The sequence below is a fragment of the Phyllostomus discolor genome, chromosome 9 (assembly GCF_004126475.2).
Source record: "Phyllostomus discolor isolate MPI-MPIP mPhyDis1 chromosome 9, mPhyDis1.pri.v3, whole genome shotgun sequence".
NCBI lineage: Eukaryota > Metazoa > Chordata > Mammalia > Chiroptera > Phyllostomidae > Phyllostomus > Phyllostomus discolor.
The window spans coordinates 100,051,737-100,122,148 of record NC_040911.2 but is presented as its reverse complement, the minus strand read 5'-3'; the positions used below and the strand labels follow the sequence as shown (position 1 = coordinate 100,122,148).

General features: G+C 48.8%; 1 protein-coding gene across 3 annotated transcripts; it reads left to right on the top strand.

Moving 5' to 3' along the window:
- Nucleotides 1-24,723: 24,723 nt before the first annotated feature.
- On the top strand, nt 24,724-63,096 carry ZNF217 (zinc finger protein 217). Of its 3 annotated transcripts, XM_036009976.1 has the most exons (8): nt 24,724-24,802; nt 26,068-26,285; nt 35,313-35,396; nt 49,340-51,108; nt 55,109-55,225; nt 56,186-57,736; nt 59,220-59,350; nt 60,949-63,096. In XM_036009976.1, the coding sequence occupies exons 4-7, from the start codon at nt 49,722-49,724 to the stop codon at nt 59,327-59,329; spliced, it is 3,165 nt and encodes a 1,054-aa protein (XP_035865869.1). In that variant the 5' UTR covers nt 24,724-24,802; nt 26,068-26,285; nt 35,313-35,396; nt 49,340-49,721; the 3' UTR covers nt 59,330-59,350; nt 60,949-63,096. The 3 variants fall into 3 exon arrangements, with proteins under 3 accessions (XP_035865869.1, XP_035865868.1, XP_035865867.1); XM_036009975.1 differs by lacking the exons at nt 24,724-24,802; nt 26,068-26,285; nt 35,313-35,396 and adding an exon at nt 38,555-38,770; XM_036009974.1 differs by lacking the exons at nt 24,724-24,802; nt 26,068-26,285; nt 35,313-35,396 and adding an exon at nt 38,813-39,106.
- The last annotated feature ends 7,316 nt before the right edge of the window (nt 63,097-70,412 follow it).

Below are 70,412 nucleotides of genomic sequence, written 5' to 3'. Positions count from 1 at the left end.
GTCGCAGGTTCGATTCCCAGTCAGGGCACATGCCTGGGTTGCAGGCCACGGTCCCCAGCAGCTGCACATTGATGTTTCTCTCTCTCTCTCTTTCTTCCTCCCTTCCCTCTCTAAAAATAAATAAATAAATAAGGTCTTATTAAAAAATGTCTGAGGAATCCCACTAGATACATTCCAGCGGTCATCTCACATCCTTTTCCACCCCTCGTAGCTGGTTTCACTGTTTCTGCTCCTCCCCCCTTTCGGTCTGTTCTTTTCTTTTTTTTTTTTTAGACTTGAAGAGTTTATTTGTTTATTTTAGAGAGAGGAGAAGGGAGGGAGAAAGGAAGAGAAATGTTGATGTGTGGGAGATACATTGATCAGTTGCCTCTCTCATGCCCCCAAATGGGGCCCTGGCCCACAACCCAGGCATATGCCCTGACCGGGAATCAAACCAGCGACTTTTTTTGGTTTGCAGGCTGGCACTTAATCCACTGAGCCACACCAGCCAGGGCATCAGTCTATTCTTTTTTTTTTTTTTTTTAAGATTTTATTTATTTATTTTTAGAGAGGGAAGGGAGGGAAAGAGAGAGAGACAGAAACATCAATGTGGGATTGCTGTGGGTCATGGCCTGCAACCCAGGCATGTACCCTGACTGGGAATCGAACCTGTGACGCTTTGGTTCACAGCCCGAGCTCAATCCACTGAGCCACACCAGCCAGAGCTTCAGTCTATTCTTAAAATAGGAAATTCTGTCTACATAAGCCAGACCACTTCATCCCTCCCCACAAATCAGCCATCACTGCCATCCTGATCGGGCTAGGAGCCAAAGTCCTTACAGTGGACTCAGCATGAGCCCCGCGCTTCCTGGACTCGTCCGTGTTGCTCCAGGCACAAGGACATCCTTGTCTTGTCCAAGGGCATACCGGCCGGGATGCTACCTCAGGACCTCTGTATGTGCTGTGACATAACTCTGGATCTTCCCCCCGATAAATGCATGATTTGCTCCCTCACTGATCTCAGGTCTTCCTTCAAAGGACGCCCTCAGGCAGGGGTTGCCAAACTTTCTCTGGAAAAGGCTAGAGAGTAAATATTTTAGGAACTGTGGGCCACCTGGTCTCTTTGGCAATCATGCAACCCTGCCATTGTCATGCAAAGGTACCACAGACAATGCATGCACCAGCAGCCCTAGCCAGTTAGCTTGGTTGGTTGGAGCATCGTTCTAATGTGCCCGAGGTTGCGGGTTCGACCCCTGGTTGGGGCACATACAAAAATTAACCAATGGGATTATGAATGGGTGGAATAGCAAAATTGGTGTTTCTTTCTCTCTCTCCCTGCCTTCCTCTCTCTCTGTAAAAATCAATTTAATTTTTTTAAATTAAAACAAAAAAACACAAGCAGAGCTATGCTCCAATAAAACTATTTAGGGACGCAGAAATGTAATTTCCTATCATTTTTATGTATTACAAAATACTCATCTTTGGTTTTTATTCCAATAAGTTATGAGTGGGGAAACCATTCTTAGCTCATAGCTTTATAAAAGTGCCCTGGCTGGTGTGGCTCAGTGGATTGAGTGCCAGCCTGTGAGCCCAAAGGTTGCCAGTTCAATTCCCAGTCAGGGCACATGCCTGAGTTGTGGGCCAGGTCCCCAGTTGGGGGTGCACAAGAAGCAACTGATCAATGTATCTCTCCCATATTGATGTTTCTCTCCCTCTCTCCCTCCCTTCCCCTCTCTCTAAAGAATAAATAAATAAAATCTTTAAAATAACAAGACAGGCAGTAGGCTGGACATGACCTTCAGTGTCCAGTGTGTCCACCCTGGCCTTACCGAGTACTTCCTTGTCCCTCCTCTCATAAACTGTGTGTCCACACACACACACACACACACACTCCCTATTTTTCATGTCCTTCCCTCTTCATCACTTATCAACATCTGGCTTTCTCTGTATTTAACTTACTCTCTTTTTCATTTGTTTACTTTTCTCTCCTCCCAAACCTCCAACTAGGTGGGGTTTTTTGTTTTTGGTTTTTTTGTTTTTTGTCTGTTTGGGTGCACTAATGTGTCCCAGTGTCCCCAGGATACCTGGCCCATAGTAGGAGCTCCCCACAGAGTGGTGAGGGAGTGGCACGTTTGAGAAGAGGCTGCAGGGACCATCAGCCAGGGTGGAGGTGACCCTCGCCCGGTCTCCAAGGAGCAGGGGGAGAGGGGAAGGCACATGTGTTGAGCATGCGCTCTCTGAGGCATCAGGCCTGGGGCTTCCCGTGTGCCAGACCTAGAATACTTTCCAGCTGAGAGCAGGGCTCGGCGTGGGGCCGTGAGATGTCCGTGGGGCGTGACGCAGCGTGCTGGGCAGGGGTGGACGTCGGTTCGCAGACCTCGACCTGCCGCGGAAGAACCTGAAAGAGTTCCAGAAAGGAGGTCTCTCGGGCCGCAGGCCACACTTACCCAGATCGCAATCCCTCGAGAGTCAGGCCGTTGAGAGATTAAATCCAGACTCCACCAAATACTGACCAGATGACCTCGGACAAGTTACTTCATCTTCCTGAGTGTTTACTGAAAAATGGAGATAATAATTACCTCATAGGAGGCCACGAGGACTCCATGAGATAATGTCAGTGGATCTCTTGGCTTGCCCTCTGTAATAAATAGCAGCTACAACCAGCTTTTCATTAGAAAGGCATGCTCACTGTGGAATAAATAATCGAAGATTTATATAATCGAATAGGCAAAAATAATAGAATATTTTAATAATCAAATAGGCCAAAATAAGGGAAAAATAAGGTTATCCTATTTCTCCAGAATTGCTACTGATGATGTTCTGGGGTACCTCCTTGTAGGTTTTCATCTGTCTGCATACTTTTTTTTATAACTTTTAAAAAAGATTTTATTTATTTATTTTCAGAGAGGGGAGGGGGGAGAGAGAGAGAGAGAGAGAAAGAGAGAGAAACATCAATGTGTGGTTGCTGGGGGCCGTGGTCTGCAACCCAGGCATGTGCCCTGACTGGGAATCAAACCTGTGATGCCTGGTTCGAAGCCCAAGCTCAATCCACTGAGCTACACCAGCCAGGGCCAGGGCTGGATTCTTAATCAAACAAATGAACTTTTTTAAAAAACACACCTGTGAGACAGGGAAATTTAAACACTGGCAAAAATCCTCGATGATATTAAAGACTTATTGCTAATGTTGTAAAGTGTGATAATGATATTTCGGTATTGCTCTCCCGGGAAGCCCTTGATCTTTTGGAGATCCTGAAATATCCATGCCTTGGTCCCCCTTGTCGGCGGTCTCCCTTCGCATGGTTTCGGTTACCTACAGTCAACAGCAGTCTGAAAATATATGGAAAATTCCTTAGATAAATGATTTGTAATGTTTTTTTTTTTTAGATTTTATTTATTTATTTTTAGAGAGAGGGGAAGGGAGGGAGAAAGAGAGGGAGAGAAACATCAACAGGTGGTTGCCTCTCATGCACCCCCCCCTTGGGGACCTGGCCCACAACCCAGGCATGTGCCCCGACTGGGAATCGAACCAGTGACCCTTTTGTTTGCAGGCCGGTGCTCCATCTACAAGCCACACCAGCCAGGGCTGTACGTTTTCTGTTGCATGCACTTGTGAGCAGTGTGATGACATCTCACATTGTCCCGTTCCGTCCTGCCCGGGACACGCACCGTCCCTCTGTCCAGTGTGTCCACTCGGTGTGTGCCCCCTGCCCGCTAGCCCCTCAGTGGCCCTTACATACATAGCCCAACGCTGCCTCACAATGCCTGCGTCACTCAGCTCACGTCACCAGAGGGCTGAGTCCAAGACGGTAACATTTTTGAGAGCGAGTCCACATCCCCATCTTTATTGCTACAGTACATTGTTATAATTGTTCTATTGTATTATTTGTTACTGTTGGTAATCTCCTATGGTGCCTAATTTATCAATGTGACTTCCTCCTAGATATGCATGTGTAGGAAACACCATGTACATACGGTGTGGCACTGCCTGTGGTTTCCGGCGTCTATGGGGGTCTTGGAATCTGTGCCCTGTGCAGAAGGAGAGGGGCTACTGAAGCTGAAAATGCACGACACCTAGCCCCGGACGGATGGCTCAGGTGGTTGGAGTGGTGTCTTGTGCACCAAAAGTTTGTGGGGTTGATCTCTGGTCAGGGTACACACCTACGTTGTGGGTTTGATCCCTGGTCAGGGTACCTATGGGCGGCAACTGATTGATGTTTCTCTCTCTCTCTAAAATCAATGAACACATCCTCAGGTAAGGATTTAAAAAAATTATATGACCTCACCTGGCTGGTGTAGCTCAGTAATTGATCACGGGCTGCGAACCAAAGCATCGCAGGTTCGATTCCCAGTCAGGGTACATGCCTGGGTTGCAGGCCATGTCCCCAGTGGGGGCCATGTGAGAGGCAACCACACATTGATGTTTCTCTCTCTCTCTTTCTCCCTCCCTTCCCCTCTCTAAAAATAAATAAATAAATAAATCTTTAAAAAATTATATGACATCAAGGATTTGCATCAAAATAACATAGTGTTTGCCCTGGCTGGTGTAGCTCAGTGGATTGAGCACGGGCCTGTGAACCAAAGGGTTGCCGGTTCAATTCCCAGTCAGGGCACATGCCTGGGTTGCAAGCCAGGTCCCCAGTACAAGGTGTGTGAGAAGCGTCCACACATTCATATGTCTCTCCCTCTCTTTCTCCTTCTCTTCCCCTCTGTCTAAAAATAAATAAATAAAATTTTAAAAATTTTAAAAAATAAAATACATTGAATTAAAATAACATAGCATGAGGGGGTGAACACACTATATACAGATGATGTATTACAGAATTGTACACCTGAAACCTGTACAATTTTATTAACCAGTGTCGCCCCAGTAAATTCAGTTAAGAATAACATTGCGGAGGGTGCGGGGCCCAGAGGACACAAGAGTTTCATCAGCTGACGGCTGTTGAAGCTGTAGAACAAGTAAATGGAGGTTCACTTACTCTTCTCTCTACTTTGGTATGTGTTTGAAATTGGCCATAAGAAGAAAACTTCTGTAAAATTTTCTCAACCCACCAGTTTTATGTATACGTCTTTCTTCCTTAAGGAGTTCCATTAGAAGTGAACATTTGACATTTGTGAATGAAAAGCCTTCAGTTCTTAAAGGAGCATTAGAATTTTAAGTGAAGGATGAAGCAGCACTTTTACAAAAATCACAGCCAGGCCCGAGCTACCAGCTTCCTTGAAGGGGACAGAAACCATTCCCATTCTTTGTGGTCTTCATTTATCACACAGCTGCCAGGACAGAGACCACTAGTTGCCCCATCGTCTCTCTCTCCTTCTCCCTCAGCAATAAAATTTCCCATTTTTAGTTGGCAGTTGACTACCCAGGTAAAAGAGTATGCTTTCTGCCCTCCTTTGCACCTGAGGGTAGCTATGTGACCACATTCTGACCAGTGGTTTATAAGGGGAAATGGCATATGACTTCCTGGAAATGTCTTTAAAGAGACATGTCTCCTTTCCTGACCTCCCCCATTCTTCCTGCTTGCTGGAATGTGGTTTGATGGCTGGAGCTTCAGCAGCTCTTTTGGATCATGGGGCAGAAGCTCCATGAAAGGTTGTGGAACAGTAAGATTGAAAGAGCTCAGTTCCTGAGTGATGGAGTGCCATGAGGGAGGAAATAAACTCTCATCTTGTTTTTCTGTTCTTCACAACTGATTCTGATCCTAATTAATATAGTTGCTAAAATTTATTTTTATCTCTTCTCTAATATGTATTGAGTAGTACTCTGTAGGTTGCATCATGCTAATTGCTGTGAGAGAAACTTAGTAAGTCATAGAATCAGACATAGAGGATATTTCAATTTAATTGAAAGAAACACAAAATACACGATGATTAAGATATGATTAAATAATACCAGCTAGCAAGCATTGAGTACTTATTAGGTGCCAGACAATGTTCTAAGCGTTTTACCCATATTAACTAATCAGTTTTCACAACAAGATTAAGCTATTACCATTGATAGATGAGAAAACAGAAACACAGAGAGGTTAAGTAAGCGGCCCAAGGTTAGACAGCTCGTAAACTGTGGAGATAGGACAGAGAGACGGCGTTGCTTAGGAAGGTTTCAGAAGGAGAGGAAGAGCCAGGGCCACCTGGCAGATCAACAAGATCTTCATTCATTCAACAGATATTCAGGGGGTGCTTGTGGTATGGGCCAGGCACCCTTTGGACCGAGAATGGGGCGAGCGTGGGCCTCAAGACTAGTGGGGTTGACAAGGAGTAGGTTGGGGGATTGCAATCTTGCTTCCCACCAATGGTCCTCAGTTTGGCTCAAATAAACTCGTAACAATTAAAAACAATTGAATGAATAGGTGTGATTTGGAGCCATGTTGGCCCACTCCAAGGCACTGCTCCAGGAAGGGTGCCCCCTGGCCTTGTGCGAAGCCACAGCAGTGACCCTGAACTTGAGGCTCCCGAGCTGAATGCGGCTGCAGGTGCATTTGGGTTGGTCTGTGGCATTTAGGACATTGAGAGACTCCCCATAGAAACCCAGACTCCAGGTGTCTTTCGAAACAGCAGAAAATTCATCAATAGCAGCCCAGCATTGCCCCATCCGGCTGAAGCAGAATGCAGTCGTCCCTTCAGACTTGTCGAAATTCCTAGCCCTCCCTCATGTTATGAAGGTGGGGGGTTGGTTACAGGAGGTCCCCGAACGACATGAGGGCGTGGCTAACTTCATGTGCCTTGGGCTGCAGGGGCCGAGTGTGATGCTACATGAGAATCACAGTATTCACGGCTTTGTTTCCCCCTCGCTTCCCAGAAGGGAGGAAGTATGGTGAAACCAAAGTCTTCACCAACATTCTTTTTTCTTTTTTCTTTTTAATGAAACAGTAACAAACTTGTAAACATTTTTTTAAAAGATTTTATTTATTTTTAGAGAGGGAAGGGAAGGAGAGAGAGAGAGAGAGAGAAACATCAATGTGCGGTTGCTGGGGGCTGTGGCCTGCAACCTAGGCATGTGCCCTGACTGGGAATCGAACCTGCGATGCCTGGTTCGCAGCCTGAGCTCAATCCACTGAACTACACCAGCCAGGGCTTCACGAACATTCTTATAACCAGATGTAAAGCATCTGAGACCCTTCTAGGCAGTAGCACCAGTGATGACAACTTGACTATCTTGCTTAGCTATCAAGTGTCAGTATGAAAGAAACCAAGAACACTTCTGGAAGACAAAGAAGTTGATTCATTCTGTATGCAGAAGCATGGAATGTTTTCTTTCTTTTCTTTTTTCAGAAGTACCCCCAAATCTAGGAAAAGACAAGAATCTAGATGGTTATAAGTATAAAAAATCACTAAAAGTAGACAGCAATGCACGCTTTGCCAATCAATAACACAGAAATCAATCTATCGGAAAGGTTCATCTCTTGGGAGCAAACTGGGGATCAGGCAACGGAGGGAGTAAGCAAACAGACCCATATTTTAGTCTGTCGTCTGTAAGCCTCATGTAAGTTCCTCACACTTTCTGCTCCTTCCTGCCACAGGGCCTTTGCATACGTGATTCCCTCTGCCTAGAAATCTCTTCCTTCTTCCAACTCCTCCCTGCTTATTTCTTCCCACCCTGCCTTTTATTATTTTTTTTAATCCTCATTGCATCCAAGGACATGTTTATTATTTTCAGAGGGAGAAGGGAGGGAGGAAGGGAGAGGGAGAGAAACATTGCTGCGACAGAGAAACATCATTGATCAGTTGCCTCTTGTTCACCCCCAACCAGGGACCGAACCAGCCACCTAGGAATGTGCCCTGACTGGGAATCGAACCTGCAGGCTTCTGGTTTATAGGACCACACTCCAACCCAACTGAGCCACGCTGGCCAGGGCCAACCCTGCTTTTCGTGTAGCTGATTTCTGTTCTCCCTGTGCCTTCTACCTGGGAGCTTTATCCAACTCTGCACCACCTCCAGGTCCCTTGCATATATACAGTCAAAGCATTGGGGCCGATGCGGTCCAAAGGTATTTTTGCCTTTGTGGGCTGTATCTTCCACAAAAGGATATTAACAATTGTGTTTTGCAACTGCACTGGCATTAAAACAAATATAACCCAGGCTGGATATATTATTATATATTCATTATGATGATACTTATGTTTTTGTTCTGTCTTTAAAAGACGTTAAAATGAAAATGTTTTCCTGGGCCCCTAAGAGCATCATGGGCCCCGGGCTCTGTACCTCATTCCCCCCGGAGGAATGCCCGGAGCGCCTGGTCCTTGCACCGCGCTCCTCCCCAGCACGCATTCCAAGTGCAGGTAAATACTCTCTGCATGGAGCCCCGCTAAGAACACCTGCCCCTAATGCCCCGAGGGGCCACTCAGAAGGTAAGAGACCGATAGGCTTCTAGGAAGGCCTGCCAGTCTGCATTTTTATTCTTGTATTTTTCATTTTTTAAATATTTTATTTATTTACTTTCAGAGAGAGAGGAAGAGGGAGGGCGAAAGAGAAGGGGAGAAACATCGATGTGCGAGAGATACATTGATCCATTGGTTGCCTCTTGCAGGTCCCCAAATGGGGGCCTGGCCTGCAACCCAGGCATGTGCCCTGACTGGGAATCGAACTGGCAACCTTTCAGTTCACAGGGCAGCCTTCAATCCACTGAGCCACACCAGTCAGGGCTGCATTTCAAGAATCAAGCATCAGCCCTGGCTGGTATAGCTCAGTGGATTGAGCGTGGGCCTACAAACCAAAGGGTCGCTGGTTCAATTCCCAGTCAGGTCACGTGCCTGGATTGTGGGCCAGGTCCCCAGTTGGGGACATGTGAGGGGCAACCACACATTGATGTTTCTCTCCCTCTCTTTCTCCTTCCCTTCCCCTGTCTCTGAAAAAAATAAGTAAATAAAATCTTAAAAAAAAAAGAATCAAGCATCATTAATTCTACTGCTTACCAATGGTTGAGATCCACTACAACGACCCGTTCAATGTCTGCTTACCTGGCTAAAACTTTGACTCCAGTTAGGGCCGTGTTTCTCTGTGCCATTCTGCATTTCTTCACCAACACAGGTTCGGGCACCTAATAGGTGCTCAATACACTTTCAGTGAACAGACAGAAGAAAAGAAACGTGGCTGGCCGTGTTTGTAAGGGTCCCATGTGGTCATGGTTGCAGGCCAATAACCATATGTTCAAGGAGTGAGTACATTATATGTTATACTGACATTATATATCATTGATATAGTATAGCTATTGCATTGATATTACATATCAGTGTATCCCTGGCTCCTAAAATACTGCCCGGCGGAGTAGGTCCGCCATCGAGCTATGCTGCTGAATGCCTGTCCGTGGGGGTCAGCTTTTCATGTATTTCACTCTGTTACGACTGCATCAGATCACAGATGAGTCGTTTCATAAATCTCTTCCTACGTCCGTTTGCATCTGAGATTTCTGACGCCCGAGACATAAGACACCCATGGGTTTTACACAGGTAAATACATACGCAGGTGGTACCTCCGGCTGCAGTTCGTGCCCCATCTCCCTTTCCTTAAGGCCGGGGTGAGTGCTGGGGCCTTGCTAGTCACGGCCACCTGTCTCCGGGCGACCTTGCTTCGGTGCCAGCAGACTTCTCTCTGCAGGTTTTCTTACAAATGAAAACATTGCAGGAATACCAAGGGAAGCGAAGCCTGTATTAGTGACTTATAAATAGCAGCAGGGTATCAACACGGGTTTCTACAAGTCAACTAATGAGAATTTAAGGCTTCCGAAGTATACCTAGCAACTTACGTGTCTCATCCGGGAGTCCCGGGAAAGATCTGGGGAGCGGCCGGCGTTTCGTTTTCGGTGCCGTTCCCGTGTCTTCCGGCGGCGGGCCAGGCAGCGCCGGGGCTGGGGGTGGAGCAGGCGTGGGCCCCAGGTCCAGCGGGGATTAAAAAGCAGTAGGTCCCGCGACTGAAGCTTCCCCCTCTGAAAGAAGATGTTTATCAACACTGTTGAAATATTTGCTGTTGCCTACACTGTGTATTTGTAAGTATTTATCTTGCTGAGTTCCTGGGTTTCTTCGTCTTCTGATCTTAAAATTCGGTGCCATTCTTCGAGTGATATTGAGTGTGATGGAAATCCATTATTGCACGGAATGCTTCTTGTGGTGTGTAACCCTGTGACTGAATCTGTTAAAGGTGTGCAAGGCTAGATAATGGAGTTACTATAATTTGTTGAACAGCTTTGCAATAAAAATATGACTGTGACTTAAAAAAGGGGGAGGGCCATGGCCTGGAAGCTCAGCGGGGTAGAGTGGCGTCCTGATACGTCAAGGTTATTATGGCTGCGGGTTTGATCCCCGGTCAGGGCACATACGAGAATCAACCAGTGGGTGCATCAATAAGTGGAACAACAAATAAATGGTTGTCTCTCTCTCCCTCTCTAAAATCAATTTGAAAACATTTTTTAAGGTATGGGTGAATGGAAAACACGCCGATTGTGGTGGAGAGAAGGCTACTTCTCCATGGAGAAGGAAATGACCGTGATCTACTTATGAGATCCATGGGGAGAATTTGTTTGTGCTGACAGTCATCCGGGTGTGTTTATCAAGCCAGCATTCTGAATCCTTCAGACAAAGACATTTTTAAAAAATAGGCCCTGGCTGGCATAGCTCAGTGGATTGAGCGCAGGCTGCGAACCAAAGCATCGCAGGTTCGATTCCCAGTCAGGGCACATGCCTGGGTTGCGGGCCATGGCCCCCAGCAACCACACATTGATGTTTCTCTCTCTCTCTTTCTCCCTTCCTTCCCTCTCTAAAAATAAATAAATAACATCTTTAAAAATTTTTTTAAAAAATAGGCCCTGGCTGGTGTAGCTCAGTGGATTGAGCTCGGGCTGGGAACCAAAGTGTCCCAGGTTTGATTCCCAGCCAGGGTACATTCCTGGGTTGCAGGCCATAACCCCCAGCAACCGCTGGGTTGATGTTCTGTCTCTCTCTCTCTCTCTCCCTCTCTTTCTCTCTCTCTCTCCCCCTCCTTCCCTTCCCTCTCTAAAAATAAATAAATAAAATCTTTAAAAAAATTTTTTAAAAATAAATTGATTATTATACTTATAAAGAAGAGTACTGGCATAGGACCATTTATGCTAATGTTTGGCTTTATCATTATAAACCTATTTTGCTCCATAGGAATTAAAAAGTTCACTGAACTCTTTCCTACAATGAAATCATTTCAACTTTCTCTCTTGGGGTTTACATGGAGTTCACTTTAAGAGGCGAGCCTGCCTACACAGAATGGAAAGCTTAATTAAATGATGCTTGTTCCAGCGTTTTCGTGCGTTCTTCAGTCTGGTACAAGTTTTGATGTTAATCAAGGCAGGTTTTAATGGCCCGTCTAAGTTTGCACACTTCAGGGGTATCTCAGAGACCTCTCTTCTTTCTCTTGTTAAAACTGCACTGTGACATCCACATGGCATAAGCTGCATTTAAAAATATGTGTGTTTGTATGAAAACTGAGCCTTTTATTTTTCACTTCCCCCTTTGAAGGAGGAAGAGATAAATCATGAGAACAGAACTGATGTTAGGAATTTGGTTCCAAAAAAAAAAGGAGCTTCCAAGGAAATGTAATAAAGTCTATGCAGGTAAAACTGAACTATGTTCTTTCTATTTTATCATGAATGATGATTCGGTCCAGAATGAGGACACTGAACACTTGTGAATTAGCCAAGAAAAATGATATTTTCTTCTACTGCTGGTTTAGTTTATTTAGACCTAACCTTGTTTCCCATCTTGTACATGTTTAGTAGTTGAAAAAAAGTTCTGTATATTTAAAAATGTACAAGAAAGATTTATACAAGCTGATACACATATTTTAAAGATGTATTTAAAATACAGGGTCTGGCACAAATAATGCTCCTTTTTTATTACAGAATCTCAAGCATGTCATTCTGTAACAACAGTATCACACTCAAGCTCACCCTATGACATTTTCTGAAATGTTCAAAGAAAACTAGAAATTAGTACACCCATACTATTAGCCTACCAACCACACTCAAGCAGGCCTTACTTCTGCCAGCCCCTCTATATTAAAGATGAACCCCGGCTGGGTAGCTCAGTTGCTTAGAGTGTCGTCTCAGATGAGCCAAGGTTATAAGTTCGATCCCTGCTCAGGGTACATATGAGAAGCAACCAATGGCTCTGACTGGTGTGACTCAATTGGTTGGGCATCGTCCCACAAAGCGAAAGGTTGCCAGTTCAGTTCCTGGGCAGGGCACGTGCCTGGGTTACATAGGAGAGACAACTGATAGCTGTGTCTCTCTCACATCGAGGTTTCCCTCCCTCTCTCCCTCCCTTCTTCTGTCTCTAAAAATATAGACATAAAACCTTTTTTTTTAAAGCAACCAATGAATGTATAAGTAGAACAACAAGTCCATATTTCTCTATCTCCCGTCCTTTTGATCTAAAATTAATAAATAAAAATGTAAAACATAAACTAAAATATATTAAAGATGAAACTAAACTCTTGTTTCTGGACATCTGAGTCACTAAAAAAAATGCAATGAAGTCAAACACGTTTTCTCCGGCATCGTGGCTAGGTCTAATTTGTCGTTGGCTTTGTTGTGTTTATTTTCTCCTTTTCTGTTTGTTTCTAGTTTGTGTGTTGGTTGCTGGTTTAGTTTTTTTTTTTTTTCTTTTTTGAACACTGTAACTGTGAGCCCTTCATCTAGTGAATAAAACCCTCCAGGTTTTAACCTCTTGTGATTGAAGTTTAAAAGCCTTTCAAGTGAACCCGAATAAATCTGTTTGTCCAAAGCTGAAGCTCGCAGCCCTTATTCTTCAACACGCGTCATGTTTTCTGTTTGAGCTGACTGTGCCAGGGATCCCCCACCCTGTTTGCGTTGCAGAAACTGACAGCCGAGTTGGCTGGAGGATTTAAAGGAAACATTAATGAGAAGTGCAGTGTTCGCCCAGATCCACGGCACACACCTTTCTCAGCGGCTTCCTGCCTGTCCCAGCCTCTGTTTCACCTAGACTCCTGGCACATTCGAAGACATTTCTGCCTCTGGGACAGAGGTCAGCGAGCTACCTTCACGGAAGGCTTGCGGGCTGCGTTACCACCACCTGAAGGCAGCAAACGATGACTCAGAACTTGGCCACGGAGCAAGCCGAGTCCGACGGGCCAGTTAGCACTTCCGTGCCTCAGTTTACTCCGCTGTACAATGGGATCCGCCTCACGGGGCCGGGGCAGGGATTCCCGGACCTAATGCATATAAAAAAACCTTAGAAGAATAGCATGCTACAAAAATGTTTGCCATTATTCCGGTGTGATTTGGGGACAAGTCCCCCTCCCCCAATTAGCTACTGCTCTGAAATAAGAGTCCACTCAGCAGGGAGCGATCTGTAACCTTGGGGGGGCGGGGCGGGGCGGGGAAGTCGTTTACTTAAAGAACCATGTTTTCTTTTACATATTCTGAAAATGGGATCCTTCGCGGAAGGCAGCCCTTCTGCCCAAAGTGCCTGTAAGGGAGAGAGAAAATGCTGACTTCTCCCAGGCTGCAGCAGGGGGAGGAGGGACTTTTAGTGCCAAAGGGACTTTTAGCTGAGTAATAAAGCAGTAGTCCTCCCTCCCGCGGCCCTGATTGTAAACTCCGTAACAGAACGTTCAAGGTCTCCTAGGTATTTTACAAAAATCACTGGAGGAAGGCGGCAGCAGAATCATCCATTTTTAACCAGTGCTTACCGGGCATATTCTAAGCCAGCCGTCAACAACTGCTTAATGGTTTATCATGGAAACTCAGGCGATATTTTTTCTATTGGCCTTAGTGATAACCACCCCTTGGGTGAAATACCCCAAAATAAGGGGGTTTTTAAAAATAATGTTTGTCCTAAATGACAGAAAAAAAAATCATTGTAAAAAATGTGAAAAATATACACACACACAGGAAATGAAAACAATCACTGAGGATTGTTAGGAACACCTCGGTGGATAAAGAAAGGGTTTTTGAAAAAGTCCCTCATAGGTGATGCAGAATCTGGGATTTTTAAAGAAAAAAAAAAACAAACAAAAACGTTGGGATACAATAATACCAAAACAAATTCAAGGAGAAAAAGAGGAAGTCACTTTACACAGCTGCTAGAATCTAGACAACTTCCTTCTCAAATAGGTGAAAAAGGACGAGGAACTTCAAGGTAGGAAGTAGAAACAAGACTTGAATGTTCCTTGGGAATTCTAGGAGCCCAAAAGCACTGCCTGAGCCACCAGCCCAGGAGCCACGAAGTCCGGGTGTATAGGGACATTCACACCCAGGTTACAAGGGACAGGGCGAGGGTGGGGTGGGGTAGGGGGACCTCTGCCAGGAGTCCGGGACTGAAGTTTGGGCTCTGCCATTGATTAACTTTGTGACCTTGGAAAGGTGACCGTCTCTCCCAGGCCCGCTCTTACCTTGCAGAGCGCTATTAAGATATTGTATCTGTAAAATCCTTTTAATAGAACAATGTAAACATTAGGCCCTACGCAAAGGAGGCACAATTCCAAGCTTTTCTGTATTGCCCAGATCCAAGCCTTTGTTTTCTTGTCTATATTGTTTATCTACGTGGATTTGCAGTTGTTTGTAAAGGTGAAATAAGCTGCTTCCTCTGGGCCTATTCAGAAACTTGGTTGGTTTTGCCTGGTGAATTTCTCCAAAGTCACGTTTGATCAACAGGTGCCCGGGAATATCCATCCTCAGCAAGAAAGAGACAGGGGACACTGTCCCGAGGTTAAAGCCACCTTACTGACAGGTTTTTTGTTTTGTTTTGTTTTCAGTTTTAGTTTACACTCAATACTCACCTCACTCACAGTTGATTCCTGACACAACATGTGACTGTCTTTGGACAAGGATGAACCTGTCCTCTTGATAAATACTTAAGTACCTCTGACAAATGGATCAAGGAGTTGGTGTTTCCTCCCCAAACACAGCCTCATCTGTACCCCGTCTCCGGCCAAATTCTGTAGAGCTCTGGCCATAAATATGTACCATCTCCTAAAAACACGGGCCTGCCTATCTGGGAGCCCACGCCCATTTGCTGTCCCACATTGAAACTTGGAGGCGGGCCAAGGGTATGGACAAATAATGGCTGTTCCAGAGCTAGTTAATCATAGCCCCCACTCCCGCCTCCCCTGGGGGGGACAGAGGCCCCTCCCCCCAGGACCCGTGCTGGTAGTGGAAACACATCTGAGCCTGTCATCCTGGTGGGACAGTCACCCTTGAGGGCATCAGGAGCCTTTGTTCAATTACTCCAGCTACTGATTGACTTTTTTTTTTAAATTTATTGATTATTGAGAGAAAGAGGGAGAGGGAGAGAGGCACGGATCTGTTGTTCCATTTATTTATGCATTCATTGTTTCTAGTATGTGCCCTGACCAGGGATCCAGCCTCAACCGTGGCCTAGCAGGATGCTGCTCTCACTCACTGAGCCACCCGGCCAGGGCTAATTGTCTTTTCTGAGCCTGCTTTTGGCATAGGTAGGAAAGGAGGAGGCAAAAAAAAAAAATGGTGTAAGCAAGTTTCGAAATCTTAGACCATTTCATGAATGACTCAGTGTTTCCTTCTGGAAAAGTGCGATAATTGGCTTTCATTAATAACTTAGCTCGGGGAGAAGGCTCTAAATATGGAGGAGTCTGTGGACTCTCTGAATCCAGCCATCCTCCGATCTTCGTTTTTATAGCTTCCCCAGAAGGAATTCCATTCAGTTGATAACACGGGCTTGCTGAAAAATAACAAAATAACCTGTCACACACTTCCTCCTTCAGGCTTCCTGTTCTTTCTGAGACAAGCGTTGAGGCTGTCTCTTTCTCTCTCTTTCCTTTTCTTTTTCTATTTAAAAATATTCAAAATATAAAGCATCAAATCAATTTAACCTTAAACTGACACAATGTTATGAGTCCATTATCTCTCTCTAAAGCTGGATAAAGTATTCAAAGTATGTTTAAAGCTATTACTCTTCTTTAAGAGACCAGAAAAGAATAATGTGTCATTTATCTCTATAGAATGAGAATGTCATAGTGCATTCCCTTAGTGTGTGAAATGTATAACTAAGTATGTTTCAAATATTATTTTTAATTTGGGTGCATTTCAAGTTTAGAATTAAAAGAAAAAAACAAACAAAGACATTAAACCTCTGTGTCTTTCTGTCTCCCTCTGCACATAAACAGTCCCAAGTTCTGATACAGAAGACATCCATTCTTCCGGCATTACTGATGTTGAATCCAGCTCAGAGCTATAAACCCAGAAGATGTCTCAAATGACTCATTACTGGAATAAATGTTGCTAATGTTAAAGGTATGCAAATAGAGCTTAAACGGGTGAAGGAAGACTCTGCAATTCAATAAATAAAGTTGAGAATGTTACTGTGGTTACCGTGGACTCTATTTGCATACAGGCTTATCTTGTTTTTAAAGCAGGAGGGGGAAAAAAAAAAGAGGAGGAAGAGAAAAATCCCAACTTTCACCGCCTGTTCTCAAAATACAACCTCTCTTAAAAAGGCCCAACAGTTCAAGACATGTTAACCCACAAAAGGCGTCTCGTGCACAAGAGTCCAAAACACGTTCCACATTTTTCTAGTGTGTAGAGTGCAAACACGGGACCGGCTTTAGGTCATCTTCCTGAGCAAATTGCACAATCAGACTTTTTGTCACTCCAGTCTGGTGTGTGTTAGGTCAGGGCTGAATCTGTCACTACTCAGGTTTCAGGAGTGGCCCTGCCTGAGTTTTTGGGCTGATCGCTAGTGGGTCCTTGGCTCACCTCCCAAGTCAGACTCAGAGCCAGACTGAAACAGAATGAAATAGACAGAGAGGGGGTGGGGGGTGGGGGGTGGGGGGAAGAACCCCATGGTAGATCCTGCCGCTATTTATCACATTACAGATCTTCCAATGCCGAATCCAGTGAATGAAAGCCAGGTCGCCTCGTCATTTGGGAAGGAAGGCGCACACTGTGCATCTTATTTATGTCTGTGTAAGCATATATTTATCCACCTTGGGCTCCGGAGAAAACTGGGCTTCAGTGCGCTTGCTCATCCCTGTAAGGTGGAAATCGTTCAAGGAAATAAGATGAGCAAAGTCCATCCTGACTCAGGAAGAGAATGGATTTGAATAAATGCTTCAGAAAAATGTCTAAATTAGTCACACCCTCGTAGGTAGGACGGGGCGGAGGGGGGGTGGGGGGTGGGGCGGGGGCGAAGCTCACCAGGGGCGGGGGCTCTGCAGAAGCCCCCGCGGGGCACTGTCAATGCGGCGTCCCCACCGCCGCCCCTCCCGTTCAGTTCGTGAAGATCCGGGCGGGATGTGTCTAGAGAAGCCGGGAAAAACACTTGGACTCCAAGCCCTACCAACGCCGTAAAGATTCATTTCGTGAATACCTTTAGGTGGTATTTCTTTTACATGGCTATTTAATCTAGCTTTGGGGAGCGTGGCCAAGGCTTTTCTGACAGTCCTACTCGTGGACAAAATGGAGCAGGTTTTCGGTTTGGAGTTCCCGTGCACCCCGCCCCCATCCCCCACCCCCAAATAAAGTTGGATTCTGAAACGGAAAGTGAGACAAGGGAGGAGTGATAAGAACCTTACGCACTAACAAAGGGAGGTGGTATGGTTCTTATTTCATGAGCTTGGTCCCTTAAGATTTTAGTACAGACACGTGCATTACTGTACTTAAAAAAAAAACCAAAAAACCCTACACATGTATATTTTAAAAGAAGTTAATACCTGCTTCCGATACCCAATTCAAGAGGTACAAAGGGGACACAGCAAAAGTCAGTCCCCTCCCACCGTGATTACCTGCCTCCTAGGTCCTCTCCCTAGAGGTCCCCACTGTGACCAGAGAGATTTTATTTTATTTTTTTTAAAGAAGATAATTACCCTGTCAATGTGTTTCTCCTTTACAATGTAAATACACTTTTGTCGTCCTTGTTGCTGGATAATTCCCTCTGAAATACCATAAGGTACAGAGGGATTAAAAAAAAAAAAAGAGTTTTGGTGGCCTGACACCAGATTTATTGTTAGGCTTTTAATTCAACTGTCAGGGAAAACTGTTTCTTTTTCTGTTTGACTTTGCCCAGATACTCTGCCCCATCCTGCTCCACTAACGGGAGTTACGGGAGGGGGTGAGGGGCAGTTAGGAGTTCGCCCAGCATCTGTATTTTCTAAAATTTTTACAAGGGAAGGAAAACAAGATGTGACTGAAGATGCTAACATTTTTAACGCTTGAGCAAAATCGTCGTTTCCTTGATTAAAATATCAGGGGGAAAAGAGCAAGAGACTCCCAAGTACTGAGCCATCTTTCAAGAGCTGCAAGTGAGTGCCGACAAAGCAACTGTGGTTGCTGCCGAGTGTTATCATAAACATAAAACAGTATTTATGATCGGAAAGCCTACTGTTGCCCTGGCTGGCGTAGCTCAGTGGATTGAATGCAGGCTGAGAACCAAAGCATCGCAGGTTCGATTCCCAGTCAGGGCACATGCCTGGGTTGCAGGCCATGGCCCCCAGCAACCTCACATTGATGTTTCTCTCTCTCTCTCTTTCTCCCTCCCTTCCCTCTCTAAAAATAAATAAATAAATAAAATCTTTTAAAAAATCTTTAAAAAAAAAGAAAGCCTACTGTTTATTGTACCAAGTTTGAAACCTGCAGAAATCACCCGTAAACCCGACATACAACACTCAGACACCACCACAAAAACTAGAAGGACGCTCTCATTAGACCTACGCACTCACCGTAGGTAAGTACAAGCATTCTCAGAGTTTGCAATGGCCTCAGAAAAGACCAGAGGTACGTAGGCCCAGCACCAACATTCTTCTATCCCATTGTGCAGCTGTCCCAAATAATTTGGATTCACCTGCTGGGGCCTCTATTGTCTTCTATTTACATTTGTCCGACACACGTTTAAACATAGTTTCACTGGTATCTACGAAATGTCCACACCTATCCCCACAGTTTGGAAGATGGTATATACTTTTTCAACATTATTCAGGACATTCTGTATCAGATCAATAAATATAAATAAAATTTGAATATTGAGGATCTGATTGGCCTTTTTAAAAAAAAGATTCTATTTTTTAAAAGATTTTACTTATTTATTTTTGGGGGGGGGAGGGAGGGAGAAAGAGAACATCAATGTGTGGTTGCTTCTCAGACACCCCCCACTGGGGACCCGGCCCACAACCCAGGCATGTGCCCTGACTGGGAATCGAACCGGAGGCCCTTTGGTTTGCAGGCCAGCACTCAGTCCACTAAGCCACACCAGCCAGGCCTGGTTAGCCTTTTTTAATGGGTACATTTGGGTATGTTTTGACACCTAGGAAAAGCCTGGGAACAGACCACAGATATTGTATCCATATTCCGTAAACTCCCCTGGCAGTAGCTTTTTGGCTTGATCAGCATAATGATTCATTGACGCTTGTAATGTTATTTTTCAGTTGTGTGCCTGTGGCACTTAAAGTAAAAAGGACAAAAATAAGTTTGAGGGGGAAAAGGCCCATTTTAATTGCTTTCAAATGTTCCAATAAAACCCAAACCCATACACTCTTGCTCAAGAATGTCCTTGCCAGATTATTGCATAGTTGCTTGCCAGATCTCTCTAGCTTTCTCCCATTTTCTCATTCTTAGGAACTGCAGGCAATATTAATGTACGTAAATACGTTCAAAGGGCGTTGAAACATTCAAATGTCATAGGAAAGAAGTTTTCAAAATCAGATCTCCACGTTTAAACACAACTAAACGTTTATGAGTCAGAAAATAGCAAAATAATCTTAAGCTCCCAAGAAGAAAGTTGGGTTGGGTTTTTTTTTTTTTTAAATTCATGGTTAAATAACCATTTTGTTATCTTCAACTGTTGTTCCCACTGAGAACATCCCGGTAAACGGCCGGTCTCTGTGACTAAGGAAATATTCCAACTTACGATCCGCCGATAGGAGAAGGACTATCAGCAAGGCCAGGAGGCCCCGTAGGTCACTATCAAACAGCCAGTGGCACCGGCACAGGCCCGGCTAGACGGTGATGGAGCAGTGGTTGTGCCCGAACCGTGACAAGTGTGCAAAGATTATTTCAGTCCATTGAACGACAGCAGGCGGGCACCGTGCCACAGAAGAGAATAGAATGCGCTGTGGGTGGTGGGTGTCCTGTGTTCAAAACAGAGGCTTCCAAATTATTACAGGGTGAAATCCCAGAGTTTCCTTGGTAGGATCTGCAGTGTTGCTTGAAAATTATAAAAGAGGTAACATTTTTAATAACTTGGAAAAGAGAAGGGCAGAAATTTTGTTTTCTGATACATATACAGAAATGGAAGGAAACAATACTTTAGAGGGAATTCAAATATCTTTTTTTTTTGCCCTGGCTGGTGTGGCTCAGTGGACTGAGTGCCCGCTTACAAACCAAAGGCTTACCAGTTCGATTCCCAGTCACGGTACATGCCTGGATTTTGGGCCATGTCCCCAGTTGGGGGTGCATGAGGGGCAACCATATGATACTTCTCTCCCTCTCTTTCTCCCTCCCTTCCACTCTGTCTAAAAATAAATAAGTAAAATCTCTAAAAAAATAAACACCCCAAATATCATCTTTTTGTCACAAGCAAAAGTCTCTTAGATATGAATGCTACCCCCCAAATATTCATAAGAACAATTTTATTTCAACCTTGATTTCTTTGTGAAAGAAAGCTCAGCTTCTTGGGTTGAGGACCATACCTCACAGTACACCGTCTTTATATTATTTTCAAGAAAAAAAATCTATGACACGGATAAGTCTCTAGAAAGACAATGTGAACGTCACAGGGTACTCTTCAGGCACCCGCATAGTATCTTCTGACCCAGGGACGGAGTGGGGAAACTGATTCAGGGGTAGACCCAAATCATTGCTCCTACGTGACTCAGGAACACGAGAAGGCCAAGGTCTATTTAATTTTTTAAGCTGTGCCATTGGCTCTGGACTCAGCTTGATACACTTGTTATTTAAAGTCAATGAATTTTTCAGAGAAAGACATTTACCATAACGTGGAATCTAATGAACACACTGAACAAACAAGCGAAATAGAGACAGATTATAGGTAGGGAGCAGGCAGACAGCTCTGGGTGAGGGGGTGGGCGGGGGCGTTGGGAGGGTGGAATGATGGAACAAAAGAAAAGATGAAGAACTCACCGACGGGTGTGGCAACTGCAGGAGGTGGGTGGGGGGGTGGAAGAGAGGGTGTGAGGGAGATAAATGGTATATGTATTTGGTAAAAAAGGAAATAAAAGAAGCCATGGTAAAAAAAAATAGTAAATGAATTTTCAGCTATATATTTCATCATAATTGTCATTTAGTGTTAGAAGTAATTCATAGCCCTGGCTGGGTAGCTCAGTTGGTTAGAGGATCGTTCTGACACATTAAGGCTGGGGGTCAAGACATATGTAAGAATCAACCAATGAGTGCATAAATAAGTGGAATAACAAAGTGATGTTTTTTTCCTCTCTCCTTTTCTTTCTCTCTAAAGTCAATAGATTTTTTAAAAATAGCTGCTTTTTCTTTTTTTTTAAATATTTTATTTATTTATTTTTAGAGAGGGAAGGGAGGGAGATAGAGAAAGAGAAACATCAATGTGCGGTTGCTGGGGGTCATGGCCTGCAACCCAGGCATATGCCCTGACTGGGAATTGAACCTGCGACACTTTGGTTCGCAGCCCACGCTCAATCCACTGAGCTATGCCAGCCAGGGCTATTTTTCTTTTTTTTTAAAAGAGGTAATTCATTACTCTGGAGGATCAGAAGGGAGGGGCTTTCATTCTTAGGAAATCCAATCAAGGGGTGGTCAGCCCCACTAAACAGCTTCAGGCGCTCTCAAATGCCAGGAGATGTGGTCAGAAGAAACAAAACTCCTAAGTAGACCTTCTTTGCTCCTTCCCAGACACCTAAGGGGTCAGGTTTGCCAGTAAGGCGAACGTGCCCGTTTCTGCTGCACTTTAACATTGTACGCTTTTCAGCCCTGGCTGGCATAGCTCAGTGGACTGAGCTCGGGCTGTGAACCAAAGTGTCGCAGGTTCGATTCCCAGTCAGGGCACATACCTGGGTTGTGGGCCACGACCCCCAGCGGCCACACATTGGTGTTTCTCTCTCTCTCTCTCTCTCCCTCCCTTCCCTCTTGAAAGGTGAATGGGTAAAATCTTAAAAAAAATAAAAAATAAAAAAAAAGACTGTACACTTTTCTTATCTAACCTCTGGTTTACCGTTGAAGTACTTAATTAAAAACCAAATATAAACCGATTTAGTGGGCAAAGCAGAGCAGAATTCTTTGAAAAGACATAGTTTCAGGAAGAAAAAACTAAAAGGAAAAAACGGAATAATCCATGATAGCACAAATTGAGGATCCCTCCAAGTGGGAAAAAAATGTTTTCCGGAGTTTTTTAAAAGTGTCTGCCAAATCTGCCCATCACCTGCTGGGCGTTATTCACATTTCTTCCCCCCACTGGCCCCTGTGCCCATGAGTTTTTCCTCTTTTTTTGCTTGGTTTGCTCAATCCCTATTTCACATCTCTTTAAAACCTCAGAGCTCAAACCAAACCATTGTGAGTAAGGGTCACATCCAGTATTCACATGGAAAATGTCTCTTGAGAGTTTGACATTCCAGTTAAGGTTGCAATCTTGTCAAAGACCATCAAAGATATCACGCTGGAAAATTGTAATCTTGTCTGGAAATCTTCCTCACGCTCCTGCATCCTGTCTGAGTTCTGCCGGAGCCCTTCAGTACAAACCAGGAACTTAATTTAAGTAATTCTTACTAAAAAAGAAACTTCTGGCCCAGCACGGTTACTTTGAATCTTTTGACTGTCACTAATGAGGAGAAGAACTGTTGTGTTTTCAAGTGGGTGAAGCATTCCTCTATCCCTCTCCCAACGGTGATCTCACACACGGGGCGCCCATGAAGTCCAGCAACAAGAGCATGCAGAAGGTCATCACGACATCTGCCATCTGCAGGCGTTAGACTACCGTGGGTGACACACAGGGAGTGCCAGAATGAAACAGGACAAAACCAAACCCAAGGAAAGTGGTTTCACAAAGTCAAGTCAATGGAAAGAGCACCATGCAGATTTGCAGCCTTCACAGAAATCCTCTGTGTGAACCCGTGGGGCGTTGTGGGCCAACTGAGTAGCTGGATGAAATGGGAAGCTCCGCCACAGGAAGTGCTGCTGCTGCTAATTAAGGAATGTGGAACCCTTCCTTCTGAGTCAGCTGGGCGGTATGTGGGACTCTGTGCTGCTTGCATGATGATTGCATGAAACTTGATAAAGAAAACCAGAGTATCTTGCTACTTAACATTTAGGAGGCAAGACGTGGGGTGTGTGTGTATGTGTGTGTGTGTGTGTGTGTGTGTTTAAATGGTTCCTAATCTTTAAAATGGCTCCTTGCAGCTGGCCTTTTTTTATCAGCTGATTGTATTTACAGCATCATCTCCTGGGATGGCTTGGTGCTATCCCATAGACAGGATATGGACCATTTACGAGTTCACGTTTTCGGGTGCACCGCCTTATCGTGGCGTTCTGAGGTTTTGCTACTATTACACAGCAATAAAAACATCTCTGGGGCACTGTCAGGTCTTACTTAGTTCTAATTTCTTTTTGGAAAAATCAATGTTAATTTTTTTTTTAAATTTCAAATGTATTGCGGGCATATTATAAAAAATAATTCAAGGAAAACAGGAGACAGGAAAAGGTGGTGTAACTCTCATGATCAGAAAACTAGTTTAAAAAATTTTATGTGTGGCCACCAGCCATATATGGTTATTTTAAAAAATATATAAAAAATTTGAAATATACATAAAGCAGAGAGAATAATAAAATGAACTGTTTATCCACAGCACCCAGTTTTGCAGTTTCAAGGTGTTAGGCTCATTTGCTTCGGTTCTTCCTTTTTTAAATTTGCTAATGTATTACAAATTCCAAGGTATCATGTCAGTTCTCCTAGGTGCTTTAGTATATGTCTCTAAAATATACATATACATTTTTCTAATAGCTCATAACACCATTAGCACAGCTAATGAATTAACAATGAGTCCTCAGTATCACATAAGACACTGTCCATACTAAAATTTCCCTGATAAGAAAAGCAATTTAAAATTTTTATGTATTCCTACAGCCTTCCTTTTTGCTTACTAATATGAAAATTTATAGTTTGTTAAAAAATATGATTTTGCATTTTGACTTTTTTTTTTCAGTTTTGCTATTATAACTATATCCCCACGGCATATTTTTCAAAACTTTACAGTTTGAAATGGCTGTGTGCAAGAGAGGGGGGTGGTGTGTAGCTTGGGTGATTAATCATTCCTCTATTTGTCTGTTTCTCTGTCTATCTGGAGAGCGTCTGTGTGTTTTTCTTCCTCTCCTAGTAAACTTGTTGCCATGAATATCTTTGTTCATAACACCTTCTCCTAGATTAGGGCTATTTCCTTAGGATTCATTCCAGGATTCTTATTGCTGCACCCAAATGTATGAACATGGCAAGGCCCTTGACTTGTCTCCCTGAGTTGTTTACAAAGGGACTGTACCAATTTACACTTCCACTTACAAAGGATGAGAGAGCCTCTCCTAGAGTGTTTAAAGGCTGTGCTTTTCAGAGCTCTTACAAAATCATTGGCTGGGGCTGGCTTATGTTTGTCTTATAGTCATAGCCATCTCCAAATAAATAAATACACATTTCTATAGCTCTGAAAACGTGGCATGTGCAGACTGCCAAACAACCACTAACTAACTTTGATTAGAAGAGAAACCGGTCTATTTGAAAATGTGGTAATGAGATAGTTTCCACCCCCCGGGAAGCCCAGTCCTGGAGGGGGGAGGGGAGCCTGCGTTGCTCCTAGCCTCTCTTCCCATCCTGAAGAAGGTAGAAATGAACAGGTCAGCGTTCTCTCCGTTTACTTTCCTATTTTTTTTTTAAAGCGGGGTATGGTATTTGTGTCCATGTGGCTGAGTTGAGGATGCAGAAATACGGGTTGAGAACTAGCAGAAAACTTCTGGTGGCGGGCGTTTCCTGTAAACGCAGCCCCATCGTACCGGGTAAGAGAGGATTAAGGCAGAGAGCCATTTTAGCTTCGAGTCCAAATTCTACTTTGTTTCCTTGGGGACACGTTGTTCTTAGTTGTTGACTTCCAATGAAATTGCCTCAGAAACTGTTTATTTCGGTGCATAGCTTTCTTATTTTCTGTAAGGAATAGAGCATATCAGTTACAAATCCTTGCAGAAAATTCGGTTGTGTTGGCTTGGAGAAATTTATGTGACAGATTTTTTTTTTTTTAAGGCAGGGAGAAAGAAAAACTATCTCATTACTGTCGTGTTTATGGGGGAGAAAAAAAAAGGAGGAACTTGATAAGAAACTATTTAGCAAGATGGTCTTTAAAAGCCCAACATGTGAATCTTGATGAATCTTTGTTTTTTTCTCTCTCTCTTATTTTTTTGGAAAAAGTTAAGATGATCCCATTACCCTCATTTGTTCCTCACTGTTTCCACCCCACTCAGTGACACTGGGGCCGTTCCTCAAAGCAAGTGGGGACAAAACACGATCTCTTAAAATATTTTTAAGAGGACACACAGGCTTGGTATTTGTAAAAAAAAAAATCAATAAAATGTGCTAACCACATTTTTAACAAAGTTGTGAAAGCAGCCAGAGGGCTCTAGTAAGGGGAGGGCTGTTTCAGAGTAGGGAGATATCCAGGAAGAATAATGGCTAATGTCATTTTGGCTGACATTTGAGTGGTCACCACGGGTCAGGCAGTTTTAAGATTTCATCACAGTGTGCTCATTTAATGCTCACAAGTGCCTGATGCGCTGGGCGACCGTCTTCTCCCCATTTTACAGGTGAGGCCGAGAGATTTGGCTACTGAGCTGAGGGCTCCCAGCAGCCGAGCCCTAGAGGCGGCATTTGGGTTCAGACAGCCTCTGAAGGTTGTGTTTTTACTCAGTTCTGCTTTCTGGGAAAATTTGCCCGCGTTGGGAGCTGCTAGGCAAAAGCCCTTCTGCTGATAGTTGGAGGGGTGAGGTAGGGTCTCTTTGAGTCACCTATTGAAATTTAGGGCAGCTGTCTATGAGCTTGGGTCCAGACTCCTGGTTTCTTGGCCACCTTGCGTCCGTTAGGGGCGTGGCTCTGATTTTAATCCCTTTTCCAGGATTTTCCCCAAATCCCAGTATCCTCTTGGAGGGCGTGGCCGGAGAGGGCACACTATATAATCCGGAGACTCGCGCGCGTTCATTCTACCTTCTGCCCCGGCGCCTCTCACGCTCGTCTCCTCCTTCCGTGGTCGCTCAGGTCTTCGTTGGAGAAGACGCGCAAGGGACGCTGAAAGGCAGACCGTCTCCCAGGTTCCTGAGCGTCGCTCAGATCCAGGTATGTGGCAGGTTTTCCTCTACACTTCGTCTAGCTCGGTGATTTTCAAACTCACCTGCCTTTCGTCCAGCGATGCTGGCGAGTGAGGTCCCGGAGTGGACAAATCCCAGTCCAAATCCCACTGTTTCCCGTGCCTGCTGTAAACACACTTGGTTTCTCTTTCCCAGTCCAGGAGTAAAACGACCCTGGCTGGGCCCTGGGGTGGTTGAGCACAGACCCGGCCCGGCCAGCTGGAGCGCTTCTGCGCCCGGGGCAATGGTCTTACTAATAGTGTGTCTTGAGTGCTTGCTGTGTGCCAAATTCTCCACGACCATTTTACAAGTGAGGACTTATTTATCCTATCCAAGTACACCTGTCGGTGAAATACTCTTACCTCCATGTGGAATATGGGGAAACAGAGGCAAAGGGAGATCGAGTCTAGAGACAGCGGCAGGACCCCTGGAAGGCCGGCGTCTGGGTTGAGTCCAGACAGCCGGATCTAAGAGCTCAGTAGGCGTCTCACCGCTGCTCAGGGGTCGCTTTCTCCTGTGGCCGATGGTATGGGCTCCGCCCGGGTATCCAGAAATGGTGCGTATCATGTGCTTGGCCTATAGAGAAATACTTAATCGATGATTGCTATCCTTTCTTCTCAATTCTCCTAGAGCCAAGGTCAACCACTCAGTCCCAGCAAAATGGCGTGAGTCAGCATGGGCTGTTAGATCAGGCTGGAATGTCCGCGTTATTCTTGTCGTGGAACCTCAAGGAAGTTAGAAACGTTCAAGGCAGGAGGCGAGCCAACCTCGGATGGCCACGGTCTCCTCATCTGCCCAGTGAATTAAATATACAGGTTATTAGGGGAACTAAAGAACGCCATGATTGGGTCAGTTGCATGTGGAGTTAAGATTGGCCCATAGCAGGGGCTCTAAAAGTGTATGGTTCCTCCCTTTTCTTATCCTTATCTCTGTTTACTGTTATTGTGTTGTAAAAGTACCCTGAAAATACCAACACACTGAAATACCTGAGCGATTTCAGGCAGGGAGAAAGGCTATCCACATTACTCTTCCAGGAGTATGCAGTATTTGGTTTTATCAGTCTGTTTGATAATCCTCTTAATATTCAAACCCGGTCATTATTCCTCCACTCGTACCATTCCGAGACTCGCAGGTTCATTCAGAGTAAAATCTGATTTTTTTTTTTGTCCTTTGTTTTTATCATTTTCATCAACTTTATTGGTGTGCCATTGGTCAATAAGATTATATAGGCTTCATGTGTACAGTTCTATAATGTATTGCCTGTACGTTGTATAGTCTGTTGACCACCCCAAGGCAAGTCTCTGCGTCATCATTTATCCCCTCTTTACTTTCTTCTACTTGACCCGCCACCCTTTAAAATTAAAATTTGGTCTTTATAGTGACCCAACAACCCCATCTTAATTTTTTTTTAGTGAGGTGTTTCATTTATTTTTTAAAGATTTTATTTATTTATTTTTAGCAAGGGGAAGGGAGGGAGAAAGAGAGGGAGAGAAACATCGATGTGTGGTTGCCTCTCACACACCCCCTCCTGGGGTCCCGGCCCACAGCCCAGGCAGGTGCCCTGACCTAGAATCCAACCGGCAACCCTTTGGGTGGCAGGCCGGCACTCAATCCACTAAGGTACACGAGCCAGAGCTATCTTTATTTTACTTATTTATCGGTTATAGAGAGAAAGAGGGGGCGGGGGGAGAGGACGTGGATCTGCATTCCCACCTGTCCACGCATTCACTGGTGGATCCTTGTACGTGCCAGGACGGAGGTGGCACCTGCAACCTTGGCTATGGGGACAGTGTTCTAACCAACTGAGCTACCCCACCAGGGCCTCCTGGGTCTTAATTTTCTCACGCCACACAAGCCGCAAGGCCATGCTGGCTTCCATGCTGTTCCTTGAGGTCTTCGCAGGCCCATCTCTTAGCCTGGAATGCTCTCCCCCCACAACCCGCATGGCTCCCACCGTCATCCCCTTCAAATCTCTACCCAGATGTCTTCATCTGTGAAGTCCACCTGGCCTAGCCTATTTGCCATCAGGCCCACCTATCCCACCCACGCCCTTCACCCCCTGGCCCCTTGGCTCCGTTCCCTTTCTTTTTCCCCCCATAATAGTTGCCACTTAATACTCTATGATATTATTTAATACAGTACGTTAACGCCGGGAGGATAGGCATCTTGGCAGGTTTGCTTTCGTGCGGCACCCCCAGTCCCTCGCGCCGTGGCCGGCACACGTGGGGCGGTGGGGGGGGGGCTTAGGAAACATGGTCGGGTGGGAGAGGAGGCGAACGGGGGCCGGAGCGCGTCCGGGGAGCACGCCGGTGTAACCCCGGATTGGGCCGCACTTCCTGTGCGCGGCGGCCATACTGCCCCGCGTGGAGGGAGCGGGCGGTCCCGCGAGGGCCCGGAACCCGCGCCGCCGCCGCCGCCGCCGCACACACACACGTGCCCGCGTCCCGCGCGACGCCCAGCCCGGCCCAGGTCATAAAGGAGGCGCCGAACAAAGGGTGACTGTCGGCGAGACGGTGGTGGCCCGGGCGGGGTGGCCCTGGCGGGTGGGGCGGGTGCGGATTGATCTCGGCAGACGCGTGGCGCGAGGTGTCGGGCCCGTCGGCGCCGGCGGGGCCGCGGCTGCGAGCGAGGACCCGGGGAAGCGGAGGATGGTCTCTCCAGCGCTTGTCGGAAGGTAGACATGCCGAAAATGGGGTTCGCCGTGTTTTGTTCCCTAGGGCGTTGAGTAGTTTGGGGTTCTGTGCTGATTTGCACTTTATTCCCGCCCATCGGGGCCCCGTGGGCCGCCTTGCTGACTAGGTCCCGTCCCCTCCGTGGGATTCTGTGTTAATAATAGGCAGCTAAGTTTTATTTGCTTATCTTTAGAGAAGCCGAGGGAGCTAGGGAGGCACACACACGTTGATCGGTTGCCTTTCATAGGCGCCGGGACAGGGGACAGAGCCCACAGGCCAGGCATGTGCCCCGACCCAGGATCGAAACTCGGCCGCTCGCTTTGGCCAGGAGGCCCCGACCAAGTGAGCCACACCTGTCAGTGCAATAGGCAACCGAGTTTTAATTACGCAGGGAAAACGTGAATATGTTTTACGTGCAGAAAGACCAAAATATTTAGCCACCCCCTGACGTGACGGTCCTGGGTCCTTGTCCACATTTGGGCAGGAACCGCTTTTGGTACAGGTCTTCCCAACGTCTGCATGTGCCCATATTCCTTCTTCCTCAGTTGTTTACCTGTTTACATAGAATTCCCTTCTTTCTTAGTTGTTTACTTATTTACATAGAATTTTTCCATTCTTAGTTGTTTACTTGTTTACATAGAATTCTTCCCTTCTTTCTTAGTTGTTTACTTATTTAGATAGAATGGACATTTATTAATTTCAGGTGCACTACATAATTATTTGGTATTTGTACATATTATGAAATGATACATACACATACATATTATAATCTATGGGTATGTAAACACAGGTGTATATTACATAGTGTATGTGTATACACATACATACTTACATGTTATACACATACACATATTTTCTTTTGGAAAATAGTATTGTAGTGTATGTTGAAACAAAAGTGGCATACCTTTTTGCAGCTTGAATCTTTTTAAAATTTTTTTAAACTCTGTGATGTCTTGGTGATTTAACCATGTGAGTACATGTGGCCCTAGTTCATTCTTCTCACCTGCTGCCTATATTCTTAAATTTGTGTATACCACAGGTCGTGTGTCCATTTTCCTTCTGATGGACATGTCAGTCGTTGCTAATTTTTCACTGTTGTAAAACAGTGTTGTAGTGAAAATCGTTGTGGACCTGAGGGATTGTTTATTACTCTCGGGCAGGTATTACATACTATCTCTCATTTATGCTTTAATTTGTTTAATGCCTGTTTCTCCTATTAAAATATAAGCTCCACAAGGGCAAAAACACAGTTTGTTTTGTCCCTCACTCTTTAATTACTGCCTTGGCCAAGTGCCGGAGACGAAGGAGTTGTCAGTAAATACTTGTGGAATGAGTGCAGGGTTGGCTGGGACCAGGGGCTGGCCTTTGCATGCTTAGAGAGGGACTGATGACTTATTTTGGTGCAGTGTGTAATTTGCACAGGGGCTGTAGCAGACGGTTATTAGTGGGTTCAGGAAAGAGTGTTCTGGGCTAGGAAGCATACGGGGCTCAGGAGGCTCGGTGATGAGATCTTGTACAGATCAAAAGGAAACAAACAAGGAACATGGAGGAAAGTAAGGGTGCATTTGTGAGCGATTGGGTTGATAGGATCTGGGAGGTGCACTAATTGATTAGCTCTGAGGGGCAATGGAAAGTCCCACAGGGAGGGTTGGGACCTAGTCTGGGACACTTTCATTTTGTAAACATTTATTGCCCCCCAGCTGTATGCAAAAGCACCAGTTTGCACCTTCCGAGGAGAGTGCAGGCTGGTGGGGGAAGCGGGATGAAGTGCACCAAGAATGCAGGGGAGTGCTGGAGGCTGGAGAGGACTAGCCCTGGGGCCGCCTAGTGATTGCTTGCTGTTCCAGGAGTGGGGGAGGGAGGGGGTTTAGGCTGAGGCTGCTACAGCCATGCCCCAGAGCCACGCACAGCAGGCTGGCAAACCCTCGGGGTAGGGCGTCCAGAAATGCACGTCGGTGTAGATGTTTAGAAAGTAAGGGAATTTAGGTTGGTGAGCTGAGGTTTGACCTCAGGTTCACATGGCCCATTGGCCTTTTGACCTTAGGCAGGCGACTTCACCATCCTGAGCCTCAGTTTCCTCTTTTTTAAAAAAGGCGGTGTAACAACACAAAGGGCGAAGATTGATGAGATTACAGTGGGTCCAGTGACAGGTGTTCTCCATCAGGGACAGCTCGGGTTCAGCGGTCCTGCCCTGGACACAGGACTGCCCGTGTCCTGTTGGCCATGCCCTCTGTGCAGCCAGGATGAGCTCGTGGAGGAGCTAATCTGTCGAGGAAGAAACACTTGAGTTCAGTAGGTTCTTTCAGTTTTATTTCCGTTTCCTTTCGGTGGTTTCCTGGTGCTCTGGGAGGAAATCCCACGTGGCCGGCCAGGTCCTGCTGGCTGCGTCAGACACTCTGTCTCTATCCGAAGGGACGTTGGGAGTTTAGGCAGGGTGCTGACGTAGTCAGATTTGACTTTTGAAAAGATCGATGTGGCTTTTGAAGAGATCAATGCGCCAGATACGCGTTTTCTGCTGGAACGGTAGTTCTGTGGACGCAGAGTTGGTGTTCCTTCCTGCTGTATCCCGGCCTGTGGGGAGACGCCAGGCATATCGCAGAGCAGGTGTGCACTCTGTTGGTTAATGCATACTTCACCTCTCTGCCTCTAAAGCAAGGCTAAAAATAGCCACTGGGTTGCGTTGGAGGAAGATGTAATGAGATAATGGGTATTATCTCAAGCCTGGCACACGGTAACCATTTACTGGTTTTTAATCCAGTCTTTAATGGGCAACTACTATGCACTAGGCATGGTTCAGTCCTGGGGATACAGCAGGGGTGTGGGGGTGAGGCTTGGCTGGTGTCTGCACCGGAGGAAAGCTCTGGGTTGAAGGATGGAGGGAGAGGGGCGGGGGAGAGAGGAGCTGAGGTTGGAGACCCAGGCAGGGGAATGGCTGTGGGGGAGGCCCCATTGTCTTGGGGATAAGGTCAAGGCCCTGGAGGCAGGTGCTGGATCTGGACTCCTAGCTCTACTGGTCATGACCAGTGGGCTTTGGGAGAGTCACCTAATCCCTCTACAGCCAGGTTCATCCATAAAAACATAGGCCCCCGCTCAGAGGGTCGCTTAAATGAGTTAGATGAAATGAGTTGCAGAGTACAGAGTTCACACTGAGAACATAATACATGCTAGTGCTTATTGGCCAGCCTGTTGGCTCACTGCCTGCCTTTGGCACAGAATTGTTGGAAGCACATCAGTCCTCCGTCACAAGGGGGAGAAACGTGGAAGGCACTCCTGGGCGTGGGTTGGACGAGTCCCCGCTCTTGACGGAGTTGGCAGTTCAATTCAGACCAAGAAATCAAAAAAAAAAAAATCCTAACCAACCCATTATACAAAGCCTTACTGGCCGTTTTTGTCATCTGAAGGGAGAGCCGGAAGGCGAAGGGGAAAAGTAAGGTCAGAGACTCTCCCCGTTCTTCCCAGTGTCCCGTGGAACCCCTCGGGCTGCAGCTGCAGTGTCCCGGGCATCAGGAGAGCTGAGGCCGGGCTGCCGAACGGTGCGTTCAAAGCCCAGCCCTACGCAGCCCTTTGAGGACTTGATGCTTGGCTGACCAGCGAGCACCGCGGAGGGTAAGGGTGCCCCTCACCCTAGGGCAGTCGAAAACCCAAGTACAACTTCTGGCTCCCCCGAAATGTAACTGCTGGTAGCTTCTTGTTGCCTGGGAGCCTTAGCGATAACACATACTCTGTATACCGCATGTACTACAGACTGTATTCTTACAAAAAAGTAACTAGATAAAAAATGTTACTGAGAAAGTCATGAGGAAAGCAGGTCCCCGATATTGTTCCAACTGGAAACGAGTGTGTAAGTGGGCCTGTGCGGTGCACGCGGAGAGCCGTCCCCAGGACAGGCCCGGTGTGCAGCGCGCTGGCTTCCCCGTGGGTCAGCTCGGGGCGACCTGGCCGCTGACGGAGGCCGGCGACAGGAGGTGGTGCCCTCACATTGATAGGTGAGGAAACCGACCTGGAGACCCCGATTTCAATTTCCTTCCCGCCGGAACTCACTGGGCCAAGTTCTGTGTGCTCTTCATTTGCTTTGGCTTCCCGGTGTGTGGCCAGGCGGACGTGGGGATAACAGCAGAGAAGGAGACGCAGTGTCCACCCATTTTTAGGGCGCTTTGAGGCTCACAGGAGGAGGACAAGCAGGGACAAACAGTGACTGCAGTGTGATGTGCAGGGAGGGGTGACTGCGTGGCGCTGAGCCCCTGGCTGCCTACGGGCGTGCGTGGTCCAGTGTCGGTGGCTGGCCCATCTCGGCCTGCTCGCTCTCCCTCCGAGTTCACTCCCCGTGGGGTCTCGTCCGGTTCCGTGGCATCGCGCATCCGTGAGTGCCGGAGAGCATGGGAGGAGGTCTGAGAGTGAGACCTAGAACTCACGGCTGGGTGTGTAAATGGGCATGGGATAGGCAGTTGGAAATGTGTTTTGGGAGTGGAGGAGGAAGGTCTGTGTGAGAAATGTATCAATTTAGGAGCCGTACAGGCCTTTTGAAGCGTTGAATTGGATGATATCACCTAGGGAATAAATAAGAAACAGAGAAGGTGCCAGCGTTGGACCTGGGCACTTGAAAGCCTGCAGATTTCCAAATCCAGGCAGGGGAAGAGCGTTCAAGGAGGGGGAAGAGACAGACTCTGTAAGGTCCAGCAGGTGAGGCAAGTAAAATGAGGGTAGGAAATACTCAGACACCCGCCCGGCCGGGTTGCTCAGTTGGTTAGAGTGTTGTCCCCACAGTGGGCTAACCCAGAATGGCCATCCTGTGCGAGTGAATAAAGTTACACTTTTCTTTGTCAGACTGGCAAAATATATGTATTTTTCGGTATGCCACAGATTTTTTTGTTTGGTGCTGAAAACCCGAGCACAACCTTGCAGAATTTTAGTAACTACTTTATGTGTGCCATGAGTTAAAAAGTTGAAAATTGCTGCTCTAGAAGATAGAATAAGGCCAAAGGAGCAAGGACCTCATTCCTTTGTTTAACTCGGGGCTCTTGTCTCCGGTGTCTAGAATAGTGCCCCCCCCCTCCCGAAATGAGGGCTCACAGCTCTGCAGTGTGTCTCATGTAATTCTCTGGTCCTTATAAAAATATTATTACTTATGCCAGTAGGAGAGTTATATATTTTTTCTGGTTTTATTGAGATACAGTTGACATGGCACCATACAAGCTGAAGGGTGCACACCCACGATTTAATGCATGCGTGCTGCAAAGTAATCACTGCAGCATGTTTGGTTCACACCCATCATCTCATAGTTACACTTTTTTCCCCTTGTGATGGAAACTTAGTTTTTTTTTCCCTCTTCTTCCATCACCTCCTGCACCACCTCCTCTTCATCATTATCCCGTTTTATGATGAGGAACTGAAACCCAGAGAGACGGTAAATAATATTCTAGAATTAGTGCAGCTTTCGAGAGGTGGACGTGCAGGGTCTGAGCCCAGAGTGGTTGGAGAGGCCGCCTCTGGCCCCACGGAAGCGGTTTCCTGAAGGGAGGGAAAGGGAGCCGAGGCAGGGGCCCGATCCACAGGGCTTGGGGGGGCGAGCTCTGGAGTTCCTTCTTTTCTCCTGATGCGAAGAGGAGCTGGCCTGGCAGGGCCGGCCGTGGCAGGGGTTGGATTTATACTGTGAAAGATCTGGGCTGTGGGGTGGAGAAGGTTGCGCCGCAAACCTAGAAAGAAGGTTTGGAGAAACCTCACATTCAGGTATTGGGAGGACAGAGTGAGTTTGGGGTGCTGTGAAGGAGAGATGGAGTGGACCCAAGCTGAATATATTTGGAAATTACAGGGTTTGCTATGGAGTCGATGTGTGGAGAAGGAGCTGAAATATAGTTTGGCCTCTACAGTTTCAGCTTGAGTCAGTGGGTGGGTGGTGGGGGAGAGGGTTCCATGTATTGAGAGGAGGGTGAGAATCGGGTTTCAAGAACTGTTACTTAACCTTCCTCTCCCCGCCTTCCCCTCTTCCCAAAGCTCCCTTTATGGAGTATCAGATGAGTGCAAAAGCTTCAAAGAGGTGCTTCCCAAAGTTATGTGACATGAAATTTTTAAGGAAAGTGTAACATTTGCATGTCAAGTGAGGTCAACCCTTGTGAAAACGTCTAGAATGTTCGAGGAGGACAAAAGTGTTTGCTGAGGGAGGGGCAACCGGTCCACTTATCAATGGGGGACGAGTGCAGGCGAAATAAACAATGTGCCCCCCCCACTTTATCAAGTCAGTCTGATCGAGTCGTGATCGAATCTAGACCTCTATTTAAATGGAGCCTTATTCTTGGCCCCTCCCTTCTTGGTTTGCTGGTAAAGTCCCGCAGTCGCATCTCTTCCAGGACGGTTCCCAGCCAGGTGGGCCGGCAGGCTCGGAGAGAAAGGGACAGGCTCTCGGCTCCAGATACTGCCTCCACTTCCGAAAGGTAATTTCTGCTGTTTGCTTTTGTCATCGAGTGGTATGGTGTTGTGCAGAGGGTTTAATATTTTGAGGTGACTTGAGCGAAATCAAGGAACTTGGTAGAAGAGAGAGGAGGGCCGTGTTTCCTGCGGTTGGCAATCCCTGCTTCATTTAGTGCGTTCAGCCGTGTGAAAAGGCCGCCCCGGGTTTCTTCTCGAGTGTCCTTTGTAGTTTGCAGAAGCTGGCAGGTTCGGCTAACTTTTTCGTTCTCTTTTCCTGCTAACGCTTCACTGCAGTTTTTCAGGTTTTCCTGCTCTGAACACTAAATTCTTTTTAAGTCAAGTATCTGTGTTGGCTGCATTTCAGCTCCAGGGTTTTACACACAGTTGCCAAATTGTTTTTCTGTAATAGTTCCACAGTAAAATAAACACTTGCGAAAGAAGAAGATCATACTGCATTCTGTACTTCTAATTAAGGCTAAGTCCCAAAAGATGATTCCAATAAGTGTTAAATATAGCAAATCAGAAGGGTTTTGTTTTGTTTTGTTTTGTTATTAGAGCTGGAGAGAAAGTCGAAAAGAAGAGGTCTCACATCACCAGGATTAAATCAGAGATAATGGGGCGATTTTTTTAAGTGTACACTGGGAAATATCTTAAGGAGGGCCGGTCTGTGTAGGTAATTGTGAAAAATGAGGTGCAGCCGATGTTTGTCGCATTAAAGAAAGGCGAAGAGGGGCTTTTTCTGCCCCTTGCCAGAGGAGCATGTGCAGAGCATCAGCTCACATTTGCGGGGACGTTTCTGGATCCGGTCTTTGTGTTGCCGGCTTCTCTGCAGCACCTGACTCCTTAAGAATTAGTCTAGGGGGTGCTGGCAAAACAGGATTACTTGTGGGCGGAGCTAAGCATGTGTAGACCAACGTTCGGTTTTCAATTTTCATTTCATACAATACTAATGTGAATGCTTTGCGTTTATCACGAAACCACATGTTCCTAGTGTTCTGTTACTTTTGGAGTTTACATTTGTAATTGTTTTAACTCTTCATGCTTTCCAAATACACCTTAGTGCGCGTCTCTCCACTGGAAAGGGAGAGTGTGTCTCACAGAAGCCCTTCCAGTGAGTTCAGATCACTCTGCGTCCATTTAAAAAACACAGTGTGTGTTGGCAGCCCGGCACTCAGTCCCTGGCAGCGTTTTGCAACCATTTCCCAGTTTTTTGTTGGCTCCTTCCAGGAATGGGGTTCTTTGTAATTCCTTCTCAGACGTAAGGATCACATAAATTCTTAACAGATAGGGTCCAGTTCAGACAATCATCTTTTAATTTTGAAAGCTACAACATAACAAGGTTTTTTCTTGGGGGGGGGGAGAGAAACAGTAGCTGACAACCATATGATGTTATTTTGCTAACAAAGTGGTAGCTTTGTGCGGGTGTAGAGAAAAGAGCACAACACTTTTTGCCCTGAAAATAATTCAGTAACAACAGGGTCTGAGAGCCAAGAGCCCTATTGTTCTTAGTGAAACGATTATTTGTCAAAACATTTGATTGTTTCCCTATGCCTGCTGAAAAGTTTGGACTTTTCTTTTTTTGCTCAATTTTAATAGTAAGATTTTAAATGACCAGTGCTATTCTGTTTATAGCACTCAGGGTTTCAGAGTTCAAAGGTTATCCATTAACATGTAGAGCGAGGCTCCGCTCACGTTAAGACACAACCTGGTCCCACTAGTTCATAGTTCCTTTGTTTGGAGCCGTGCTGGAAGTCATTTGTTTTGGTGAGTTCAGGGAAGCTTCTCGTTCAGGAAGAGCCTGCGTCTGGACTGTGTTTTAAGATGTGCCTGTACGGCTCTAAGAAGTATTTTAAAGAAAGGTATTCATCTTCCCTGAGAAAAGGAATTCTAGTCATAGAAGTAATCGGTATCAGTGTACTTGAGTGGAAAAAAAAAAAGTTCTGGCCTAAGAATCTACTTCTGGCGCTGCTAATTAATTAAGTGTGAGTAAGTAATTGGTTCACTTCCTTTTTAGAAAAGACTAACCAGACCATATGTGGGGCTAGTAGTTATATATAAAATGACAGCAAAACATCACACTTGGCAAATTCTTCCCCTTTGCTAAGAAGCTGCCTCTCAAATTCCATTTCCTATTTATTATGGATTGCATTGCTCACCAGCCCAACGCTTCTGTAGTGTTTTTTTTTGCATTCTGGTCCTGATTATTAAGTATATACTTTTAGTGCCTTTCTTGATATGTTTTAAGTTTTTCCGTTTTGGATACACCGAAGGCCAAAAGAAAAAGAAATACCGGGCTGTTTTGTTTGCGGTGACTCGCACAGCTCCGTTCGCATTTGCATTCGTTTGCATTGGGGCAGAAGCCTCGGTGGGTGTGATTGTGCTTCTGTGCTTCCTCTTGGGGCTTAAAATGGGGGAAATCAGTGTCCTCACAACCATAAGCTTTCCTTTTTTTTTTAAGCAAGGGTTAGAACAGTAGGGAAATGCTTTAAATGAGTTGGGCGTGGGGAGGTGGGGGAAAAGCTTTTTTTTAGGGGGGGGTTCCCACTTTAATAAGCCCGGTTTCATCCACGTGGGTTTCTGTCAAAGCCAAGTGGATTCTTGGAACCCAGGCCAAATTTAGGGATCTCAAATTATAGTGCGCAAACCCAGTCCTTAAAAAAAATAGCTTTATAAAGATACTAATGAAAAATGTTTTACTCATCTTGTATCATCGATCTTACACTTAAAGAAAATCTGAAAAAAAATGTTTGTGCACAGCTGCTTTTTAACCTATCCAAATGAGTGTAAAGGCTTTTTGTTTGTTAGTAATTCTGGATGACCCAGGAGTTCGGGCTACCAGCCCCTCCCTTCGCCTGGGCACACCTTGCAAGGGAGGGGGAGGCAGCAAGGCGGAGGCCTGGATCTGCGCCTGCGCGCTGCCCTCGTGGGCCCCCTCCCCGCGTACCTGTCACTAGAACCGCCGGGCGCTGGCTGGCCACGTTGGGCCTGGGTTGTGGGGGCGGTGAAAAGCGCGCGCGTGCGCGGGAATCTCCCGGACGAGAACAGGGAGTGCGCGTGCTCGTCCGCTCGCCCCCGACTCGGAGGCGGAACCCGCGGTGGTGGGCGGGGCAGGGCGCGCCTTCGAAAGGTCACGTGGGCGGGGGCGGGGCCTGGGGCAGATCGCAGCCGGTGAAGGCAGGAGGCGGGGCGTATTCGAACGGCGGGGCCGAGGGCGGGCGCAACAGCTGCTCCCTGAGCACTTTCTGACCCAACAGTCCCGGTGTGCCGGACGCGCCGCGCCCCGGTGGCTCTAGGGACCCCCCGCGCCTGCACTGTCCCCTCGTGGACGAGTAGGGGGCGCCCGAGCCTTTACCCCCGTGCGCACCCCCACCCCGCTCACCTTAGCCCCGCGCCCGAGGTGAGCCCGGCCCCCAAATCCTCCCGGCGGGGGTGGGGGTGGGGGGCACTCCATTTGGGGGAGGTCTTCGAGGCGCGAGGCCCCGAGGCGCGGTGGGGGATGGCTTGCCTCTCGGCCCCCGACTGTTTTGGGGGACCGGTGCCGGCGCGGAATCCGGGAGGTGTCCGCACAAAAGGCCGAGAGAAACTCCCCGTCGCCTCCCCTCTCTCTTGCCTTCCCCGCCCCCTCCCCTCCTCTCCTGCTCCCTCCTCATTCAAACCTCGGCTCGCTCGTGTGGTGTCAGTTCAGTCCCGGCCGCCGCCGAGCGAGGAAATGGCCGAGGAGCCGGAGCCGCAGGTAAAGGGGGCGCGCCCCCCGCCCGCGCTGGGCCCCAGGGGGCGCCCCACTTAGCCCCTCCGGCGTCCCGCCGAGCCCGCCCTTGAGTCTCTGGTGCTCGTTATCTCGCCCCCTCCTCGGATGATCGCCCCGCCCGACCCCCACCCTCGGTTCCTACTGGATTCCGCTCCTCTAGGGCGCCCCCTCCCCACCCGGCGAGAAGGTGTCGGGCGAACCCCCGGCGTGTACAGACAGTGTTTTACCATCACACTCACTCTTGGAAATAGTCGAGATGGCTTGGGGGCGGGGAAGTCCCCCCTCTCGGGGTCGGGAGCCAGGGGCCGGCTGGAGGGAGCTGGGGGCTGCCTGCAAGGGTGTGTGGGGGCTTTCCTGAAAAGTTGGGCGCCTTCACCGGGCGGCTCTCCGGGTCTGCCGACCCGGCTGTGGGGGTTGGCGGCCGGCGCGGGGTCCCCCGCGATGGCCCGGGAGGGGCCAGAGCAAGTTGGAAAGAGCCAAAACAATGCGTCCTAACAGGCGTCCCCCGCAAACATGGCCGGGACCGTCCCACACGGGCCGAGAGGAAGGCGCGTCTCAGGGGCCGGGGGAGGTGCCTGGCCTGGCAGTGGACCCCGACGCGCACCCCAGCGAGCCCCCGGGCCGCCCCAAAACCCTTGCCCGGGAGTCCCGGTCTTCTTCCCATCTCTGAGCAGGCGGTGCACAGGGCTGCGTTTCCTGGATGTGCGATTAGGATTTTTATTCCTTCCCCCTTTAATTTTACAGATTAAAAAGAACTTTAAAAATAACCCTTAAGCGTTTAAAAGAATAGCTTATAACTCAATTCTAGTGGGAGACCCGAAGCCACTTGGAAGCAGAACTAGGAACTCGGAAGGGCAGGAGGGATTGAAATGTTAGGCCTAAAAGTGTTTCGTTTTTTTTTTTTTTTTTTTTTAAAAGGAAGTTTCTGCCAGCAGGCGCTGAGTGGCGAAACCGCGGCAGTTTCAGATGTAGAGCCCTCTTCCCTCTTGATTTTGGCCCCAAAATGAGTGCGGCACGGGATGGGAGGGCGCTGCTGGTGGCGCGGGGAGTCAGGAGTTGGGGTGGCCTGGGCGGTCCCTGCGCCGGGCGGGCGAGAGGTGGCCTGTGGGGTGCCCTGGCCGGTACCTGCGCGCCTGGGATCACGGCCATTCAGGTCCGGGAGTGAGCCCACATTTTAGGGATGGGGTAGGGCCACCGAGGACGGGAAGCCGCATTTTTTTCTGGCGGATGGGGTGGGCGAGCGGGTTTTTCTGCAAGGTTTCGCTTCCAGGAGCAGGAAAGAGCCACCAGTGGCCACTTCTCGGACCCCAGTAGCCTGTTCAACATTTGAGCAGCAGAAACTTTTATTTTCTCTCTGCCCTGCCCTCCCCCACTCCCTCCAAGAAGAGGATAGTTATTTCAGCAGAGTTTAAGGCTTTGGTGTGTTGTTCCCCCTTGAAATTCCTTGAGCCACAATTTATCTTTCTGAATCAGCCTATGGGGCTTGGAGCTTTGAACATTCCCGAACGTGTATTAAGTAAATGGCGGTTGTAGTGGTCCTGTTGGCCAGTTTGGGGCCCAGCGTTGCTGACCACTTATACCACAGCCTCTGGGCTTCCTGGTTTTCTAGATCGTTTGCGACCATTAAGCTGTATGTTCCAAAAAGCCTAGGTCTGATTTAGTTCAGGTTGATTCAATTATGTCTTCATCGCTTTTGAGTTGGTTGAATGAGTTGACATGAGATTAAGCTCAACAAAAGAAAGGCAGGGGGACAACAGCTGCCAGCCAGGCCTGGCCGCTAGGTAGGGGTCTCGGGCCTTTTACCTTCTCCTCTGTGTGTCAGGAAGTTCATTTAAAAATGTCCTTTTACTGTACTTTCCCCCTGGAATGCAGGGGCTGCCTTGGTATCAGTGAGACTTAAAATACTAAACCTTATATTATTTTGAGAATGAGTAATAGATCTAGAGTTTCTAAAAAGCCTTCAGTGTTCTGCAGTGACAAGTGCAGAGCAATAACCTAATTGCTTTTTGTCTGAAAAATACAACAGTCAGACCTCTAGTTTGTGCTTGGTTTAGTTAATGAGTGGCTAAGAACTTTAAGGTGTGTCCTTCATGGTAGATGGTTTTTTCTGAGAGATGCATTTATTTCAGAGACTCCTTTTTTTCAGTATTCCGAGTCCCTAGTAGTGCATGTGTTTTTTCATACCTGGTGTTTTTAGTTGAAATTACACCCCCCCTTCCCAATTGCTGCCATTTTAATAGTATGTAAGTATTCAATTCTAGAGGCAGTGCCTTATTTAAAGATTGAGAAGTCAGTAGCTCCAAGACAAATTTATAATTTACTTGTTTGTTAGAATAGGGTTAGTAATCTGATTGCTTGGAATTTTAATGACTTGGTCTGAGGAAGAAGGCAGCTCCTTCAGCCTGCACATTGATTTGCATGCTGGAGGAGGAAGTGGGGGAAGAAGATGACTCCTCTAGGTGAAAGACATTTCTTCAGCGTCCCATTTCTTCCAGTGCTTTTTATCTTCACAGCACCTAACCCTTTGCAGTTTGACCTTTGCCATTGCTCAAAAATAACTCGTGGGTTCGAAGTTTAGGCAGTTGTCTTGGGCTCATATTATTCCCATTCACTTCTTAATAAAAAAAAAAAGGAATTAATACCCCACTGAAATAAAACTTGTAGAAAACATTTTCTCCCTTCAGCCTGAAGAATCTGTTTAGATAACAGCCCTCCTCCCCCTCCTCCCCCAGGTAACAGGGGAGGAAGAGGGAGGAGTGGAGGTTTTTGGCTCTGCCTTTACTTTTAAGGTTTAAGGTGGAGGCAGATTTGCATTCTTTCTGTGAGCCTCCATTTTTTGGCAGTGGGGCGCCTGGGAGAAATAGCATCCCAGTGGCCCTTTCAGAAAGGAAAATCTGAAAATAACTCAAGCAAGTCACTTACAAACTGGTGAAATAATTAAGGAACATAATGGCCTGGCAAGGACAGGCCTTCTGTCTCACGTCAGATAAAGTGCTAATCACTCTTCCCCTTTTACAGTAGGGGATGAAAATGGCTCGTTCTTGCCACAGCGGGGCTGCCTTTTCCCAGCCTCTGGAGGCCTCTTACTTCGAGATGCTTGAGGAGAGCCTCAGGGGTCCCCAAAGATGTGGTTTTCCACTTCCTTAAAATTCCCTTCTTTTCTCTCAGTTGTCACAAACATGATATTGACTTATGAGAACTTGGGAGTAGTTTTCCTGAGCCTTGGCTGCCTGCAATCCACTACTTACAAAAAAGATATGTGTTTATCTGACTCTCAGGACTGTGATTGGCCCTCTCGTGTTTTACATGAAGCTTTGTTTTCCATTTGTTCAAAAAGTTCAGTTCAAACTGTTCTGTCTCATGGATGCCAGTGTGGCCTATATGTTCAAGTTGTTGCGGGTTGCTGCATATGACCTGTTTTAAATGGTTTAGTCCTCATTTCCTATTTCAGTTTAATCCTGGAGCAGGATGGTGTACTAAGTCGAATGGAAAGGTGGCGCCCAAATAGTGAACAGCCACCAGGTGTTTCCAAGCCTTGGAGTTAGAGAGTAAAATGAAAACATGAGACAGCTCTATATACCCATGCGTATGTATGCCAATAGAATAAAACAAACATAATGAGATTTTAAATTAATGACTGATTGGAATAGGTAGAATAGTTTTCAGATTACTGAGGTGTTACAGTCCACGCATTAAAGGAATCCCAGTTCTTACATCAAACGTTCTGAATAGCGAAGGGCCCGGTGCCAGCGTGCAAGGTGGACCCAGGACAATGGGGGGGACGGGATTTGTCCACCCCCTCTCAGATGGGGGAGGGGTGTTGAGTTGAAGTGCACGTGGAAGCAAGTGAATTACACAAAGCCAGCAGGAAATGGCTCAAATTCGGGTGAGGGGAGCCTGATCATTATAACTCAGTGGCCTCATTTTGGGTGCAGCATAACAACTTGACTGAAATGACAGCTTTTCCTTTTAAGAGTAAGGTGATTTGGCTTGGTTTTCTGTAAACAGTGGAACACAGTTAGGTGGATTTGCAGTGGGGTGTGGGGCAAAGGGTGTTGAAGTGAGACCGTGAGGGCAGATAGGAGTCTGACTTTGAGGAAGTGGGAGGATAGGGACCATCCTTTCTTAAAATCTGCAGCTCTGACGAGCAAGCTCAGTTCTTGTATGAATCTGTCTTCCAGATAAATGGAGGGGTAGCCCCTGCCAGCCCGCTGCCACCTCCAGTTGCCCCTTTGTGCCTGACATTGGGATGCTGGTGAAAAACCTTTGCATTTGATTGTTTGTGGGCTGCCTGTCCTTCACATCCCCGCTACTTCCTGCCCAGGGCAGCAGCATGGCTGATTACTGGAAATTTGGGGCCAGTTTGGTAATTTTATGATAAAGTTGAGAAATAAAATTACCAAACCTGAAAAGACAGCTGAGTTAAGTTATATGAGGGAATTAGTTTAATTCCTCAGCCTCTCTTTGTTCCTAAGCTCTACCAGAGTTATTTCTGACCCACATATTCCTCCCCTTCACAGGGAAGAGCTTCCCCGGAGTCAGAGGCCACTTTTTAAGTGGGTTCTTGTGGTGTGTCGTGTATTGGTGGCCATTACTTTCTAGTGTCAGAACCTTGTTGAACTTAAAATCATTCAAAATGCAGTTACATGGCCAGGAGATTGAAAGCTCAGATACGTTTTGCTCTTGAAGCAACATTAGGAAAAGTACTTGTTTGTTCCTATCAGAGGTATTTTTGTTCTTCATCAGTGGATACTTTTGTCGTTTAGTACGTAAGTCCACTGAGCATAAACTGTATGTATGCATTGAAAGGAGGCTTGTTTCCCTTTATTTTGAAAGCAAACAGGTGACTTGAAGGGGCCAGACATAGGGCTGTAGGGTAGGTTCTCTGCAGAGACAGGGAGGGGGTGTTTAAATGTCTCTGGTGACACTTCTCATGCCTTAAAAGGCATTGCCCCATTTATGTTCAGTCTGAAGGTAGTTAAGTTGGGGTACAGTTAGGGACACCCGCCATTTGGCTCTGTGGAGGGAGGGTTGTGGAAGTGTGGGCAGTGCTGAGACGTGCTGCTCGGTTACCTGTGCACCTCTGTGTGTACAGGTGTGTGTGTGTGTGTGTGTGTGTGTGTACATGTACACACACAGTGTTTTCTTTGTCCAGTGAAAGATTACAGGTAAAGCTAAAACAGTGTATATTTCTTTAGTTCTCTGAACTCCCTGTCTTGGGTGTAGTTATGCTAAAATCTTTTCAAAATGCTAAGGTAGCACTGGTTAAGTCATAATAATAGGAATTCACTGATAGCAGTGCTTAATCTTGCCTAATTAAAATTCTGTTTTTTAATTATCCATTTCCCTTATAGTTCTCTTTCAGGACACAGTGAAATTTTTAAAAGTCAGTTTACAGGCCACAGTATCTGTGAATTGTGATTATACAGAAACTAAAACTAATATGGTGCTTTAAGTACATATTAAGATCCTTTAACTGACCTTAATTAATTTGGAATGAACCAGGCAGTTTTTAATCATGACATTCAAATATGCTAATGTGATTACATTTTTATAACACTACTGCCTGTGGCCTCTAGTCCTACTCAGAATTGGGCACTGGATACAATTTCAGGAAAATGAGACTGCCTCTGAACAGTTGTTTGCTTTTGAATAGTTTAGGTTGGAATGCTGACTGTCGACTTGGAGTACTTTAATCTTCTTTCTTTCACTTGCATTTTATAAACATCTTTCCACAGCTACATTAGAAAAGTTGGGTTGACCACCTAGCTCTCACAGGTGTGACCTTGGTGATTTCCTTGCAGTGGTGTTGAAGGGTTTCAAGTTACAGGTGTTGGTTGCTACTGTAGATTTCTGTGTAGAGTTCTCTTTCCTTGTCAGATGAAGGGAGAAAATAGCATGTGTAAAATATGAAAGGGAAACTGCTTTGAAAACGTCAGTTTCCTAACCAGATCTTGGAGACAATTTTGCAGTTTAAAGGTGCAAATGAATTGGTCAATGACTAGCAGTTTATGTTGAATGTTTTAATGATCATTTAATTGGCACTTAAGTAACTAGGGAGGGAGAGCCTAGCAGTTTTGTTGGATACTCCAGATTACTTGGCTGTGAGTAGAATTCTTGTGTGCTGTGGATAGTTTTGAGGCCCATCAGTGGCTTACCGCTCTGTCCCGTGGTAACGAATATGGTGACGAATATTCCGTATCAAGAAACGTAAGAGGCCTGAGCAGCTGCGGCACCACAGCGCTGCCTGGGGAGGGTGGCAGTTAGTCCTGTGCACACAGAGGACGCTGTCGAAGAGTCACAGTGCTTGTCAGCGCGGTGGCCCTGGCCTCTGATTTGTTGTGCTTAAGCACAAGTCGTTGTGTGTTTCATTAAGCGTGGTGTAATGCGCAATATTTGCTAATTTCAGCATCTGCAGGAAGTGGCAGAACTCAAAGTAGCTTTATTCACAGAGTATCTTAACAAACAAGCAAACGGAGGAAATGATTTACAACATCAGACTTCTATTTCAGGCAGTTATATATAGCAGTAGGGTTCCTACCTTTTTTGAAAGATTCTATTGTAAATTTAAAAAAATACTTAAGTAACCACAATATAATTTAAACCCTAGTGTTCTCTCAGGATGGGAGGTTATGACGAAGAACCTTTTGTCTAAGGTGCCTTGGAGTGTATGGCTGAGGTTAAGCAGTGTTACCTGAGTAAAGACTTTGAAAAAAATTTTTAAACATTGAAAAGCATTTTTGCAAAGCCCCTTTCAGTAAGCCTAGTGTGCTCACAATGCTCACTTTTCTGCACACTAAAAGCATTTATTTGGACTGTAGGTGTCGGGTGAGGCCGCCCTCCCCTCCCCCTCCAGGCCTTTGTGGAGAGAGACAGTTGCCCAGCGGTCACTGTGTTCTGTGGGCGTCCGTGTGCTCGTGTGCAGAACGCCCGGGGCCTGGCGCCCACGCTCCAGCCCGTTGGAAATGGTGGTTGGTTATTAACAGGAATTAGGTTCGAATGTCTATTTTCCCTAAGTTCTGTTTCACTCTAAAGATTTTTGTTGAGCAGATTGGTTTTAAGTGATGATACTGATTTACGGTGTACGGAAGTGTTTTGTCTACGCATTGGTTCTGAGGCCAGAGTCGGGGAGTTTGCTATCACAGCTTTCCCTAGCGTGGCCCGCATTCTTGTTTCATTGGGTCCGTAAGAGTGGTTCCAAGCCCAAGTGATTGCTTGTGCTGGTCAGTTTTACGGTATGGCTAATTTTTTTTTTATTACACTTGAAATGGCAGAGAATGGTAATTAGATGGCAGCCACAGATAGCATGTGGAAGCTTTTTTATTGAGTTCGCAGCCACGTGGCAGTTTGAACATGCAAGTTAAATTCAGCATCAGCTATGGTTGGGACTGCGGCCAGAGGCATGCTGGTGATGTAGCGTGTGTCCGTCACTCACCAGGTGTTTGTCGGGGGCCTGACCCCGTGCCCGGGACCCCCTCTTAGGCATGGGGGGCAGTGAGGGAACAAGGCCTGCAGGACCCCTGCTCCTAGGATCTTCAAAGGGGCGGCCCAGGGTTTTGGTGTCTTATGGGTGAATGGTAAGGATTACGATGCCCAAGGTTGCCTAGCGCTTGACAGTTGGGCCAAGGTAACGAGTGGGAGTCTGCCTCAGAAGCTTCCCCAGAGGAAGAAGAGCCTCCGTTTCCTCGGGGAGGGTGGGCTCCCCACCTGCTGCACTCCAGGCCTCTCTGGCCTCGGCCTCCACCTGTTCGCTCTGCCTTCCTTCCTCCCAGGCAGAACCAAAGCCCTTTCTGCAAAGATGGTAGCACTGCCTCCCTTCCCAGTCCTTCCGGTCTCCTGTTAGAAGCTGGTGATACCTTGCTTAATCCAGATCCTTAACATTTCAGAGAGAAAAATGGAAACTAAAGCATCTTTGCGAGCTGCATCTCTGGCCTTTGCCAGGGCCCAGGTGGGGAGGGACGGTGGTGGGCCCACGCCATGTTCCAATCCGGAGATTGAGTCGAGGCTTGTGTCTTTTGGGGAAAGATTATTTACAGAAAAGTGGAATTCCCCAAAACTTAAAAATGTCACAGACCAGTAAAAATTTCTTTAAAAAGGGAAAGAGAATGTTGAGGCTTTGACATGGGAGACTAACTGGTTTTTTGCCAAATTAGGACATTAAAAACAAAAAAAACCCTATTATTTGCCATTGCCACCCTTCCATTTTTTAAAAAGGGTATTTTGGAAGCAAAAGCAGAAAAGACCGCATAAAAGGACAGTCTTCATTGACACTGAAATTAACGTGAACTCACTGAGGTGTTTCTCTAGTTCTCGGTTAGCTGTGGGCCAGTGAGAGTGTCAGCTTGGTGACTGCTTCCTTCCCCTTGAACACGTGCTGCTAATTTTCTCAGTTAAAATATTACCCGGGATAGCGGCATTCAGTAAATGTTTGTCGACCGAGTAAATGATCAGCCACATAGCCGAACATCATTTAATGTCTTGATTCGTATGTTCATTAAATACTCTTGAGTATATCTGTCCATAAATGTAGATCTAACCCCCAGAACTGTAGACTTTTGAAACTCTTGAGGTGGACCTGTAATCTGTCTCCCTGCATTAAGTTGAGGTAGTATGGTGGTGACCACTTTAAGGTTGTGACTCAGGCAGGACTGGAACTCAGGCTTCTGGAATGTTCTGTCATATCCCTCCTGAGCTGGTAGTCAGCCCATGGGTTTATCCTCCATTGTGAATACAACAAAGGACCAAGAAGCTAACATGAAATACTTCAGTGCACTCTTTGTTTACCCCAAACTTTGATCTGCAGTCTTATTTAGAGAAGTTTATTGTTTTTTCAAAGTGGAAGATAACAAGGAATGTGAAATTTTCTCTTGTGTGAGTGTGAAGAAGTGTTTCCTGGTCTTCTGAGCTTGCTCTTTGAGGAAGTGGAGAGAAGGAAAGTAAACTTTTTTTTTTTGTTCTTTAAAGTTGCCTGTGGTGGGAGTAGTTTGCATGTCTTTCTGTTTCTCTGGGTGGAACTGACTGACTGACTTCGGTTAAAGTAGTTGGGATACTTGGAACAGTTCCTGTCCTTGCCCTGGAGGTGGAGGGTTTGGCTTGAGAGGTTGCTGGTGATTCTTCCCTGAGCTTGAATGTGAGCTGCTAGATCAGAGCCTGCAGAGCGGAATCGGGGCGTCCACCCTTCGCCCTCCCGTGCAGAGTGAGGCGGGGGTGCCAGCGGCGGACCCTCTTCTGATTTCAGGATGTAGAGACCTTAGGGCGTGCGGAGCCAGCTCTGCAGAGAATGTGGACACCCACCAGGGAGTGTTGCGCGTGTGTTTCCGTGTTGTTGTGTGGGTGAGGAAGCCCTACTTGGATGCTTGCTGAAGGCAGAGGGTTGTCAAAAGCAAACTGGGATTTGGGCAGTGCACTGAGGTTTACAATATCCAGTGAACCAAAATTGATCAAGGTTCCCCTTGGCCAAGATGAGCAACCACTCTCAGGTGTTCTGTATTTTTTTCTTTTTTCTTTTAGAGAGATTTTATTTATTTTTAGAGACAGAGGGGAAGGAGAAAGAGTGGGAGAGAAACACCATTTGTAGTTGCCTCTCATGCGCCCCCTACTGGGGAACTGGCCTGCAACCCAAGCATCTGCCCTGACTGGGAATCAAACTGGTGACCCTTTGTTCGCAGGCTGGTATTCAGTCCATTGAGCCACACCAGCTAGGGCTGTATTTCTTGAATAGGGATTTTAGGAAGGGCTCCCATTTTTTGTGGTGTTGACCTGTGTATGTGTACTCGCCTGGTGTGCTTCTGGGCATGTGTGTTTCTTGTATGTTTGTATATAAGACAGGCTGAAGCTCTGACTTTTACAATTTTACCTAAAGTGCCTTCTTTGTCATCTTATGTTTTATAGTTCTTATAGTCTCTAGGTTTATAGAGGCTTTTTATAAAGATACAGATGTACATTTCACTGACATTTGGAAGGCATTTATCTGAATTTAACAGTTTCTGTTATGAAACATTGTATTTTTGATTTCAACCATTAAAGCTCCATATTTTAAGTTTCTTAACTGGATGAAATCCTGGTGATGTCATGAGTGTACCGGTTGGTGAGGGGTTAGATTTAATTAACAAGCATGTTTCGCAGGCTGGCACAGGATCAAGTCAGAAGGGAAGGGGCTGAATCAGGTGCCCCTCTTTCTCTGTCTGGAGCCAACCGTTTCTGTCTTTCCCCCTCCAGGTTTCGGACGGCTCCTTGTCTCCAGGTTGCTGGAATTGACTTCTTCTTGCTCAACTGGATGACTCAGTCAATGGAGACAAAGAGAACTAACTAACACTTCTCGCTGACTCACATTTGAATCGAAGCACCAGGGAGTCAGCCTGCCTTGCTGGTGGGAAGAGCCAGTGACACTGTCTATCGCTGAGCTCCCTAAGGCTTCTGAAGATAAGGTGTTCAGAGGAATATACGCTTCCTTTGGAACTTCTATAACGGACACTTGCTCTAGTTTGGAAGCCCCAGGGCTGCTGGGGGTGTGAGTGACGAGTTTCACAAGTGGCCTTATTCCGTCTCCAGAGACCCCCGACCGGACCCTCCCTGGTCCCCAGCCCGGAGCGGCGGGACCATGCCGACTCAGTCCCTCTTGGTGTACATGGACGGTCCGGAAGTCATCGGCAGTCCTCTCGGCACCCAGGTGGGGCTGGATGACGCCGTGTCGGTAAAGGGGGCCGCTGCCGTCCCCTTCAGAGCCACACAGGAGAAGAGCGTCATCCAGATCGAAGGCTACACGCCCTTGGACTGCATGTTCTGCAGTCAGACCTTCGCGCACTCTGAAGACCTCAACAAACACGTCTTGACGCAGCACCGGCCCACCCTCTGCGAGCCCGCGGTCCTGCGCGTGGAGGCCGAGTACCTCAGCCCTCTGGATAAGACCCGGGTGCGCACGGAGCCTCCCAAGGACAAGGGCGGCAAAGACAGCGAGGACTTGAGCTGTGAGGTGTGTGGGCAGACGTTCAGAGCCGCTTTCGACGTGGAGGTCCACATGAAGAAACACAAGGACTCTTTCACCTACGGGTGCCACGTGTGCGGACGGAGGTTCAAGGAGCCCTGGTTCCTGAAGAACCACATGCGGACGCACAACGGCAAGTCGGGGGCCAAGGGCAAGCTGCAGCAGGGCGCCGACGGCCCGGCCACCATCAACGAGGTGGTCCAGGAGCAGGCCGCCGAGAGCGTCTCCTCTCCTTACAAGATCTGCATGGTTTGTGGCTTCCTATTTCCAAACAAAGAAAGCCTCATTGATCACAGGAAGATGCACACCAAAGACTCGGCCTCCGGCGGCAGCGGCGCTCCGGGGGACGCTCAGCGGGCGGGGACGCTGGCGCCCGGGGAGGAGTTCCTGCGGTTCCTGAACCTGAGGCCCGCGGCGCGGCCCGAGACCGTGACGCAGCCCGCCAGGTGGATACCGCAGCTCGACCCCTTCACCACCTACCAGGCCTGGCAGCTGGCCACCAAGGGCAAGGTCGCCGTCTGCCGGGAGGTGAAGGAGCACCGCGGGCAGGAAGGGAGCACCGACAACGACGATTCGGACAAGGAAGAGCTGGGAGAAATCTGGAGTGCCGGCAAGAGCCACCCCGAAGGTTCCGGGAAGTCCAGGACGGGCAGGGGCGGTTGCGCAGGCCTCGCGCACGACAAGGAGAAGCCCAGACACGCCAACGGCGAAGTGCCTTCCGGGGACTCGGACCCCAAGCTGCCCAGCAGCAAGGAGAAGCCCACGCATTGCTCCGAGTGCGGCAAGGCTTTCCGGACCTACCACCAGCTGGTGCTGCACTCCAGGGTCCACAAGAAGGACCGGAGGGTGGACGCGGAGTCGCCGACCATGGCCGCGGACGGGAGGCAGCTGCGGACGTGCTCCCCAGACCTCACCGGCACCCTGGACGAGCACGGGGCCGGGGACCGCGACGGCGGCTCCGAGGACGGGTCCGAGGACGGGCTCCCCGAAGGACTGCACGCGGGTGAGTGCCGGCCCCTCGAGGGCCCGGGGGCTCGGGGTCCAGGCCGTTGGGGTACCTCCCTGTCCGTAAGTCACGTGCCCCCCTCTGGGCTGAGTCGAAAGGCCTATCCATCTGCCAGGGTCTTTTCCTGTTCTGAAAATTCTGGGATTCTGTATTTTGCCAACAAAGACACATGTTATTTTAATTCGTGCATCAGCCTAAAGCAGCACTTCCGGGTAAGTGGTGGTTTTGCCCCCGGGGGGCACCTGGCAGTGTCTGCAGACGTTTTTGGTTGTCACGGCTGCGTGGGGCTCTGCGCTGCTGGCCCAGCGAGGGGAGGCCGGGATGTCCCTAGACGTGCCACGATGCACAGGACGGCCCGCAGCAGAGGAAGGCCCCGGTGTCAGCAGCACCAGGGTCGAGACACTGGCCTTTGCTTCAGTGTTTTCTGCATCCTTGACCTTACCTATGGAAATACGTTACTCCTCCACGCAGTGGACGGCCCTGTGCATCGAGGCCCTGCTTGCTTGTGTTCGTTGCAGGTGGATTTGTAGTGGTGACACAAGGGCTAGGAATGGTGGCGAACCAGAGAGAGGCTGCTACTGTTGGAGACGCCCTTCGGTTCTGCCGGGTGCCCTGGCCTTCGTGTCTGGGGCTGGCATTCATTCACAGTTAGCTCACAGACACGAGTTGTCCTCAGAGTGCAGGGAACGTGGGCACAACAGAGATGTTTCTGAGAGCTCCCATTTGCTGTGTGATTTTTATTGTGTTAGTGACATTTATAGGGAATGGAAGCTGCCATGGAGGCCTGGGTGGTGATGCTTCTGCAGTCCCAGTGGGCACTGTCCAGGGCAGAGGACCTCGGGGGCCCCCCTGCCCCCGCCCCCGGTGGGAGGGTTGCCACCCTCACTTCACCCAGAACCGCTCACATGCGTGGTCAGGTATTTTTGGAATAAGGGGTTCTGCTGCTTTGAAAAGAGTTTGAAAATCCCCACAAGTGGATAATGAGAACATGAGTTAGTTTTAGAAAAACATTATTATTTAGAAAAGTGTTTTTGGTTAAAACAAAGGCTGCCTTTTGTTGTAACTTGACCGTGTGGCTGTCTCTGAGAGCTCTGGGCGTGACACCCAAGATGAGTTTGACCAGAGAATATGCTGAACTCGGGCCCACGCTCTTTCTGATCATGCGGTGGGTGTGCGAGCTGTGGTTTGTTTTTTGTTTTTGTTTTTTTTTTTAAGATTTTATTTATTTACTTCTAGAGAGGGAAGGGAGGGAGATAGAGAGAGAAACATCAATGTGCGGTTGCTGGGGGTTATGGCCTGCAACCCAGGCATGTGCCCTGGCTGGGAATCGAACCTGTGACACTTTGGTTTGCAGCCCCCGTTCAGTCCACTGAGCTACGCCAGCCAGGGCTCAGTCCCCACGTTTTCAAAGAGATTTTATTTATTTATTTTTTGAGAGAGGGAAAGGGAGGGGGAGAAAGAGAAACATCAATGTGCAGTTGCTGGGGGTCATGGCCTAGGCATGTGCCCTGACTGGGAATCGAACGTGCGACACTTTGGTTTGCAGCCTGCGCTCAGTCCACTGAGCTACGCCAGCCAGGGCGTGAGCCGTGGTTTTTATATCAAGTATTTATTCAGAGAATTTCGAGTTTCCTGGGACACCAGAGACTTAGCGCTTGGAGAAATACCACCTTCAGTTTTCAGAAGTCCAGGAAACCCACTCCGGTGTCTCGGTGACGTCATAAAGAGCTTTCAGCCCAGACCTCTGGTCTCGGTGTTCCTCGCCGGGTCAGTGCTGCTCAGGCCATGTGGTCTCAGGGAAGCCTTCAGGCCCCGGGGACGCCAGTGCCCTGAGAGAAATGGTGCGGCCGGTCGTGTCCTGCCAGCAAGGGGCGTGGGCAGAGGGGTCGGGCGGGAGCCCTGGGCCCAGTCGGCAGGCAGGTAGCGTGCCCACGGCAGCCGGGAGCGCCACGACCTGGGTCTGGTCTGGTTCCGCCGCTGCGTGGTTCTGTGGCCCAGGACGAGTTGCCTCACCTTTCTTCGCCCTGATTTCCCTGTTTGCAAAACGGGTTCATCGGCTTTATCCCGGTCTCCTGCCCCGGGGTGATTGTGGCAGCCTGCTGATAGAAGCCCAGGTCTTCACAGGACAGGACAGCTCTGGCAGGTCGGAGGTGCTGCTGTAAGACGGGCAGGAGCCGGTAGACGTGGGCATTTCACGTCCTCTCTGATAAAACAAAGGCGTTGCGCAACTTTTTGGACGTGATGCAACACGCCATAAATCCCGACGCACGGTTGGCAGTGGGCCGTGGCGATGAGGTGGGAGCCCCGCTGCACACGCGGCTGGGGGGCGTCTCTCTGCTCAGGGGGTCCCTTTCCCTGGGTCCCCCCAGGCGGGGCAGGAGCAGGCTCACAGTTGTGCTGTCGCTCGCTCGCTGTGCTGTTCCACGGGAGCACCTGTGGGTCTGCTCCCGCCCCGCCTGCTGTTCTGGTGTCTTCTGGTCTAGGTTTACCTCATTACAATCTACCGTCAACCTGGATTTCTTTAGATTTATTTTCAAGATGATCAAAAACCAAAGTAAATTGTTTAAAAAAGGTCTCCAGCTTTTATAAATGGGGTTACTGAGAGTTGTTCATGGGATAACCTGTTTTTAACGTCCTCACGGCACCTTTCGGATCAAGGGCCGTCTCTGCCACTTCCGCGTGCTCAGCCGTGTCAGAGGGCTAGGGGGGTGCGTTTCCCCGGGGGGGCAGGTTGCACACTCCTGTCTTCATGTACCGAGGGGCGCTTGTAAGCCGTGTTGTTATTAACAAATTAGTGAGCCCTGAGTCATCTAGAATGTGAAATTTGAAGGGAACAGGGGAGTGGCCTTTTAGTTGGAAATAACTTTTTCAAGGCAAAGTGACCAGTTTAGTTGTGCTGAATTTTAAGAAGTGTCTCACCTCGTCACATTGTAACATGCATAAAGTGAACCACAAGAAGAGGCATTTCTCCCTGGCTGGTGTATCTCAGTGGATTGAGCGTGGGCTGCAAACCAAAGTGTCGCAGGTTTGATTTCCAGCCAGGGTACATGCCTGGGTTGCAGGCCATAACCCCCAGCAACTGCACATTGATGTTTCTCTCTCTCTCTCTCTTATCTCCCTGCATTCCCTCTCTAAAAATAAATAAATAAAACCTTAAAAAAAAAAGAGGCATTTCATCTAAAACTTAAATGTGCATTTTGGGGCAGCGGGTATTTGAACCTCAGCCTCTCTCGTTGGCTTCTGTGACGTGCAGCCACCCTGTAGTGAGTGTCCCCAGGGGACCTTTGCTCTGGCACTGTCTCGATCACCCTGCCAGGATCGAAGTTTTAAGTTCAATGCATTGCGGTTCGAGGGCAGGTTTTGGTTTGTCAGATACATTTCGGCCACGTGAGCGCTGTGGATAACACCGCCTGCCCTCCAGAGTGGCCGCGTGGCTGTGTGTTGACAGTCAGCCCTCGGCGTTTGCCCACGCCTGGCCCCTCCTGGGAGCATGAAGTTGTGCTTGCTTCCCTCTAGTGGTCACTCGCCCAGCCATGGGATGAAAAGCTGACTCTCCCCCCGAGGTTGGGCAAGTTGGCCGTTGATACGGGCTCAGCTCTCCGGAGGGCCTGCTCTGCAGAAGCCGCTTATTGCAGCCCGTCTGTGTGGGTCCAGCTCCCGTGGGCCGGGCCGGGCCCCGCTTGGGTCGGCCACGTCGGCAGAGCGGGCGGCCTGTGCTGTCGTCTTGACCCACGTTTCAGTGATGCAGAGTGCGCAGCGCGGTCCTTAGCAGTGGCCTCGGCTGCAGCCCAAGGCCGCCCCAGACGAAACACACACACACACACACACACACACACACGTGTTACGGAACTTCAGACAGCCGCAGAAGAATGCCTGGCGTGTTCGTACCCGGCACCGGTGTGAACACTGTTTTGTACTTTTTACCATGAACATGTGTCACCTTGGCTTATTCGTGTGCTTGAGTCGTCTTCTTACATCCTTGTGTTTCTTCTTTAAGATAAAAACGACGATGGAGGCAAGATAAAGCATCTCACGTCCTCAAGAGAATGTAGTTACTGTGGGAAGTTCTTCCGTTCCAATTATTACCTCAATATTCATCTCAGAACGCACACAGGTAAGGAGCTTACGGGTGTTTTAGTGAAGAGGATGACGTCGTCGTGGCCTGTGATTTTTGTGTTGCTTGTTCAGGTGGCCCGGCGGGCCCTGGACTCGCGTGAGGATGGGCCTGCAGGGCGCAGGCGGCAGCAGCCGTCTCAGTGCTGAGCGGCGCCGTGCCCGGAGCTGTGCCTGTGTCGGGGTTAGTTTCCCCGGCAGTTTCCGATGGCCACAGCCTCCCACTTCCAGCACTCTCCAGTGGGCGTCTTCTGATGCCACAGTTGCCCTGTATTGTTAACGGTTTAGAATGAAGTGGGAATATATTCCATAGTCTTTTATTTTTTAGATTTTGGGTTATTTTTAGAGAGAGGAGAAGGGAGGGAGAAAGAGGGAGAGAAACATTGGTCGGTTGCTGAGTCCCATACGCCCATAGGTCACTGGGGACCTGGCCCGCAACCTGGGCACGTGCCCTGTCTGGGAATCGAACTGGAGGCCTTTGGGTCCGCAGGCCAGTGCTCAGCCCACAGAGATGCACCCGCCGGGCTGGGGTCTGCTCTGTAGATCGCAGAGCAGCTGGAACGGTGGTTTGGGAGGCTGCGTGCGCTGGGTTTGGTCTCTGCCCCTCGCCAGCTGTGCAGCCTAAGGCAGGTTACTTTAGCTTTCTGAGCCCCTTCTCTGAGCTTTAAAGGTGGGGTAATAGTCACTCCCACAGGGAAACTATGAAGATTAAAGAAGTTGAGAGTGTTGCTGGTTGCTTTTTTGTTTTTCTCTTTAATTAAAGACATGTATCCCATGTTCAGATACTCAGTAGAGTCAGCGAGGTAAAAGGTCACAAGGAGGCTCCCGGGCGTGGAGGCCGGTTAGCAGGTGCGGGTGGGGGGAGGACCCTGTGTCTGTGTTAGAGTCTCCTGGTTTCCAAAGGTCTCTCTCTTCTGGTGCTTTTTATAAACCTCTGTAATATGGTGACATCTCGTTTTAGGGGAAAAACCATACAAATGTGAATTCTGTGACTACGCTGCGGCCCAGAAGACCTCGCTGCGGTACCACTTGGAGAGACATCACAAAGATAAGCAGGTCGACGCGGCCGCCGAGGTCAAGAGTGACGGGAAAAGCCAGGAGGCCGAAGATGCACTACTCGCCGCTGACAGTGCGCAAACCAAAAATTTGAAAAGATTTTTCGATGGTGCCAAAGATGTTAAAGGCAGCCCACCTGCCAAGCAACTTAAGGGGATGGCCCCTGCCTTTCAGAGTGTCCTGGGCAGCGCTGTCCTCTCGCCAGTACACAAAGATACTCAGGATTTCAGTAAAAATGCAACCGAAGACAACGCTGACAAAATGAGCAAAAACCCCATGCCTGCTCATTTGGAAGCGTTGAAGAAGAGGCCGGCCGTCGAACCCCAGGCCGGTAGCCTGCTCTGCAGAACAGAGGGGGGCATCCCTCCTCTTCCTCGCCCAGACGCCCCCGCCGCCCGGAGCGCCGGGGCCGTGAAGCTGGAGGTGGCAGCGGACAGCAGCGGCAAGCCAAGCGTGGACTGTCAGGACAAACCTTTAAATTTATCCCTCGGGCCGCTCCACAGCTGCCCGGCCATTTCTCTGAGCAAGAGTTTGATCCCTAGCATCACCTGCCCGTTCTGTACCTTCAAGACCTTCTACCCGGAAGTTTTAATGATGCACCAGCGGCTGGAGCATAAGTACAACCCGGACGCTCACAAGAACTGCAGGGGCAAGTCTTGGCTTCGGAGCAGACGCACCGGCTGCCCGCCCGCCTTGCTGGGGAAGGACGTGCCGCCCCTGTCCAGCTTCCCCAAGCCCAAGCCCAAGCCCGCCTTCCCGGCCCAGCCCAAGACCCTGCTGCTGGAGAAGGGGAAGCCGGGCCCCCCAGGCCCGAGCAAAGCCCCGCTGACCTCAGGGACTGACTCGAGCACTTTAGCCCCCAGCAACCTGAAGTCGCACAGGCCGCCGTCCGGCGTCGGGGTGCAGGGGGCTCCGGCCGCCAGGCAGCAGCCAACAGAGATGTTTCCTAAAAGCGGAGTGTCTCCCGCCCTGGAGAAGACGAAGAGGCTGGAGGCGAAGTTCAAAGCCCCGGGAGTGTCCGTGTCCCAGCCGGCGCTGGGCAGCAGCGCCGTCAACGGCTCGGACTTCGCCGTGAAGCACGACGGCCCGTGGGCGGCCCCGGGAAGAGACTACTTCTGTGGCGGCCGCAGCGCGGGAGGCGCCGGCCCCGAGCTTGGAGAGCCGCTTCCCAAGCGGCCAAAAACCGGGCCGGCGGCCCTGGACGTGGAGCAGCCCGGACCTCACTACAGAAGGGGCCTCGACCTGCCCAAGTACCAGGCGGTCCGCGGGATCACGTCGCTGCTGCCCCAGGAGTACTCGTGCCCGCCGGCAGCCGTGCTGCCCCCCAGGCCGCGGTTCCTGGCCTCGGGGGAGATCGACTCTGCCAACGTGCTGACCGTGCACAAGCCCTACGGCGGCCCGGGACCGCTCTACACGTGCGCCCCCGCGGGGGCTGCGGCCGGCGCCGCGCTGGAAGGTACCTACGCCCGTCCCGGCTCGGAGCCTCGGGTGCTTGGGGGAGGGGCCCCGGGGTGCAGAGCGAGTGGGAGGAGGGACAGTGGGGCATGCTAGATTGGCCCTGGTTTCGTGGTCCCCAAAGCTCAGTCCTCCAGGATCAGCCTTGTTTCTGAGTGTTGAATTTCTCTAGTTTTTCTCCCTTGGGGTGATGATAAGAAAGATGGTTTTGAGAACCAGTGGTCTGACCCTCTCCTTGCCCTGAAATGTCAGGTGTCATTTAGGCCTGTCGCCTCCTACCACCGTGGCCCCCTGGTGCCCAGCACTCCCTCCCAGCCTGCCCTGGGATTTGAGAACTGGGAAACTTCTGCCCACTGTTACCACTGCTCCTGGGCTCCCTACTCCTTTAGAGCAGAGAGGAGCACAGGGAACCTCGAATTGCCTGCGGTCCCTCCCTGTCCCACAAGTGTGGTGGGGGGACGCTGGGGGCGGGCGGGAGATCCCACCAGCACCCTGGCCTGTCCGGAGCTGACCATGTGCGGGCTGCTGCTTAAACACACTTCTGAGCAGTTTTGCTGTCAGGACTGGCTAGGGTTGTGTGGCCTGTTGAGTCCTTGTGAAGTTCTTCGTGAATTTCGGGGTGCCCTCACTCCCCCGAGTATGTCTGTGGTTGCCTCCTGGACGGCTCTGGAGTTCCCTGTGGGACCGTTTTTGAAGGCCCCGCTTCCTCAAGGTCGCTGCCCTTGGCAGAGGGGCCTGGCCCCGGGCTATGCCCGTGGACGTGCTCGGCCCCCGGCACCAGACCACCGCACCGCCTGGGATGGGGCTGTGCCGGCCGGTGCTGCCCCGGCCGGTGCTGCCCCGGAGCCAGACCCCACCGAGCCCCCCGGCCGTGCTCGCTTCAGACCCCCAATCCCTCGTGGCGCCGGGCCTGTCTCCAGGTCTCCCCCGGGGGCGGCCTGGCACCTGCTGATCTGGTGCAGATAGCAAATTGATTAACAGTTGCTCTTAGCAGTGCAGTGCCTTGAAAAACCACAGTGAAGTAGTAATTTCTCTTGGTTTTTGATTAAAAGTACTCGTTTTCCCCTCAGTGTATAAGATGGGCTCGAGTCAAAACTTTGTCTTCACCAGGTGAGAAGAGACCATGTTGCAAGTGAAGTCCTTTTTGAAAACCAGTGGTGTTCTCTCCGCACGCGGGGTGTGGGGTTGAAGTATATTATGCTGCCCAATTCCTTTAGCTTTTTAACTCGTCCTGTGGCAGCCCCGTGCTTAGATAGCCTTAACTTGGGTAAGTTAAGGTGCTGCGGTGACAGATGTCTCCCTGGCACTCAAAAACGCGGCAGCGCTAATCGGACCACACGTGCAGGCGACCGGGGCGCTCTGACCGTGCTCTTGTCAGGTCGGGGGTGCGGAAGACGGGCCTCTGACCGCCCCCCCACAGCTCACCCGGCTGCTTGGACTGAATGCTAAGTGCCCTTTCACACTTTTCTTTTTCCCCCGGTTAGGAAAAAGGCCTGTGTCGTATCAACACTTATCGAGCAGCATGCTGCAGAAGAGAAACTACGAGAGTTTTATTGGGAGTGCACATTATCGACCAAATGACAAAAAAACTTGATTTCCTATTTGGGGAAGAAAGGTGAGCGTGTATACCATGTAGTGATTTGATTTAATTGAAAATAAGCCATCTATCGTGCTCAGTAGAATGTAAAATTGCTTTTAACTTTAATTTTGATTTTTTAAGGTGTTTTGATTGAAACTTAGAGTGCTCAGGCCAGAAACCGTAAGATAGCAACTGAAATGTAAAATGTAGTAAGCATTTGTTTTGTTCTGCACTGAATGTTTTATGAACATGGCCTCTTTCATCCTTCTTCCAGCAGGGGGCAGTATGTCAGGCATTTTTGGCAAATTGTGTTCGCTGCTTTTTTGCGTCAGGTGGATTTTATTGGTGCCTGGCCATGACCTTTTGTCCCCGGGGTCACCTGGGGGCCCGCCAGCTGCTGCAGGTGTGCATTCTTGTCCCGTGCGGGTGGGCGAAGTGGTGGTGTCACAGGAGTGGTGTCACAGGAGTGGGATAAACCCACTCTGCACGGGACAGGAACACTGTTCATGGACTAGGAGGAGCGGGTTACTGCTCACAGGCCACTTGCCTGTGCGTCACAACCTGTCAGCGACACCCCGGGCCTCTGGGCTTCCCCGCCTGCGTTCCCCGCTCCCCGGAATGTCCTTCCTGCGCCCTCTTGGTGAGGCCCCTTCCTGATCCTCCAGCACCAGCCCACGGGCCGTCTCTGCCAGCGTTTGCAGGGGGCCCCCGGCTCCTTCCCCTGTGCTGCCCTGAACTTCCGTGTGGCTCGTGTCCGTTCCGCCCGGCTCCCACCGCCAGCCGAGCTCGGCGCCTAGCCCGTTGCGGGAATACCGCGGTCGGTGTCAGCCGAGTGTGTCATGTTGCAGACACTTTGTGCACCTCCCTTTCCCGGCCGGAGGTTATTCCGAGTCGTTTGTTACCCACTCCTGGTCTGTGCCACACGCTCCCCTCTTACAAGGTGTAGACTCGCAGAGCTCCTTGGAGGTGGCAGCTGGCTTTGCAGACTTAGTGTAACTGGTGTGGGCTCTGGTTCTTGGTTGCTTGTCTTCCTTAAGTCGCAGTCAGGTCCCTGTAACCGTTTCAGTAGTGCGACACCGTCGCTGTCTGGTCTCTGGGCACTCGGCTGCGGGACTCAGGCTCACGTGGGACGCACTGCAGGCCGCTCTGCAGCTCTGTCCGTGTCGTACACCTCAATTTTTAGAAAATTCTTTATTCAGCGTTAGGGAGAAGTGAAGGAGGGAGGGCAGGCGGGCACCTGTAAAATGCCAGTTTGTGGTTCCACTTAATTAGGTGTTCATTGGCCGCTTCTTAACGTGTCCTGACGAGGGTGTGGCCTGCCACCCTGGGGACTCAGAACGATGCTCTGACCGAGGTGCCTGGCCAGGGCTTAACACTTTTAAAAGATTGTCTTTAGTTTTACCTTAATCACTTTAAAAATTTTTTTTTAAAGATTTTATTTCTTTTTAGAGAGGGAAGGGAGAGAGATAGAGAAACATGAATGTGCGGTTGCTGGGGGTCATGGCCTGCAACCCAGGCATGTGCCCTGACTGGGAATTGAACCCGTGATACTTTGGTTCGCAGCCGGAGCTCAATCCACTGAGCTGCACCAGTCAGGGCCTCCTTAATCACTTTTTAAACTGTGTTCACCCTAGGTCTCGACGATGGACGTGTGTACTCTACGTGAAGTGAAGTCAGTCCATCCTCTGAGAAGCCGGCGGTGAGAGCTACTGAAAGAAGCTGTGATCGACTGATTGTACTGTACATAGACTCGGGAACACTACAGCGTGCGACGTCCCGTCCACTCTCGTACCAAATAGCAATAAAGACTGTCGTCGGAGCCGTGGGGCTGTACACGATGGAGACCGGAGATCTCTATTTTGTCCCTGAATAATATTTTTTTTAGAATTGACCAAATAAGTGGAGTTTTTGCATACTTGAGCGCTGCTGAAAAGAATCCTTTGGGATGGGGGTGGGGCGGGGAGAAAGTATATAATGCTTGCACCTCAGGTAAAAACCTGTAAATAGATAAGTTGTACCTGCTTGCTCAAATACCCTGTGTATTCTTTTTCTCATGTAGCTCATCACTTTGAGCGGTTTCTTGCTATTTGTGCTCTTTCGTTTAAATTGTACGTTTTAAAATAATTTCTTGATGATTTTGTATTATGTTAAATCATCCACAGTCTGTCGTCTTAAAAATCGTTACTGGAGGCAGCGGCCCCTGTGGCTGAGAGCTGCGCATGCCCAGGTCAGCCGCCCTGAGCGCGGCGCCCTCCCGTTGCAGGCGTCGCCGCCGGCAGAGGGCGCCCTCGCTCCGGCGCTTCCGGAGGGGGCCGGCGGGCGGCGGGCGTTAGGTGCACGCGTCTACAGAGACTCATTTCCTCTGTAGATAGAGCAGCCAGCTGCCCAGTAAACGGACCAGATTGTATGTGGAGCTACTGAATAGAGTTTCCTATCAAATTAATCACTTTTGTTGGAAAATGCAGTGTTTTGGACACTCGTCTAAATTAGTAGATAAAAACTATAAACGCTAAATTATACATGTGATGTACAGATATTGGAAGCAATTTTCATGGAAATGAAAGTTGTGGGGTAATTGTAGGTTTGTATTTGGAGGTCTCGCTGTGTCTGCACCGGGGTCCCCGGCGGGCGGAGGACGGAGACGCGCCGGTTCTGAAGGAGAACTGCTGGTGGCGCCCTCTGGTGGCGATGACCGGGAGCGAGGGCCCGTCTCCAGACCTCGGCTGCCTTCCCGTTTTTGGTTTTAAAGCAGCAGCATTTTCTCAGTACACATGCAATTGGGGTTTTAGAGAGAGTGGCCACCAGTTGGCCTAGTAGATGTTTTAAACTTTTCTGTTCCCTTAATTTGCAGTCCCTAGCGGAGTTTCTTCAGCAGTCCCTGGGTTTAGCAACTACAAAATGTTTTATTAAGAAACTGTTTTCAAAAATAAAATTTGCACTGTTGATGTTTTCATGTCCTAAGGGTAAAGTACTGAAAGAATCCTGATTTTTTTTTGTTTGTTTATTTTCATTATGCAACATGAAGCAAAGTTGATCGTGAAGTCTTAACTCCCGTGACAGGGAGGCCTAACTGGAGATCAATCTGCTAGCCTTGCAATGAAGTGCTTTGTATCAGGAGAGTGTACACTATTAACCTTTCTTCCTGTCCACAAGCTGAGCCATATGTACATAATCTAGATTTTCGTTTTCATAGTTTTGCACTTTTATAGCCTATTTTTGAAGATTAACACATTTGCAAAGATGATTGACTTGATCGTGGCCTCATCCGATGAGTGTTACTGGAAGCGCGCCCCGACTCCGGGTGTTCATCTTTGAAGGGGGTGCAGCTTAATGGAGGGCTGGAATGTAAACCTGTATTTAAAAAAAAAAATCACCAAATCTATTTCAAAACAAGTCGGTTTGTGCTGTGCTGAAATTATTGGGGTTTTCGTATTTCTCCTTTCTAACCACATTTCTGAAAGCGTAAAAATACCAGTTTTTTTTTTTTAATTTTTCACAGCCCTTGTATTCCAAATCTTTTTTTTTTTTTGCCCATCAGTATTAACTATTGGGATACTACTGGTTTTGTATGTTTTTTTTTTCCTTGGAGACAACAGTACATATAATAGAGGTACAATCTGTTGGATTTTTGTTTATGTATTTATTTCATTCCAGTTTGATTTATTTTAATTGTTGATACTTAAGTTGTCAAACAGTAGACATTACCTGTTTTATTTATGATATATTTCAGCTTAAAGTTATGTTATTATATGTGGATGTAAATATAGATTTGGTGTTTTGCAGTCTTGAGTTTTGGTCTTTATTGCGTCCCTGACTTCTGATTTTGTTTCATTTAACTTTTTTTTTAAAGACTTTATTTATTTATTTTTAGAGAGGGAAGGGAGGGAGAAAGAGAAATATGAATGTGCGGTTGCTGGGGGTCATGGCCTGCAACCCAGGCAGGTGCCCTGACTGGGAATCAAACCTGCGACACTTTGGTTCACAGCCCACGCTCAAGTCCACTGAGCTACGCCAGCCAGGGCTCTCATTTAACTTTTTATAAATGCAATTGTAAAAACACATGATAGTGGCGAGATCAGCAGCGTGACCACCCTCATCTTCGGCTGCGATGTTTTGTGTCTTTCTGCCACACCCCCCCCCTCCCCCGAGCATTGATAGTCTCTGACGGGATTTAAAATTTCATCCCTCGAACACTCGCTTGAGTGTACATCTCACATGGTGGGGGTGGGGGGCTCTCCAGGGGCGCCTGGCCAGACGGACAGGGTTTCTCACGGCCCCGCGCCGGCTCTCAGAAACGCCTGCCCGCAGTCCTCGAGCTGGAATCCGGATGCCCCCAACCAAACTAGACACACTCATCCGTTCCGTTCATAGGACTCAAGCCTGTTTCAGTCCCACCTGCGCCCCATGGGACATTTGATTAGTTGAAGAAAACTGGGATATTTGTCCTGCAGGAGTGACCACATTCTCGTTTGGGTTTCTCGCACACTTGTGGTTTCCTTGAACTCATTTCTGCAGCCTGGTACCTGGTTCTGTAAACTGGTACCCGCGCCCGGGGGTTGAGAGGGAGACCTCTGGGTTCTGCGGTCACACTAAGCAGCCATTCAGGGTTTTCTCCCATCGACCTTCCTCCGCTTGGGTTTGGCGACCCCTGGTGAACGTCATTAGGGGCGCTACGGACAGGAGGTGCTGCAAAAGGGATGTCCCATCATTCCTGCATTCATTAGTTGGAGTTCCATGAAGAAGACCTCACTGGTTATTTTTTACCCTGAAATGCAGCTCTTGGAATAGAAAGGGCAGACTCCCGATATCTGTGACGAACCGGATTCGATGGTGAGTTGGTGGGCGCCCCGTCAGGCACCTCCTAGACGTGACTGGTGAATGAACTTGAGGATTTGGTTGTGAACTTGCACCTGGGGTTGTCTCGAGCATTTGCAGGCATCATTTTGATGCCCAGTCTTCTGTCTCTGGCCAACAGGGGTCTAAGTGGGCATGTAGTTGGGACCGTGGTCTGAAGGGTCCCTAGCTGTTTGCCGTGACGAGGTGTTCTGAGTCATCCTGAGCATTTGTTGAGATCCAGACCTGGGGACAAGTTACCTCTCCAGGGATCCTGGGTTCCACTGATGGGAGACAGGGTTGGAATTGCTCAGGGGTTGGAGGGGAGGTTTGGGATGGAGGGGTGGGGGCGGTAGGAGGAGGATGCTTATCACAACTGGATTTGCCTCCGCTCCCGGCCTGAAATACCTACTTGAAGAAAAATACCTCAATAAATAATACTGCTGTTACTAATTCAAACTTAAGATGGTGCTATCACTTCTTTTAGTTTTGATTTTTCTGGAGGCCTGGGCTCCTAATGATGTTAGTACAATGAGCACCTGTGTCACCGTATGTGACCACGAAGTCGTGATGCCAGCCCTCGACCGCGTGATTACTGAATGAAGTTTTCAAAAAGACATTTTCTGTATCTACAGTTCTACTGGTTGGTAGCCGTGGTTTTCGACTCAGGATCCCAGGCGAGCAGCCTCGTCACCCCTGGGAAAGGGTTCGAAGCTCAGATGGTCAGGTTCGCCCCAGACCCGCTGAGTCGGGAATCTCGGGGTGCAGGCCCCGGCCCACCAAGTGCCCATTGTCTATTCTAGTGTCCACTGGCCTCTGCTGAGGAAGCCCCACTCGGGACGAGGGCTGCGTGTTCGAGAGTCTTGAGTTGGCCTGGGGGGCTGTGCCGCAAGCCCCCGCCCCACACTGTAGACTCATTGGTTCCCACCCCCGGACCCAGCTTTGTTCTGCCCCATCCTCAGTAGTTTTGTTACGTAAAACACACTGTCACAGTCGCACCGAGAAAACCAGGTACATTCCGAGACCTCCAGCTTTCCACCCCTTTACCCCTGTCCCCTCCCTTTTATAAAGGAGCCCATTTGAAAAAAATTAGTGTTTGGTTTATCCTTCCATTGCTTCCTTTGGACGGCTAGGCTCGGGAGCAGGTCATTGGTGTTTCCTCACACGAGAAGGAGCGGGCACAGGGCACGCTAGTGCAGGCCGACGTTAGGACTGCGAAATTTTCCTTAAAGGATGAAAATCAAACACGGGGGAAAAATTTCTGAGGGGCGTGTCCGTGGTCTCTCGGCCTGGTTCTCCTTGTTCAGCACGTGGTCACTGAATTTTTACCAAGTGCCGAGCGCGTAGGTGTTGGGGGTCTGCCTCCATGAACCGGAGCTCTGCTGGGCGCTGGAGACGGACTGGAAAGTGGTCTCGGAGCCATGCCGCTGCGTCGGGACAGGCACGGGGGCTGCGTGGACAGGCCAGGCCCTGAGAGAGACCCAACACCTTCCTCACCCCTCCTCTTGTGTATCCCGGCCGCTGCAGAGGGCACGGCTCTCCTTCTGCAGTGGTGGTCTTGCTGTTTCGGATCTGGTGGCACTTTCCTTCCCGATAATCACCACGTTCAAGTGCTACCTACACGGCACCTGCCTCCCAAGCCTTGCCGCTCCCTCTGTTCTTGGCATTGATTGCCTCCCAGCACTCACCACTGCCTGCCGTCATCACCTATTGGTCAAGGTGAGCTCCCTGAGGGCAGAATCTAGCCTGCTTATCTCCTGGGCCTAGAGCAGGGCTTGGTGCTCCTAATATTTGCCGCTAGGATGGATGGATGAGTAGACGGGGCTTATTCTAGCTTAGCCACATGCTCGTGACAGAGAAGTCTGGAAGTATCTCAGAATAACCTCCTGCCTTTGAGGTTATTTGCTAAATGACTCCCCGGAAGCATTTTCATTTATCCGTAGCAATAAGTGGAATCACGCTCACCACGTGTTAGTTTATGGTCCCTTACACACAGACCAAGTGAAAGGAGTTTCACAGAGCGGGTGGTGTGGGGGTGGGCAGGCGGGTTAGAAACATCAAAGGCGTGGGTGTGTGTGGGGGGAGGGGAGCAGTGGAGGTGGCTGGAGGGTAATCAGGCGGCAGGCGATTAGAGACACAGGTGTACCTCATTTATTCCTCTTCATCAGTCAGTGCTGTTTTTTTTTTTTAAACAAATTGAAGGTTTGTGTCAACCCTGTGTGAGTCCAACAGTCTCAGAGGATGTTTAGGTTTTTTTTTTTAAGATTATTTTTAGAGAGAGGAGGGGAGGGAGAAAGAGAGGGAGAGAAACATCAATGTGCGGCTGCCTCTCACAATCCCCCAACTAGGGACCTGGACCACAGCCCTGGCTGGGAATCGAACTGGCGACTCTTTAGTTTGCAGCCCACGCTCAACCCACTGAGCTACACCAGGCAGCGTATGATGGTTAGTGGGTTTTTTTTTTTTTTTAGCAATAAAGTATTTTTTAATTAAGGCCTGTTCTATGTGCCGGAGACAGCACAAGGGGCTTACACGCAGCAGTATTTTAAGGGAGCTGATGTGTTCTCACCATTTTACAGATGAGAAAACTGAGGCCCACAGAGAGCTGGTGAAGGGCTTGGACTAGGTCTGTGCTTTTTACCTAAAAGGTGGACATTTTGGTGAACTTAGCTGAAGAAGTAAAGTGGGCGTGATTACATTTGGAACCTATGGCTGTCCCCGGTTATAAGTGACAAGCTCAGTGTGCTGCTGTCAAATTGCATGTGAGGAGGGTGTTCTTGAAGACGGTCAGTAAACAAACGCTGAGCCCTGGCTGGTGACGCTCAGTGGACTGAGTGCGGGCCTGCCAACCAAAGGGTCGTCGGTTCGATTCCCAGTCAGAGCACATGCCTGGGCTGCAGGCTGGGTCTCCAGTGGGGTGGGGCGCGTGAGAGGCAACCATACATTTCTGCATCTCTCCCTCTCTTTCTCCCTTCCTCCCTCTCTCTCTAAAAATAAATAAAAATAAAATATTTTAAAAACTAAAATAAAAAAAGCTCCTTCAGTTTTAAAAAATAAAAAAATAAACGAACACTGCGTATGCAAGACTTCCCCATAGAACTAACCAACCAGCGACCACACGCATTTTAACCCACATACTGTAACCCTGGAGAGTGCTCAGCTTCGCCACAAGGCGGCGCTGTTCCAAACTGCATTTACTTGTCCTGCCCGCTGTTCGGGGCAAACTTGCAAAGACGGAACATCTGCGTTATTTCCAATGCTGCAGGAAATATGAGACTCTGTTAGTACGATTTTATTGAGCCAGTTAAAGTTTTAATAGTTCAACCTTCCGGGAGCTAGCCTTTACGTGCATGACCTAGTTTGGTCCTTGCACTCTAGTGACAGACTCATCGAAACAAAATGGCACCACTTGCATGTTGGTATTTATTCCCGTGGGTCCCCCAAACCCCGTTTTATTTATCATCTATGTATCTATCTATTTATTTTTGAGCCAGGGGCGGGACGGAGGCGCCCGTGCCTTCCGGAGGGAGGCTGCTGGGCCGGAAGGTCCAGGCTCAAACCCTCCATCCTGGCCCGGAGGGTCAAACCCCAATGGAAAAGGAAATTCGTGCCGGGCGGAGGGAGTCTCGGGCCGCAGGTGGGGCGGACCGAGCCTGCGGGGTCCTCTCTTCCTCGGCCTCACCCCCTGCCGTCTCCTCCACTCCCCGGTCTAAGGCGACTCCATCGGGAGCTTCAGGCTTCGTGGGGCTCGAGGAACCTGGAGAAAACAAACAGGTGAACGCGCAAACTCACCCAGTCGTCCCCAGATGGGAATGAAAACGACAGCGTGACAGTGACCGCAAGACTTCCTGGACTTCCGTCCGGACACCAGTTGGATAGCCCCCCCTTGGCTGCGCTCCGTGACAACAGATAATCCCGATCCCAGAGGTTTTCAAGCACAGACGTGCCGGTGTGCAGGCCCAACAGTGCTGGTGTTTCGGGGCGTACCAATGGCTCCCCGAATGAATGAATGAATGAGCGAGTGAATGCGCCAGCGCCTGCCAACAGGAGCACGGGTAAGTGCGTTGCGGTGTATTCTTCTAGGAAAACACAGCGGTGACGATGAGTGGCCCGGGCTTACTCGGAGTAACACGACACGCCTCCCACACGTTGAACGACAGAGGCCAGCAGGCACAAGGGGGGCATCCTGTAGGAGTGAATCCACAATGTCAAGGACCAAACCGGGCAAAAGTAACCTCTGAGGTTAGGAAGGTGGGTGGGTGGGGGGATGGTGGCGGGGTGACTGCAGAGAGGGACAGGGGCCTTCTGGGGCGCCGGAAAGGCCCCATTTCTTCATCTGGGTGCTGGTTTATTTTGGGAAAAGTCACCGAGGCCTACGCGGATGATTTGGGCACTTGCACGTACACGTAGTTTACACGTGAGTTAAAAATAGCACAACAAGCCATTGGGGGATGCGGAATATAAAAACCAGAGCACTATTGGCATTTTCGACTCGCAATGTGCCTTCCGGCTCGGCATAATTTAATGTCCTTCTCCAAACAAGGAGATGGAGGCTCGGACTGGTTCGTGTGCGGAGTCCGGGCGCGGGTCTGCGCGGGGAGGGCGCTGCGTCCGGGGCGGGACCTGCGGAGCCTTGCGCGCCCCTCCAGGTTGTGTGACCATTGTTGCACCTTCCTAGGACGACACTGAGCTCCATGAGGGCGGCGCAGGCGCACTCTCTCACTCACTCATTCATTCATTCACTGCTTACATTCACATTCATTCATTCATTTACTGAGGGCCTATGGTGAAACCCAGGAGTTCGGCCCTTATGGACAATCAGTAATTCCATTATGCAGGATGTCAGAACTTGTAAGAACTGTGTAGAAAATAACCTGGTGCGGAGAGTCAGGAATCAGGTTGGGGGCAGGGGTGCACTTTTAAATACAATGGTTGGAAAAATCCTCACCCGTAAGATGCCATTTGACTTTTTTTTTTCAATCCTCACTTGAAGACATTTTTGTCTTTTAGAGAGAGGGGAAGGGAGAGAGAAATGTTAGTTGGTTTCCTGCTGTGCGCACCTGGACTGAGGGAGGGAACCCACAACCTAGGCATGTGCCTGGGCAGGGCATCAAACCTGCACCCTCTCGGTTACAGGACAAGGCTCCAGCCAGCTGAGCCACACCAGCCAGGGCACATGATGCCATTTGGACAAAGACTTGAAGGAGGCGAGCGAGTGAGCCACGTGGTTATTTGGACAGAAACATTCCAGGCAAAGAAAACAGCGGGTGCAAAGGCCTCGGATTACTCAGCAGCGAGAGACACAGGTGGCTGGTGGGCCAGGTGTCCGAGGAGAGGAAGGAGGGTGGGGCTTTGCTGGGCTGTTGGAAGGATCTCAGCTTTCACTCTGAATGTTATGGGAACCACTGGGGGCGGGGGGGCAGAGTCTGAGCAGAGGATTAATGTGAGTGGCCTCAGGCACAGCTGTCCCCAGCCTCTGGCTTGGTTGGGTAAACGTGGCCATCGAATCATCGATGTTACCTTCAAACGAAGTGGAACATTCATGTAGCCGAGGCACGGACAGGCTGCTCGTCCCACCACGTTGAACCTGAGTTTTATTTCTGGAAGACGCCACCTGTCTGCGCATCGGACCCTCAGGACGAGGGCCGGGAGGGCTTCCTGGAAGAAGTGTCCTCTCATCTGACACATGCACAAGGAGCCAGGAGGACCTGTGGCTGCTGTTGCCTCTGAGCTCCCTGCTACTCCAACGCCCCTGCCCCCCCACCTTTCATCCAGAGGTGGAAGGCAGCAGCAAAGCTCCGGTGAGGACCACCGGAGTGGAGTTTCCTGCCAGGGAAGGACGTGCAGAGGCTGAAGAGGGGCTGGCGGCTGGTGAGGGGGTTCCCATCACCTTGGCCACGAGAAACGCTGCTGCACGGCGCAGAGTTTCAGGACGACAAGATCCCCGGTTTCACCGACCAGAAGCAGAAAGGGTGAATTCAGACAACAGCTTCTTCTTGAACTTGTATTCAAGTTTCCCTCGTGCTTCTTGGTTAGATTTTGAAGGTGAGCAGGTGAGTGCAGCACATTGGAATCCTCTCAGGACTCTTTGTTATTGCTTTTTGCTGATCCTTAATAAAAAACAATCACAAATCACAGCCGGCTCCATGGCCTCCTCTCATCTGCAACACAAAGGACACCTGAAGTTGAGTTTATTTTTTAAAAAGATTTTATTTATTTTTAGAGAGGGGAAGGGAGGGAGAAAGAGAGAGAGAGAAACATCAAT

Excerpts from the sequence above, each read along its gene's own strand:
- ZNF217 (XM_036009976.1), top strand. The coding sequence starts at position 49,722 with ATGCCGACTCAGTCCCTCTTGGTGTACATGGACGGTCCGGAAGTCATC. Across the intron at positions 51,109-55,108 it reads CCCCGAAGGACTGCACGCGG|ATAAAAACGACGATGGAGGC; the intron begins GTGAGTGCCGGC and ends TTCTTCTTTAAG. Across the intron at positions 57,737-59,219 it reads GGCCGGCGCCGCGCTGGAAG|GAAAAAGGCCTGTGTCGTAT; the intron begins GTACCTACGCCC and ends TCCCCCGGTTAG.